Here is a 72,089-nt window from a genome sequence, read left to right as displayed (position 1 = left end):
GAGTTGGTTTCGGCACTGAAATTGATAGAGCAGTAAATGAGGGTTCCAAAAGAACTGTGATTGTTCTATATATATATATATATATATATATATATATTTCTCTATAATTCTTCCGGAGCTAATTCGAAAAATGCTAATACAAACGTTTATTTTACACTTTCGCTTGTTTAGTGCTTCGTGGCAGTGTTCTTCCGGCGCTTCCATCTTGCGCGAGTCCATTTGATGAGATTCCGTGTTTGCCAAGTAAAGGAGCGGTGTATCTCACAGGCGTACCTGTGAGGTACACCTTATTTCAGTTCTATTTATCAGGTTTACGCGTCCTTATGGCGACTGGTGGACATTATTCACATTTGTACCGGTAAAGGTAGCTCTCCCCTCTTTTGCATTGAAATGTTACCATAAGTTGCAGCCACCCCCCCCCCCCCCCCTCGAAAAAAATCCTGGGTACGTGCGTGATTCCAGCACAACCCATCTCACTATGAGTGTCAACGTTAATGCAATTAGCATTGGAGCAGTGCAGCAACACGCCTTATTGCCACAGCTGAACCACCTCATGTATGAGACGTGTATACAGCCTGGCTCCTATCTTGTGCTTCACACGTTGCAGTGCCATGAAGTCAGCGCATGGTGCTTGTGTGAATTCAGACAAAATTGTCGGATATATTTGACTCGCGTTTGATTCTGCCCAACAACAGAAACGTTTTAAGTACGTTTTGTCTTCTGAGAAAGGCACATACCCAGTGACTGAAATTGTTGTCAAAGAGGTTCATCAACGTTTAGCACATACCCAATAACCCTAGCTGGTGTAAAAGAGGTTATTAAAGAGGAGCACCTAAACAGTGTCACATAAAGTGACCTAAGTTTGTCTGATGACTGGTCTCAAAGCCCGTTTCCTCAGCAAATAAGCCCAATGCGCCAATCATATGGCAATAAACTAGACAGCGGCCCATGTTGGCAAGAAATCACACTAAAATCATGAGCCATTCGACTCTGTGAAGGTGGATGACCAGCGAAGCTATGCAGCACATAACAAAGAGGTTACACAGAATTTCGAACAAAGGTACGAACACATTAATTGTCTAGATCGGTGGCCATCGTGGCGAGAAGTATGCACACACGTTTATTTTTATACATCTGCATTCAAGCTGAGAACGACAGAAAGCTGAGCTAGTCGGTAAGGATTCATTGTGCAAAAAAGAGGTGAGGCGTGCAGACAGGACACAAGAGTAGAGAGGTGGACAACGCGAACGCCGACTTTCAACTGAAGGGAGCACTGAGCGGAAAAAAAGAAAGAAGACACAAAACTCATCTGCGCAATTTCCTGTGCTTGCGCAGATGAGTTTTGTGTCTTCTTTCTTTTTTTTTCGCGTCAGTGCTCCCTTTTCTTGATAGTCGGCGTTCGTGTTGTCCACCTCTCTACTCTTGTGTCCTGTCTGCAGGCCTCACCTCTTTTTTGCATAATGATCCACATTCACGTGTGTTATACATTCCTGATATACATTTGTGTTTTCATTTTGTGATATATTGAGGCAAATAATTTGGGACCGAAATCACCGCACTGACTACCAGTGGGCCAGTGCCGCCAGTGCCTTCGCAAAGAGAAGGACAGCATGGGAACGCTAGCATGATGAGCGGCATCGGAGCCAGCTGTGGGAAACAACGAACGCGCGAGCAGTGGCACAAACGCTTGAGCAGTGGCCCAAATGCGCGAGCAGTGGCACGAACGCGCAAGCAGTGGCACGAGCTATTGGTGTTTCTGCTTGCGCAGATTTGTTGACAGACATGAGAAATGCACGGAACCCTAACCATAAACAGCTTCGCTGTTATACCTTAAATAGGCAGCAACAGTTTTCCTCAAGTGAAGGTTGAGCAAAGAGTAAGTCTGTCGTAGGTCGCAAGTATCAAGCCCTTCTGCGTCAGTGGTAGTTCTCTTAGCACCCCATGGTATTCCATGATAAAACCACCTTAGCCTGTGTGCACATGGCTAAATTAAGGTCGGTTCGATTCACCTGCACCACAGAAGCAGTTGACGAGGTGCTACACCATGTGCTACACCAGCCCGGCGACCGTGTTTGGGTTTGGACCCCGATACGCCGACGAGGACTCAGTGAGAAACTACTGCGACGCTATTTCTGACGCTGCAACGTCTTCCGACGTATTGACACACTGGACTACGAGGTTGTGCCAGACGACATTTCGCATTCACAGCGGCGCCGCGCATGATCTGAAGTGGTCCACGTGGAGCGCCTTAAACCCTTTTACGGATGCTGACGAACTTCCTTATTTTGTTGTTTTCTTTGCCACGAGTGCTTTTCTTTATTACTTTCGTTTGCTTTCAGCATCGGGTCGATGCTTTTTAAGAGGGGGGTAATGACACGTGTGTTCATCTTTATCGGGCGACCACGTTTCGCCACCTAACAAATGTTGTCGCATAGCGCGGGACGCGCTGCATGTCTCCGAAGTTTCTGGAAAGTTATCGATGCTTCCATTCCGTCTGAAACGTATCTTCCCAGATAAGCATCAGGACGACACGTGCAAATTGTGCCAGGAAGGACCAGCAACACTCAAACACATGCTGTGGGAGTGGAATGTAGTTATAGGAGGGATGGCCGTTACTCCGGAGACCCTGTCGTCGAGGTGGGCCGCCGCTCTGCGCAGCTCAGACCTTGGAATCGAGACGTGGGCAGTCCAGCAAGCCCGTGAGGCGGCGTTGACGCAGGGCCTTGACGCAGGGCCCGTGGCCCGGGCTCAGGTCTCCCCCGTGGGAGACCTTAGCCCGGGTCGCGTTAAACCTTGCCGGACGTACAAAAAAGTTGTATCCATCCATCCATCTATTCGCTGTCTGTTGTCACCGAACCTTATGTTATCTCATTTCATCACCTGACGCGAATGGTGTAGAACTTTGTGGAATGCCCGCGGGTCCCAACGACTAGACTGGAACATTCGACGATTGCTGTTTAAAAGTCGACGCGCTTGACCCGCTGATGAGATTTTCGACGATCGCCGACCGTGTTCGCCGCTATTGTTGTGCTATAAGTGTAGCCTGTCTTGTGGGCACAGGTTCACCTAATAAAAGTTAGTTTTTTCGTTCACAGTATTGCTACTGTGTTCTTCAATGTCACCAGCACGTGACAATATGTTTGAAGGAGCATTGCCATTTGTAATACAGCATGTGCTAAAAGGGTTGTTTGATGAGCATGTTTTGACCTCAGCAGACCTTGAAAAAGTGAGCAAGTTCCAGTGGAGTCGAAATGGTGTGACAAACAAAATGCTGCCGCCAAATAAAGCCTTTGAACATGGCAAAAGGCCCTCAATTGCACTAGATCAGAAAACGGTGCCTTTTCCGACTTTTGCCCAAAATATTTCGGTCCACTGTTCCATAGGGAAATAGGAACTGGGAAGTGTACCTCCTTCTAAGAGAAATTTTAGACATGTTTCCATCAGACAGCCTTCCATGCAGTCAATTTCATACCTCGATATTTAAGTTCTAGAGTTCCTTCGTTTCTTCTTCAGTCGCTACCCATCTGTCCGTCTCATTCCAAAGAAGCACTATCCCATACATTACCCCCGCATGATATCTCTTTTTGCACCCTTGAAGCAGCTGTGAGGCATGAGGTTCGAGGCGAAGCAGCAATATTTTAAGAGCCTTGCAACGCGTGCCCAAAATTTCAGCAATATCTGCAAGACCCTTGCAGAGAGGCACCAAGTGCTCCAAAGCTTTGAGTTCAGTGAATTAGCTTTAGACGATGTGCTGTCTACGAACAGTGCAACATCTGTGGAGAGGGCTGAGCTTCACCGATGCATTCAAGAGGCGCTGCTAGTTGGCGTCATCTGTCAGGCAAAGTCAGTGACACTACGGCAGGTAACCTACAAAGTAGAATATGTGGTTGTGATGCACAGAGGGGCGACCCAGAGTTTTGTCAGATTATTCGCATCTTTATTGTGAGCAATGACGTTGCTGTTTTAGTCTAAAGGCTTGAATTACTAGAATTCAGAAGACAACGATATTCCTATCGGGTCGCAAGGTGTTGTACAATGTATGCTGCGAAACCTGGAGATGAAGCACTTCTAGAGTGCCTTGACCTCTATTTTGGAGGAGAACTTGTAACAAGATGTGAAATTGGTTTGTTTTATTAATGTTGCTGTTGACACTGTTACTCAGTTGTTCCTGTTGTTATACCTTTTGTTATGTATGTAGTAATTCATATTTTCATTATCTTGTCTACAAAAATGTTGTTCAGTTAAGTTTAAAAGTACATGCACGTGCATTCGATTTGCATTAGCTCTATTTCTATTACATAAATAACTAATCCAAACATTTATCGCTTTAAGGTAAGCAAGTAAATGTGCCATTAACAAACCTTTATTTCTGCCATGCACTTACCTGGATAAAATGAAAATGCTCTAGTGTTTGTATGGATATGCAAACACCGAATTCACATTCTATACATGATGTGCTTATAAATGATATCAGGGGCACACAATGGTTCAATATAGGACGCTTCTAGCATAAAATTACTTTCTTTATGTAAATTTATGGTTCTTCAGTTATTTGTAACATGCCACATTTGAACAGTTTATTGTCATTTGTGCCATGCTGCCCTTCAATTCACTATCGAGAATAATTTTTAAGTGTTATTATATAACGATTATCTCATATTGGTTCAATAATAAAACGTAAAACGTGTCTAGAACTGTATGGTAATTGTATTATGATAATTTTAATAATGGTTAAATTAATATCTTGTATTTGAAAACATGTTTACACACAAATTCCGAAAAATTTGGAAAAACGATTATCGAGCTTTTCGTTCGACTTTCCCACTGCTGCTGCTGCTGCTGTTTGGCACACCATGTCGGTGCGTGGCTCAGAGCATGTGTATACATGACAGGAGCGCGGCAGAGACGAAAGGCAGCGCGAGAAACTCGTTTGACGTTTGCACCGCATCAAATGTGCACAATGTCCTCAAGGGCTCCTTGGGCGTCGCCACATTAGCCCTTTCACAGCTATTTTATCAGTGACCCCCCTCAAAAGCATTCGAGAAATTGCAGAGCTTACCTTTCTACTTACGTGCAAGTCCAGAGGGATGCTAAATATAAAGGGGGTGATGACGCGAGAAGGCAAGGAAACGCTACTGCTTTATACACGACAGCAGTTACGGATGAACGGGATAAATTTAAGTTCAAGGAACGGTACCTTATGTTTCTACTATTCTGAAAAGAAAGCGCTGCAAATTTGTCAAGGGGAAACTTACGCATGGCGTGCAGAAGGAGAGCCGCATTAAAGCACACCGTAGGTTCTAATTGACACTACGGAACCGGTCACACGTCTAATCAACCCTTCTGTGGCCGCCGCGGTAGCTTTGCGGCTATGAGATTGCTCGAAGTCGCGGACTTGATCCCGCGTTTCCACGGGGGCGAAATGAAGAACGCTAGTGCACTTGAATTTATGGACACATTAAAACACCTCGGTGTCAAAATTAATTCGCAGTCCACCACTGCGGCGTACCTCATAATCAGATTGTGGTTTGGCAAGTACACAGGGGGAGAAAACTTTACTAAGTGTCCTTGCTGGCGACAAGGGGAGGGGGGTGCCGGGGGACTAGCCCCACCGGAGCTCCCTTTTCTCAGGTGGCGGCCAGACCTTGCGTCTTGGCGGTGTCGTCGGCCAGCCGGACTGCCCATAGTTGGTTCTCTGGGCATGCGCGCATACAGCCCCAAAGTTCACTTAAAGTTTAATACTTCTGGCACAATGCGATGTGTCGTGTGAGGCAAGGAATATGCTCTGCCCAAGGTAATGAAGTATGGCGCACAAGAACGCCGCAAGCAAACACCTCCCCCTGTGTGCTAAGTGTACTACGCAGACAAACATCAGTGGTGCACGCAAGGTAACGTTCGAAGGGCCCCTCACAAGGTCACATAGGAAATTCTGGATAGACTCTGAAAGTTGCTTCATGCTCTCTGAGGAGCCTTCTGCCACAATAAATTTTTAAATTGGTGCATTATTAGCTGAGATATACATATTTCAGTGCCGCGAACCCAAGATTTCAGCAGCCGAGCGTCACAGCCAATACATACACCCTCTCCAATTGCCCCCGTCTAGCCTCAGCAAGCGAAATTCCTTCCCTGCGTTCTCCCATACCGGAGCAGGAGCATCGCGTGACGGAGACTTCACGGGCGTCGCCTTCGTTGTTTTCGTTCGCTTTAATAATTCATTTGTTTATTGCGCACCACGTTTACGCTGACGGTCTCGTGCGCGAGTCGTTGCGTTCGTCTCGTTTCGTGGAGCGTACGATTTTGCGCGCTGTGCAGAAGAACACATGACTAGCGTCATCAGTGTTACAAGAGCACTGAGGCAGACACAAGCGGTTCACAGAGCATCATTGCACACACGGTAGAAAATACCATAGTTTGGCTTTCCGCGCGCGCCACTGCACGACATGGGAACAAGCAGACAAACCAAGTACATATCTCTAGCTACAGTACGAAGTAAAAAAAAAAAAAAAAAGGGACGCAGACGTTTGGTTTATAGTTTATACCATTTCTGTGCACCTTTTTTGGTCTATTGAAGCAACGTATCAAACAAATACCTGTTGTTGTCTTGAATACTTCTCAGTCACGTGCCACTATGAGCGACGTCACAGCACTGCTATGTACGTACGCGCACTTGTGCGATATACGTTGACTCTCCGGCTAGGAGCGCGGCGCCCGCTAGGAGAAGGACAAACGGCGTTTGATTTGGAATTTAAGCGCTGTTCGCGGCGTGCAGGGAAGTAATACATAGCAGATACGATCGCTAGCGCAGCACTGCGCTTGTTAGTTCAATATGGCCAGACCTGGTGAGGGACCTTTTAACGGCAACTCACCCCTCTCGTGTTGAACTCAACGTTGAAGAAATTAATGATTCGCCGTCAACATCCCCGCTAATCGTCAATCAAAGCCAACAACACAGAAAGCTTGGTTTGCATGGTTTCCCACAGGGCATGACATCAGCATATTTATTTATTTATTTATTGGTGCACGCTGCAGCCTTATAGAACGGCTATTCGAATAGCGAATTAGTAGAGTACTGAAATGATATTAAATCGAATATAGCCAATAATACTTTTAATATTAGCAACTTTGAAACATTAAGACAGCACTTAAAAACAAGAAATATGCATCATCAATACCAACACCAACGAAACAATGAAGTCGTGCATTATTCATAGAATGAAACCGGGAAATTGCACTAACCAGATTCCGACTGGTTTTCAAAAAGAGCGCACTGAAACTCGTTCATAGGGAGAGAACGAATGCAGCCAAACATATAATTGTACAGTTTGATAGTGCGGCGAATGAAACTGTATTTTCAAGGTACGTGTGCGGGCACAAAAACGAATGACGTTAAGGTCACAGAAGTTACAGATGGCAAATGGCTTGACGAAAGGTAAGCAGGATGTGTTAAAAAAGCGAAAAAAGATTTATTATGCTGTGCGAAACTTTGGAGGTATCTAAATGGCTACCTACGGAAAGCGATGCTAAATACTGTCAGGGAGCCGGGACGAGGACTATAAATAAAGGTCGCATCGACGAAATAAATAACAGATCGTTTCTTCTGGACCTTCTTTTTCAGTTTGACAATGTAAAGTGTGATACTGCGGCGAACCACTCGCGAACCGACTAGTGGTGCTAGCCGGTTTGCAAACTGTTATAAATTCCTGATTCTCCGAATAGGAACTGAGGCGGTATGAAATCGGAGTGCGTTGAACCCGTACCCGAGTCGATATGGTATTTTTCGGTGCGACATCCTAGTTTTAATATTCTCTAGAAATGGCTGCTGCCAAGAAATGCCTATAATTATCGTTGGGGCCTAGTCAAACTGCAGTTGTAGCGTTTAGCCCACATAACCCTCCAGTCTATATCTGGTTAATAAAATCATACATACATAAAGGACCCCTCTTCTTTCGACGCGGCATGCGCCCATCTAGTAATGCTAGATGATGCTCGAACATGGAAGGACATCTTTAATATACTGTGCAAAAACGACGTACAAGAATTCTCAAATACGAGCTTTCGCTTGATAACCTTTATTTTGTCACAATTGCTGAGAATAGTATTCTATAATGAAGCGAAGAAAATACCGCAGAATGACTGCGACCCCGTGAGAGGCTGCATGCTTGATCAACTCTCATATAACGAGTCTAGGAGCGGTAGATCCGTCCGTGGGTCGGAAAAGCGCAGGGCGGAGTTTATCGCATACGTCCGAGCCCCAGGCAGCAACGGGGCGGAAGGCACCTGAGGTTACCACTACTTTCACCTCCGCGCCTTTCCGGAACTTGGGCCAAGCCTTCAACTTGTATACTGGTTGCAGCTCCCTGTCAGGGAGAAAGCAAGAGAGAGAGAGAGGAACTTCAATAAATTATGACTTGGACATTTTCACTAGGCAGCATAACTTCTGCTCAATCATTTTCCTTGATTCATTCTGAACACCTCAGTTGTACGCATGCTACATGTCAATTTGCTTTTTTCTAAACGTTAGCCTAAGCAATTTATTCGGCCCCTCCGACTAAGTTTCCTACCCGCCGTGGTTGCTCAGTGGCTATGGTGTTGGGCTGCTGAGCACGAGGCCGCGGGACCGAATCCCGGCCACGGCGGCCGCATTTCGATGGGGGCGAAATGCGAAAACACCCGTGTGCTTAGATTTAGGTGCGCGTTAAAGAACCCCAGGTGGTCAAAATTTCCGGAGTCCTCCACTATGGCGTGCCTCATAATCAGAAAGTGGTTTTGGCACGTAAAACCCTATAATTTAATTTTTTAAGTTTCCATCCTTTAAAACAATGTCTGGTACGTGCTTTGATATTCTTTAGGAAACAACCCTCTACGCGCATATCTTGGCGTCCAGTCTGTTTTTTTTATCACTGTCATAGTCATGGTTCACCATACAAGTGAATGAAGTTTCTCTTTTACAGCCTCATTAGTGTTCTCAAGAACTACATTGCATGCAGTAGCGCTACATTACAAAGATGCTCTATATTCCTGCAAATCTCTATATAAGTCACGCCAATATTCCGAATCTTGGCTTTTTTTTACAATAGAGCATCCAGGAAAACGTTGTATTTCACTCCTTAAAAATACACTATCCCATATTGCCGCACATGTATAGCGTTTGGCCTTGTCGCACTCAGCTTGTATACATTTCTTTTTCGATCGGGCTACCCGCTAGAGCGGCAGCCTCTGCAGCGACGCTGCAATCCGCCAACACCGAGACAGGAACGCTCCGCGCGTACACGTATGCACAAGAGGAAAACACGCTTGCATGCCAGGTTTCAACGATCGTGGCGGTCAGTAGTTCTGGTAGGGAGGGGCGCAGGCTAATCAAGAGGGGCTGTAGCATATTATTGAGTGGCCGTGTCATTGGCAATCTGGGTCGGCCAATCCGCAGTGCTTGTTGAGGATTGCAGAATGTTGCTAGGCCCGCGGCGGCAGCGCAATGATGACACACTTGTATGGGTCAGAACCTTCGGTGCTCCACGATTTAGGCAGGTATGTGCGACTCGATTGCATAGCCGACAGGTGGGTCATGTTCATTATAGCTAGGTGTTGGTCACACTCGAGATACGTCTGCACTGTAGACATATATGCGCAGGTCTGTTGCGCAGGGCTCGTTTGCTGCGTGAAAATCTCGTTGTCGTGAGCTAGAAGGCGGTGCGTAGGAATCTCATGCAAGTACGCACCAGGAGTGTCGCGTGTGCGACATGAGGTCCATTAGGACCAGCTAGCCACAAATAATATACGGCCAACCGTTATGACGTCAGCGAAGCGACAAAATTGCGGCGTTGTCCGTCGCAATTTTAGCGTCTCGATGGTTCTGCAGTGACTGAATCGGAGATGCAATACCGGCGTTGAGGAAACCATACAGGAAACTGATGAGGAAACTATACAGTGAGCTACTATTTTCAGCAAATGTCGCAGTTTACCTTCTCAGAATCGAGAGTTTACTAGCTTGCAAATAGTTTAATGATTTGCGATGTTGCGCTGGTTGGTGCTCAATGTCTGTGATGTGTAAGTGGTCAGCGGAGGAAACGCCGTTCTCAAGCCTTCACTTTTTCTCCATTTCTACTTTACTCTGTTAACCCTTTACCCACCTTGCACAGCTTCAGCACTTTCTGAATTTATATAGTACGGGTCTAGCCTGCATGGTGGAACCGTTTCAATATCTTCTGCACGGCACATCGCTTTGTCGTACTTGCTCTATTAAAGCGTATTTCGCTCACTTCAACAAAAATATTGCACGAAGTGATTGTGTTCTCCGACGAGACGATTGCTATATCGCTAGGAAAAAAGAAACACGATATTACACGGCTTGGCTGTGGGAGCCCAGCCGTTAAACCGGCCCACCTGTTGGTAGCTAGTGAGTCACTCGCCGATATCGTTTTCGGCTTTTTGCCCCGGAAGTGCATGATTCCCTGGAGCAATTGCAATAATCCCAAGGCGCAGGGCTCGGAGTGGTGTCGGCGTCTTCAGGCATGTCAGATGACTATGGATGGAAAGCGCGGCATGTCGGCGGCCTTTCGCAAACTTACAGCAACCAAGGCTCCGTTGTCAAACCGGCACAGCGCCACAAGGAACGGAAGAAACAGCCGAACCGGCCAAAATGAAATGAAAAAAATTGAGAATGAAATACCAACTCACCCAGTCCTCAACACAATGCTCCTGCATTACCAAGTGCAACACACATCCAGCAACAACACTCGATGCGAAAGATGCTTATTCAAGCCCTGCAGGCGAGCGTGAAGAACAAATGCGAGTAGAGGTATGGCAAGGTGCGTAAAAGGCTGTGTGTAAAAGTCGTGACATCAGAAGCGAGGCGAAGTACGGCAACTACGCAGCGGTCAGTTTTTCATCCAGCTCGCCATCAGGGCCTGAATAAATACTTACCGTGGTCGTGTACGGCTTTTATACCTATCGCTTCACTGTATTATATATGGATTCTAGGTATTGTTTTGTTTGTGTGAAAAAGGTGTTTTATGCTTTTCTAAAGAACAGAACCTGTCTGGACAATACGTTCACCAGAGGAAAGGAAGGAGCAGTGTAGCATCCGCGTTGGACATCTACATGGTAGGAATTACGCTTCACTGGTGCTATCTTGAGGATGATGCAAATCCTCTTCGCTCGAAATCAGAAAAAGACGCCCGCACGGGAATCAGGATACTCAATAAAACTTAGGAGGGGTGGCCATCCACCATAGGATTTAATGCGATTATCAATATCCGGGTACTCCATGCATTTTCCAGGGGCTGTCCGTATGTCTGCCTGCCTGTCTACTGATATCTCAAGCCGTTTTCCCGCAAACTTGGGTCACTGGGTCACATGATCTTGTGGCTATAGTATCACGCTGTTGTCACGAGAGAACCGGGTTCCAAACCAGTCGACGTACGAAACTTGTACTACGGCTATGTGACAATGCATATGTGCCGCTCATCAGTTGGACTCGTCAGTGTTAGCCATTACTTATGTGGCGTGTTTAAATAAGCCTCGTTCATCACAACTGGGATCACTGGATATGTGAAAGCATGTATATACCACAATTCAATTAACATATTTGATGTAAATTTGGGTCACTGGGTATGTGGCAGTCTTCAATGAACCTCTTTACCCCATTCTTGGGCCCTTGGATATGTGGCACTGGGAATGTGCCGCTCCTAAATGAACCCGTCCCACTTCAATTTTGGAAACTGTTTATGTGTCCCGTTTATGTGTCACTGGCTATGTGCCGTTCTTCAATGAACTTCTGTTACGCCGACTTGTGTCAGTAGCTGTCTATGGATTAGTGCCGCACTTCAATGAATCTCTTTGACGCCAATTTGGGTCACTGAGAATGTGCCACTGCGTCTGTGCCACTCTTCAATAACAAAAAATTTAAGTTTCTCCAGTGGGAGACGAAGTCTAACCCACGTCATATATAATTAAACATGCTTGTCTGCGCCGCACGGGGACTTGCCTCTGGACACGTGTCAAAAGGGAAGAGACCATCCCCTATGCGTAACTCCTTATACATGGTTTGTTTGGGCGGTTGTACTACCTTGTGTCAATACATTGCACCCATGCTAGTCGCAGTAACGTCAACACACCTCGCAACATTGCTTCTGCCAGATTTTTAGTGGAACCAGCACGTTTGGTGTGGATGTTCAGGATCTTGTTTAGTGCAATTAGCATTCACAAAAAATAAAATAAAAGAATATGCCTGCCAAGGGGATCAAGCTTTTATTGCTTTAAAATACTGTCAATCCCTCACTGGCAGTATTATCAGGGTGGGACTGAATTGCGTAGACAGTATGGACAGTAAAATGATGCTTGCCACAGAATATAAGCGAAATAAAAAGAAAATGATCTATGCAAAACAAGTAGAAACATTTTTAGCCGGACTATTATTTCGGACAAGTAGACTACAAAAATAACGAGCGAGAAAAAGACAGTCAACAACACGATATATGGCTGTGGCAAACGGCTTCTTCCACGAGTTCAGTAAACAATTCTAGTGTGGGCTGGAGAACAATAAGTTCATCCAAGCAATTCCTGTCTCCAACTGCTTTTGGGAAAAAGAAGAAGCCAAATACGTTATTATTACAGTAACATTCCTCTAATGCGAATTTGTGTTTATAGCGCGTTTGTATGGAAGAGCTGTATCGAACGAATGGCCTGGGATTTAGCTTGAAAGTATTTTGTAACAATAAATACAAGAATTTTAGCCTGTGCACTTTGGCTCGGCTAGACAAAGTTGCGAGGCCAGCGAGTTGCAGCAGTTCGGTTGGCTAATCTGTACGCCTGTAACGATTGCCAATAAACCGCACACCTTTCCTATGTAGTGTTTCCAGTGTAAGAATATTGTTTTTAGTGTACAGAAACCACGCAGCAGTAGCATATTCCAGTATTGGTCGGAAGAGACTGGTGTAAGCGAGAAGTCGTGGTTCATACATAGAACCGGTAAGCGAACGTTTAAGAAAAAAATCATTTATTCAATGCCTTTTGGGGTATTTGCTGTACATGCGTGTTCCAGCTGAGGTCGCAGCTTATCAAGACGCGTAGGAATTTATACTGTAAACATTTCGTATTATGACACTAATGCTGTAAGGAAAGAAGAGGGTTGATTTCTTGTTTGTTATCTTCGTATTAACTGTATTCGCCGCGTTTAATACCACTTGCCAATCTGTACACCACTAATCTATTACGTTTAGATAATTATTCAGTTTTTTAGGTCATCATGGGCTTTCATTGCGCGGTACAGTGCACAGTGATCTGCAAATAGCGAAATGTCTAATTCAATGTCATTACTTATATAATTGATTCATAACAAGAGCAATGGGGCCTGAACAGAACACTCTGTTACGCCGGATAAAACTGGAACGGTGTGAGATATATAGTCATTATACTATATATACTGGTAAAAGTGTAAGATATAATCTTCAATCCCACGTCGGGAGTGGACCTGGAGGGAGTGGACTTGGAGTACTAGGCATTAAATTTACAGATAAGTTTAAGGTGGGAAACTCGCTCGAAAGTCTCGAAAAAATCCATAAAAATTACATCAATTTGTAGTTGGTTCTTAATGTCTTTGGCAAGGTGGCGTATACTCCTTTCATACATCAGGTGCAAAGCTGTGGACGTTAGGCATACTTGTTTCAGTGGCTGCCTTCGCACATGTAAATAGTTCGATGTTTTCTGACCCCAATTGTGCGATGTTCTTCTTTACATTGGCTTAGTATTGAACGAAAAAAGACTTAATCCATAGAAACAAAACAACTGTCGTATACAGCTGCAAATCCGTTGTTTTAGAATAATTTCCATTTCGTAGTTTTTTCTCTTCGGGTTTTATTGTTTGGAGCCCTACGCGGCAGCCTCACGTATGTGCTCGCGCGAGGAAACGCCGTTGGTGCATAGCCAACCACTGACAGAACGCGCGGAGTCATACATTTTCGTAGCTGAACTACTTGCATAGCTTCCGCAGCGTTGACCTGATGTCTGAAACAGAGTATACTGTTTCTACAAATTGGGCAACAGCCTACCGGCCACTGCGAAAACCATGCGGATTTGAGTGTAGTATGCTGTTAGATTAGACATACTGTGTCACATATTTTAGGATATGTTCAAGTACTTTACGAGAGATGCACGTAAGTGAGATGTGCCTGCTGTTAGCAGGGGAAGAAGTGTCACGTGACTTGTGCACAGGAATGACTTGCGCAATTTTTCATTCAGGTGGAAGGCGACCTGCGATAAGTGATTTTAAATGTATCAGCTGAAGGAACCTACTTACGGGTTCAGCTTGTCACCTTCGAAAGGTGTTTGGAATAACACCTCGACTAGTGTTTTTCTTTTCAACAACCTTCAGTAAAAGTGATAACACTCCCGCCTGTGACATGAAGGGGGGGGGGGGGGGATTGTACGGATTGATAAGCATGGGTAGCGTTCGAAAAGCTCATTATCAGCAGTGAAAGTACACTGAAAGTAGCTCTAAAAAGACTGGCTCTCTGTTTTCCGCCTGAGGTAGGCGTACGTGCTTGGTTATTATGCTTACACTTATGTACCGCCGGAAATGATCAGGAGCCGATTTAATAAAGCTGTGCAGAGCGTGAGTGAGGCAGTGTTTTTTCGCCACACTTTACTTTTCCCGGACCTGGACAGCACTGATATTTGCGACCCAACACTGCTGCACGTTCCAGCCTTCCCAGCACTTGTGAGTCGCTTAATTTTGCGCTTGATGTGGACTATTTCACGCGTGATCCACGGATATTGCATTATCACAGATTTTAAGGTTTTGGAAGAAAGGTGTCTATGCAGTGCCTGAAAATATTTCTAAATGTTGTCCATACGATATCTACCGACGAGTGTTCGCCTGAGGAGAAGTCTCAGAAGTTGGGAAATTCATGAGCAAGATATGTCATTATGGCAGCGTCGTCCGCCCTCTTAAATGCAAGTACCCATTTCGTTGTGCCATCTGTATGAGCTGGACTTGGATATTCCAAGGAACACGTAACAATCTTTTGGTCAGAGAAGCCTTCCAATTTTTCTACATTAAAGAGATGTTTTGAACAGTGATCACTGATAAAAACTGCATCTAGAATTGAAATCGAGGAGCCTTGGTAACGCGTTGGAACTGTAACCAATTGAGCAATATTAATTTGAACATGATGTCGGTAATCACATTGCCAGTCACCGCCGCTGGATTTAGCGAGTCCCAGTTTAACCTAGGAAACGTGAAGTCGCCTGCTATATTATAATTTTTTTTTTGCCGCGGAGTATGTGTTGTGTGCGTGCTTGCAGTCACAAAGTGCTTCTAAAAATGATATTTCAGCGTCAGCTGGTCTGTAGACAGCACTAACATAGGTGCTTTCATTCTTCACGTAGAATTTACACCGTGCTGCTTCAATATATCAGGAGCTATTGGCATAACTGCATAGGGTATTCCATGCCTAATTAGTAGAGTTACCCCTCGACCTCTTGATTTCATGTCCTTGCGCACATTCGCATACTCTGGCGGTACAACCTCGTAGTCTAATACACCGGACTGCAGCCACATTTCAGTGAGTGCAACAATGTCTGCCTGATAGGCAAGATCAGATTCGAGTTCTGTCGCTTTATTCATAGTACTGCGGCAATTCATATTCACAGTTGTCAGCGTTAACGATTTCGACTAGAGCGCGTTCTTATCCTCTCTTGTTCGTTTTTTTTTCAGCCTCAACTCTCACTTCGTTCAGTCTCCCAGATCAAATGAGGGCCAGTTAGGCGAACTTTATCGTATGTTAGTGTAACGTGCTTTTGTCGGTCACGGTTTTCTTTTGTTTTTGAATGCGAAGCACTTCTTGGAGAATATTTCTCACATTTACAGTATCTGTCTGTCTGTCTGTCTGTCTGTCTGTCTGTCTGTCTGTCTGTCTGTCTGTCTGTCTGTCTGTCTGTCTGTCTGTCTGTCTGTCTGTCTGTCTGTCTGCGTGTTGGTGCTCTCATGGTCGTCTCGTTAACTTGGTATGTACCACAATTGGCATACTATGACAATAGTGTATGGCGAACATAAAATGAACGGTCATGACATGAATGTGAGGATATGCCGGTCATGTAGGTCATGAACCAGCCGCCTACGTCTTGGTGCCCTCATGGTTGTTTCGCTAACTTGGTATGTACCAAAATTGACAAAGTATGATAAGAGTGTATGATGAACATGAATGATTGGTCACGACATGAATATCATGGCATGTATGTCATGCAGGTCATTAAACAGTTGCCTACGTCTTGGCGCTCTCATGGTCGTTTCGTTAACTTGGTAGGTACTAGAACTAGTACAGTATAATAAGAGTGTGTGACGATCATAACTGATACATCCTGACACGAATGTGTGGACAGCAAACACGTGCTGCCACGCATCGCTTCCGCGCTATAGACAAGTGAAGTGTGGGCTCTGTTTACTGCGAGGAAGGCTGCGAACGCCTGCGTCCATGCATACGTTCATATGCCCCCTGCTGCACGTCAACTTGCACACAATACGTTTGGTTACCCAAGGTATCCGGCTCGCGCCCCTCATATAGTGGCATACCCGCTGCGGGCGAAAGAGCTCCAGTAGTTCATTACCACCTCGCTCAGCTTCACTTCGGGACCAGACCGGGCGTCTTCGAACGGCACACCGAACAGCAGGTCGATGTCGTCTCCGCGGGTGGTCACCTGCGCGAAGAAGTGAATTCTGGGGTTTTACGTGCCGAAACCACGAAATTAATAGACAGTTATAGCTCAGCTGGTCAGCGTAGATGTCAGTGCGCATGTGCGGCACGCTGGGGTGACCAGCGTTTTTAGGGAGCGCGTCGCTCGCTCGCTGATATCCTCTATTATGAGGCACGCCGTAGTGGGGGAGTCCCGAATAGTGTGGACCACTTGGGGTTCCTTAACATGCACCGAATGCATGGGACACGAGCGTTTTTACATCTCGCCCCCCTCTCCAGCCGCCGTGGCTGGGATTTGATCCCGCGACCTCGTGCTTAGTAGCCCAACGCCAAAGCCACTACGTAACCACGAGGGGTCCCCGGCGCGAAGAGCGAAACGTAGTTCCTTTTTTAAAGTAATGACAATTGTTCAGGCTTGTTTTCCTTAATTCATAGTGCTGCATTATGACGGCTACTTGCAGAGAAAGTAATATGAACGCTCATAGCCCATTCTTGAATATACATGAAGATTGTAAAAGGTCGTTGTCATCATTAAATATGGTTACAGCACTAAAGATAGTTATGTGGGGTTTTATGGCGCGAAAGCAACTCAGGCTATGATGCTTACCATAAGTGTTTAAAGTTGGAACCATATCAAGCGACAAAACTCAATATTTCAGAGTTTATTAAAAAAACTGGCCTCTAAGAGTTACCAACATATTCAAGAGATACAAACGCTTTCTTTTACAAGATCAAAACCGAGGAATTGGCATTAGCGTTTTCTAAACTTTACGAACATATTGCAGTTACTTCTTCGCGAACGCTGGACGCGGTATTAAAATGTTGTTCGCAGCATGCTCTGAAATTTGCACCCTTTGGAGCTTATTTTGTGCCCACACACCAATCGCCCTCTGTAATACGTGCCGTTATTTAACGCTGCACGCCCGGTGCTCCCAGCATGTAATCAGAGTGAAACAGCATTTTTGACAGAAAAGTAGATAGCGCAGAGAAAAACAAGAAAAACGCAAGCAAGAAAGGTGCTTACTGTTTCTAGACGAAATGCCGCCGAATGGCATTAACTTCTTTTAGAGTGCAAGAGGTTCCAGGCACCAATTACACGCCTGACTTTCATGGCAAATAAAAAGTTGCGTCCGGTGCATGTTTCCTCTGAAAACGCCTATACAATAACTTCCAGAAAGCGTTCCTGGCGTTGAGAGGTATTCAATCCTATCAGTAGTCTGTCGATTTCAAGTTTGTAACATTCCTTTATCAAGAAAGGGGCAGACAGATGGAGTAGAACACTGTAGTATAAAGGTTATAAACAGGGATAAGGTGGCTCTCTGAGGCAGCCTTCGCGCATACGCGACACGACGCACGGGCGGCGCATGGCCGCGCGTTGTCTGCTGCAAAAACTTTAGGAAAAAAAGGCGTTTCCTCCTCAAAGGCGGATATACACAAGCATCCACCAATGGGCGCGCACTCTAGCCTGACGTCATGAGCCGCACGGCCGGTGACCGCGCCGACGGAGAATATGGCCACCCGCGCTTCGAACTGGGCCAAGTCGCGTCAGCTCTGTGCGTCAGCCCCTCGTCAGAGTGAATTCCCAAACTCTTTGTGATAGTCTATCATGCCGAAAATATTACTACGAGCTTAGGATGCACCATTTGTGCCCCGTGCATTTTTTTATGGGGTTTTACGTGCCAAAGCCACTTTCTGATTATGAGGCACGCCTCCGGAAATTTCGACCACCTGGGGTTCTTTAACGTGCACCTAAATCTAAGTACACGGGTGGTTTCGCATTTCGCACCCATCGAAATGACGCGAAATGTATGCGGGCGCCGTGGCCTGCCACGTGCATTTATTCTGAGCCGTGATCCGGCGATGAAATATTGCAGCGAGAATCGCTAACGCTGCGTTACGCTTTTACTGAAAACAGGGTCCCGCGGCGACAGACTGCTACAAAGAAACATCCTGCATGTTTGTTCAATGTTGTTTTCTTTGGCTCCAGAGTGAAGTTACGTCGAGGAAAGGTCGATAAAGGAGCGATTCCGACGGAAGGAGAGAGCGATTACATCGCGAATGTAGAAGCAAGCACTCTCCCGGAAGGACGTTCCTTGCGGAGAAAAGACTGGGTTTATGCAGCCCCGGAAGGTTTAACACGAGGCGCTGAAAAACTGCCTCGTACCTCCGCACTTAAGCCGACTTTCCGTAATCGGCAAAACGAGAGCAGAATGCCAGGGTGGTCCAGCAGGCCGGCAACCCGACGTACGGAACTCCAGAGGCGCATTAGGCGACTACCTGACGTGGCGAAAATTGGATAGAAAGCGCAAAATAAAGCAAGCCCAAATTCGGCTCAGTGCAGAATAGAGTATATCAGCACACCACAACCCGTAAGACAAGGGAACCGGCCATCACGCAGAACTTCAAACGGCTCATTCTAGCAGGTGAGAAAACAAAGGCGCCACCTAACAACAAACCAGAGAGTGTCTTTGCGAGTTTAGGGTGCGGCTGAAACGTTACACCGGGCAGAGATACGGATGTAAAAACAGGACCAGTCAGACTGTCACTGTAATACAATGCATGGCGAGAGTGCGGGAAAAAAGGAGGCTGGCAATTCCTCCCGCGTTTACGGCCTCCATTTCAGGGACGGAAGAGCAAGCCGCGGGCACACAAAGTGGTAGACGACGACAAAGGGCAGCATATTCCGAGCGCCCTTTGTGGTCTTTGGCGAGACCTGAAGGCCTTCAGAAGGCAATCCAATCGAGTGCGCATTAAGATGTAGTAATTGTCGTATTAGGCGTATCTATAAGTTAGTTTGTTGAAAAGGGGCGGCGTTTCGTTCCTTGCTTTTGTTCAAAGGAGTTCTCTTTGTCCGTTTTTAATTTATGATTACCGCCTATTATTGCTGGCTTTAAATAAGTTCTCAGTCTCACGACAACCGTGGCGGCAAAAGGAAACACAAAAACGCCAAGCATTAGGCTGGCTGAAATACACACGCCGAAGTCTCTCGCTCGTTACCTTTCAGGAATCTCGAACGAGGGCTACACATACGATTCTGTCAGAGTTTTATGTGAAGGACCAGCAAACGTGGCAGTTCTCGTGGTTTGTTGGGTGCTTTCTGTTTGTTGAGCTTTAGACTTGGCGTGGTTTACTTCGAGAAGGAGTCACCAGCCAGGCCTTCGAACGATCGGCAAAACGAAGCAGAGGCATGAGGTCTACCGGTCTCTTCGAGGTGCTGGGATACTGCAATCCCTTTAAGATCTCCTGTGGCGGCAGACGGGGTGTTGCGATCGATCTGTCAAGAGTGAGAGACATTCAGGCATACGTTTTAATGATACGATTATTTGCCTCGTCCCAGGAAAGGCTGTTACGGTAAGCCCGTACCTCGACGTATCAAGTGTGAGAGGCGTTCAAGCGGGCGTCCCCAAGTCACCATAATTACCCTCTTCTCAGAAACGGCGTCACCCTTTATTCCCGGGGCTGACACAAGGGGATGGATGAACAGACGACAAACCGAAGGGCGGGAGGCCGTCAACGACAGAGCCTGGCGAATTCACTAATGGTTCCACAGGCTCCCCGGGTAGACTTCGGCAAGCACAAGACCGCAAGGGGCAATTAGGACTGTCTTGGCCCCCGTACGACTGACCTGTAAAGTGTGAGAAGCGCTCAAGCGGGCGTTCCGATGTCGACATAATCACCCTCTTCTCCACCATGGCGTCAACCCTTTTCCCCGAGCTGACAGAAAAGGATGGACGAAGCAAAGACAAACCCAAGGTTAGGAGCTCAATGATAGAAGCTGACGAACGCACTAATACTTCCACAGGCTCCCGAAGAAGATGTCAACGACCACAAAACTGCCAGGGGTTATTTTAGGCAGTCCTGCCCCCCTTGTTAATCAGAACTGCTAGAGAGTCGGATGAGAGTCACAACCATGTAACAATGAAGTGAATGCATCCCTTTCTACTTTTTTTCATCATTGCGATCGCCGAAACCGGGCATCGATGCCCGGTTTCATCGTTGCTCTCTGATTCTTGCGGTAAAGACCCACCTCACTCGCTTGAGATCGTATCAGCAGTGAAATAACCGAGCATATAGCGGCGATGTTCGAGCGTTGTGTAGCACCATCGATTGATTGCTGTCCGCCCGTGCTCTCTGGACTCGCAAGCTGTAGAATGCCTGCTGTGACGCAAACACGCATAAGGTCTGCTGCCAGCGCACGATATGCGTTCCCACCACACAGCTCCGCAATGCTTTTCGATTCTCTAGATATGTTGCTATTAAAAATTCCTAAGACAGTGTTAAGAGAACGGTTAAAGAAAATGAAAAAATAAAAGACATATGAATCTCAAAGGTAGGCACAGCAGCTTGTGAACGCGCTCCGAATACCTCCACTCGCGTCTGTTTGTAAATGTGTGTCTGTTTTTTTTTGCGTTTGTCGATTCTTTATTTTTCCACTTTCTTTATATTTGAGATTTTCTTAGTTTTCTCGTCTGTGTGTCAATGTGTGCCTGCTCTCGTGCGTGTGCGCACATACCTTTAATTCTGTCTCTTTATTTCATATAAGTATTTGTTCTTGCAAGTTTTCTATCAGCAAAGACTTTTTACACATTTTCATTAGCCCATCTCATTCAAAGCACAAACTCCTGTAAACAGCAGGGCTGGCCTCATCCATCAAATTAAAGTTTTTCACACTGGCCTTACTCATCTTCTCAATCTTCCTACTCACTTTGTTATTTTGTCCTTCTTCTTGTGTTATTGCCGCAATGTGATTAACCAACTTGCAATAAACAAATTTCCATCTGCTATGAGAACAGAAAGGTTTACAGAGACATTTTGTTAAAAATGTCACGTGGGTTTCAGAGTGACCTTGCCTTTTACCCCTGTTCATGTTTACGCATCCGTGCGTGTGGCAGCTCGCCAGAAGTGCACATGAAAGGGTGGCATATTGTGAAACAGCACCTTGCTATGTTGTTGCATTTTTCCCGCTTCCAGTCTTAGTAAACAGACGGTATTTCTGCACATCACACATGCTGGTACAAATTTTCAACACGAATATCATTGTGCGGTGGGCTGTCATTTACTGTATGACGCTTTCATCATTACAAATACATTTTTCTGTAAATCAAGCCCAGCAAAGCAGTGCACTGAGAGCTTTTTTTGCAACTTTAATTGATGTCATCGTCGGAATGTGGCCGTCGCTATGCCGACGGCTTGCGAAAGAAAAAATATCCTCAATAAAACACATTCAACTTTACTAAGGATGTTTTAGTACAAACAATGCTCGCAGAGCTATTCAGGGTGAATAATTGTGCTTGCTTTCGGATTACATGCCCAGTCAGATAAAAAAAATAAACATCAGCTAGAGCATGACTGCGATTTGAAGTGGAATATGGGCACGGCGCTTTCATTTGTGCCCCTGACTACTGCTATTTAAGCAAGGGCCCCATCAAGCTCTACGGTGGCTGCCCAAATGACTTTTCTGTGCCTCAGTAAGTTATTGATGTTTGATAATTGTTCGCTTATTCGCATTACTTGCGTGAGCCAGATAACCAAGATAAAGAATGTGACCACAGAAATGCGCTTTTGCATGCAAGCTGCTAACAGGGGCGGTCAATTTCGCGTTGACTACTGCTGTTTCACCTACAATGGCTACGACATGACTGCGCTTTGAAATGCAGACTGGCAAAGGTGCCTTTCAAGCGTGTACCCCGAGCACTGCTATTTCACCAAAGGGCCAATTAAGTTGGACAATGGCAGTCCAAATGACTTTTCTCGGCTTCACTAAGGTCAGTGATGTTTGATAATTGTTGTCTTATTGGCATTACTTGCCTGAGCCAGATAACCGCGATAAAGAATGCGACAACATGAATGTGCTTGGGCATCATCATCATTATTATCATCATCAGCCTGGTTAAGCCCACTGCAGGGCAAAGGCCTCTCCCATACGTCTCCAACAACCCCGGTCATGTACTAATTGTGGCCATGTCGTCCCTGCAAACCTCTAAATCTCATCCGCCCACCTAACTTTCTGCCGCCCCCTGCTACGCTTCCCTTCCGTTGGAATCCAGTCCGAAACCCTTAATGACCATCGGTTATCTTCCCTCCTCATTACATGTCCTGCCCATGCCCATTTCTTTTTCTTGATTTCAGCTAAGATGTCAGTAACTCGCGTTTGTCTCCTCACCCAATCTGCTCTTTTCTTATCCCTTAACGTTACACCCATCATTCTTCTTTCCATAGCTCGTTGCGTCGTCCTCAATTTAAGTAGAATCCTTTTCGTAAGCCTCCAGGTTTCTGGCCCGTAGGTGAGTACTGGTAAGACACAGCTATTATACACATTTCTCTTGAGGGATAATGGCAACCTGCTGTTCATGATCTGAGAATGCCTGCCAAACGCACCCCAGCCTATTCTTATTCTTTTGATTATTTCAGTCTCATGATCCGGATCCGCGGTCGCTACATGCCCTAAGCAGATGTTTTCCCTTACCACTTCCAGTGCACAGGTACCCATCCTAAACTGCTGTTCTCTTCCGAGACTGTTAAACATTACGTTAGTTTTCTGAAGATTATTTTTAGACCCACCCTTTTCCTTTGCCTCTCCAGGTCAGTGAGCATGCATTGCAATTGGTCCCCTGAGTTACTAAGCAAGGTAATATCATCAGCGAATCGCAAGTTACTAAGGTATGCTCCGTGACCTCTTCTCCCCAATTCTTCCCAATCCAGGTCTCTGAATACCTCGTGTAAACACGCAGTGAATAGCATTGGAGAGATCGCCTCTCTCTGCTTGACGCCTTTCTTTATTGGGATTTCGTTGCTTTCTTTATGGAGGACTATGGTGGCTGTGGAGCCGCTATAGAAATGTTTCAGTATTTGTAGATACTGCTCGTCTACACCCTGATTCCGTAATGCCTCCATGACTGCTGAGGTTTCGACTGAATCAAACGCGTTCTCGTAATCAATGGAAGTGATATGTAAGGGTTGGTTATGTTCCGCACAATTCTCTATCACCTAATTGATAGTGTCAATATAGTCTATTGTTGAGTAGCCTTTATGGAATTCTGCCTGGTCCTTTGGTTGACTGAAGTCTAAGGTGTTCCTGATTCTATCTGCGATTACCTTAGTAAATACTTTGTAGGCAACAGACAGTAAGCTGATCGGGCCATATTTTTTCAAGTTTTTGGCGTCCCCTTTCTTATGGATTAGCATTGTGTTAGCGTTCTTCCAAGATTCCGGTACGCTCGAAGTCATGAGGCATGGCGTTACAGGGTGGCCCATTTTCTAGGATAATCTGCCCACCGTCCTTCAACAAATCGGCTGTTACCTGATATCTCGCCAGCTACCTCCCCCCTTTTTATAGCTCCCAAGGCTTTCTGTACTTCTTCCGGCGTTACTTTTGGGATTTCAAATTCCTCTAGACTATTCTCTCTTCCACTGCCATCGTGGCTGCCCCTGGTACTGTATAAATCTCTACAAAACTCCTCAGCCACTTGAACTATCACATCCCTATTAGTAATGATATTGCCGGCTTTGTCTCTTAACGTTCACATCTGATTCTTGCCTATTCCTAGTTTCTTCTTCACTTCCTTACGCCTTGCTCCGTTCTTGAGAGCATGGTCAATTCTATCCATATTATACTTCCTTATGTCAGCTGTCTTACGCTTGTTGATTAACTTGGGGAGTTCTGCCAGTTCTATTCCAGCTGTAGGGTTAGAGGCTTTCATACATTGACGTTTCTTGATCAGATCTTTCGAGTCGTGCGATACCTTACTGGCATCCTGTCTAACGGAGTTACTACCGACTTTTATTGCACACTCCTTAATGATGCCCATAAGATTGTCGTTCATATCTTCCACACTCTTCCGGAATTAAAGGCGAATACCTGTTCTGTCCTCTATTCCCTCTATTCCCTCTATTCCTCTATTTTCTCTATTCCTCTATTTTTCCTCTTACCGCTAACTCATTGATCGGCTTCTTATGTGCCCGTTTCTTCCGTTCCGTCCTCAAGTCAGGGCTAATTCGAGTTCTTACCATCCTATGGTCACTGCAGCGCACCTTGCCGAGCACGACCACATCTTGTATGATGCCAGGGTTAGCGCAGAGTATAAAGTCTTCATTTCTAGTCTCGCCATTCGGGCTCCTCCACATCCACTTTCGGCTATCCCGCTTGCGGAAGAAGGTATTCATTATCCGCACATTATTCCGCCCTACATACTCTACTAATGACTCTCTCCTACTATTTTTAGAACCTATGCCATATTCCCCCACTACCTTAGCTCCAGCCTGCGTCTTGCCTAGCCAGGCATTAAAGTCGCTCATCAGTATAGCGTATTTTGATTCACTTTACCCGTCGCCGATTCCACGTCTTCATAGAAGCTTTCGATTTCAGGTCATCGTGACTGAATGTAGCGGCGCACACCTTTACCTTTTATAAAGTTTCACAACAAGACCTGCCACCCTCTTGTCAATGCTATAGAATTCCCGTATGTTACCGGCTATAGCCCTATTAATCAGGAATCCGACTCCTAGTTCTCGTCTCTCCGCTAAGCCCCGGTAGCACAGGACGCGCCCACTTTTTAGCACTGTATATGCTTCTTTCGTCCTCCTAACTTCACTGAGCCCTATTATATCCCATTTACTGCCCTCTGATTCATCCAATAGCACGGCTCTACTCGCCTTGCTAGATAACGTTCTAGCGTTAAACGGTGCCAGGTTCAGATTCCAATGAAGGCCTGTCCGGAACCGTAGGATTCTTAGCACCCTCTGCTGCGTCGAAGGTCTGACCACCGCCGGGGTCAGTTGCTTCGCAGCTGCTGGGGACTGAGGGCCAGGGTTTGATTGTTGTATTCATATGGGAGGTTGTGGCCAAATACTGCACCATGGTGGCCAATCCTGCTCTGGTGAGGGAGTGCGTTACCGGTTCTGGTCACCAGAATCAGGCCGCACTCCTGGCCTATTTGTGGAATTTTAACAACACGCGGATTTTTTAAATGAAAATTGCGCGGAACCGGGATTCAAAGCACGGCTCTACCTCACGCCGCCGCTGCACCATTGGCGTTTAGGGGCATGTAAAGCTTGACGATGGCTCCAACATGACTGCTTTTGTTTTCCCTTTCGACAGGGAGGCTGCCAACATTGGTGGTCAATTTCGCTCTCACTGTTGCAACATAGCTATTACACACAGTGCGCACTAAGAAACTCAGACGAAGAGTAGACAAACACGAGCGCCGACTCACGACTCATAGTTTTTTAGTGCGCGTTGTGTGTAATATTTATCAGGATGTACCGACTCGCCCATCTAGCTACCGTTCTCCAATTCACCATAGGGGACGTCAGCACGAGTATGGCTGCCTTAGTGAGCATTCTAGGCCTAACTAAGCTAATGCTGTTTTATATTTGTTGTAGTATTCGCATTACTTTCCACATGCAGATAACCAAAATAAGCAATGCGACCACATGAATGTGCTTTGGCGTGCAGGCTGCTAAGAGTAGCTGTGAATTTCACGTTGACTACTGCTTTTTCGTGTCGATGTGGACAGTGCCTGCCCGAATGAGCATTTCAGGCCAGCATAGTGTTTCAGGGTTAGTAATTGTATTCGCATGTATATTTTACCGCATTTAAGCGTGTTTCCATGCCAGTGCTTAAATTGAGCTCGATCGGTGTAGAATGTTGCCCCCTGCAGGGGCGTCTGCGTCAGCAGGCGTTTGGTGCGTTGCGACACCACGTACCCGAGCACACCAGGCTTGGACCCTCCCGCGTGTAGCCGTGCGCGGCTTAGCCGTGTCCGGGGAAAGGGGGATCATTGGGGTTGAGCTGATGCCGGATGTTCGGACCGTTAAGGCCCCCCGGCGTAGGCAACACACCTCTTTGGCCTCTTCTTCACGTAGACGGCACCCCCGGACTGACCCACCCGGGGGAAATCGGTAGTTGCCTTTTCATGTCTTTCTCTTTCTTAAACCTTCGTCAATCTCTCGCACTTTCCACCTGTCCTGTCTTCTTCTCACTTCACTTACTTCCAATTCTCCAGGCAGCAAGGGTTAACCTGGTGTAGTTCATCCAACCTTGGATGTATTACATTAGGTTATAGTAGCTATGTACAGCTGCCGTCTGCGTTTCTTTCCGATCGCGCAGCGTCCCCTTGTTGGGCTCAGTGGTGGGTGGCTGGCATAGCTGCCGAAATATACAAAGTTATCGACGGCTTTAAGCACCTTTTCCCGGCGTCCTGATTGCCCTCTTTCGAAAAGAGGGCGCACCAAAGAAGAAACGTTTCAATGTTTTGCCCAACACAAGGAATCCTTCCCGCGCTACCACAGCATACATAGTCAGTGCCCCGATAAGACAGTAAGAACCCTTTCCCCATTCACCGTTGCGAAAGTTCTCATCGACGTTCTAGGTCCTGGATACAAAATCACTAAAATGGCTAGCGACGACCTACTGCTTGAGGTACGTGAGCAGCTCCAACATGAAAAGATTTCAAATATTCTGGCTTTTGGTGATGTTGAAATCACAGTGACGCCACATCGCTCTATGAACGCATCTAGAGGTGTGGTATCAGATGCTGATCTTTTGAATCTGAGTGAAGAAGAACTACTCGAAGGATGGAAGGAGCAGGATGTTGTGAAAGTACTACGAATAAGAATCAAGTGCGACAGCAAAGAAATTCCTACGAAACATGTCATTCTCACCTTTGCTACAATTGTACTGCCAGAATCTCTCGATACAGGATACACAAAAACACGAGTAAGACCATACATTTCAAATCCACGTAGATGTTTCAAATGTCAAAGATTTGGCCTTGGCTCACAAAGCTGCCGAGGCCGTCTCACTTGCGCAAATGTGGTCAGGAGCACACTTCCGACAACTGCACTGGCGTACTCCTATGTGTGAACTGCGACGGTGATCTCGCCACATATTCCCGATCATGTCCGACGTGGAAAAAGAAAAGGATATTATCACACTTAAAGTTAAAGAGAATATATCATTTCAAGAAGCGCGGAAACGTGTTTTATTCATTCATACAGCAGGCTATGTTGGTGCGACGCGTAAGAGGGGGGGGCAACGCCATAGCAGACTCCGGCATCTTCCGGGCCCACAAAGGGTGTGGCCGTGGTTGTGCCACCAGCCTCCTCGGCGACAGCAGCCAGCACTGCCTCGACGTCATAGAAAGAGAGCCCATCGACCTCAGGGTTGGTAGGCACGAAGGTCTCATCGGTTCAAGTGAAGCCTTCACGGCAAATGCGCCGCTCACAAGAGCGGACGTGCAGTGCCTCGCAAGAGGCAATGGACACTACTTCAAGCCAAACGGCGCAGCACGCGCCGAAGGACTGCCGCCAGTCTCGGGACTGTGGTAAGAAAGACAAACTCCGCATTACGGGGCCCGGAAAGGCCGTGTAATCTAAATCAACTTTGCTCTCTGAACACACAGCATACACACACTCTTAATTATGGAGACACAAATATTACAATGGAACGTCAGGGGACTCCTACAAAACTTCGATGATGTCAAGGAACTCCTGCGCAAATATAATCCAAAGGTGCTGTGTATCCAAGAGACCCATTTAAAACTTACATAGACAGGCTTTCTACCACAATTTAACATTTTCCGCAAGGACCGGGACGATGCTTTCGCTTCGTCCGGTGGTGTCGCGATTATAGTTCATAAGCGTGTAGCATGTGAGGCCTTGGAACTCCGAACGCCTCTTGAGGCAGTTGCGGTCTGAGCCTTACTGTTAGGAAAACTCGTTACAATCTCTTCTGTGTACATACCACCCCCCTATCGACTCCAAAGAACAGAATTTGTCAGTCTAATCGATTAACTGCCTGAGCCCTACGTACTCGTTGGGGATTTCAACGCGCACCATCCTCTCTGGGGAGATTCCTATAAGCAAAACGAAAAGTCTGGAATAGGCTAAGGAAATTAATTAGTCGACGAACCTACAACATGTCTTTGGTTGATGATCAAGGCTAAAGCCTTCAAGACCAGGCGAACACTCTGGGACAACAATTCGAGCGAGTTTGTAGCTCTGAAAACTACTCACAGTCATTCCAAAAACATAAACAGATAGCTGAAAGTGAGGCACCGAACCGTAAAGGTAGCGGAACTGAACTATACAACCATCCTTTTAGCATTGCCGAGTTCAGATCTTCCTTGAACGGCTGCACAAAATTGGCACCAGGAGCCCACAGAGTCCTGCACATAATGATTAAACATCTTCACCCTGACACGCAGATGGTCCTGTTGTCTATTTTCAACATTACCTGGGAAACAGGAGACATTCCATTGACATGGAAAGAGGCGATTGTAGTCCCTGACTTGAAACGAGGTAAAGATCCGTCCTCTGTGGGAAGCTACCGGCCCACAACGTTCACAAGTTGTCTATGTAAGCTCTTTGAGAAAATGATAAATCGCAGGCTCTTGCACTTCCTTGAATCAAACAAGCTCCTTGACCCATATCAGTGTGGTTTTAGGGAAGGCCAATCGACGACAGACCACCTCGTTCGCATTGAAGCACATATTCGCGACGATTTCATACATAAACAGTTCTTTCTTTCTGTATTCTTAGACATGAAAAAGGCTTACGATACCACGTGGTGGTACGGAATTCTACGTGACACATCGGAAATGGGCATCCGCAGAAAAATCCTTAATATAATACAAAGCTATTTATCAAATCGCACATTCCGTGTTAGAATTGGTAATATCCTCTCGAGGCCATTTCTGCAGGAAACTGGGGTACCGCAGGGTGGCGTGCTTAGCTGTCCACTTTTTATCTTAAAAATGAATTCCTTGCGCTTATCAATACCGCGTAGTATATTTTTTTCAGTACATGTTCATGACGTTCAGATTGGATTTAAGCCATGTAATCTCGCTATCTATGATAGACAAGTACAGCTTTGTCTAAAGAAGGTGTCTAAGTGGGCCCATGAAAATGGCTTTACGCTCAATGTCAGCAAGAGTACCTGTCTTCTTTTACACAAAAAAGCGGTCTTATAGCAAGTCCTGAAGTTGAACTTCAGGGGCAGCACGTACCTGTGAGCACAGAACACAAAATTTTAGGCGTCATTTTAGACACGAAATTAACCTTTATTTCACACATGAAGTACCTCAGAAACAAATGGCTAAAAACCATGAACATTCTTAAAGTTTTGTCACACACAACGTGGGGTGGTGATAGGAGATGCATAATGAACCTTTACAAGAACCTCATTCGGACCTCGAATGATTTCCATTGATCAAGCCACAATCAGGGAATTTGCCACCGATAACAAAAATACGCCGAATCCAGGTCATCTTCTGCCGCCTTAGGATAGGTCATACGCATGGCACGCACTCTTATCTCTTGACCGGTAGTAAACCTCCCATATGCTGTAGATGTGGCCAGATACTAGCTGTCCTCCATGTCTTGCTGGAGTGTAGAGAATGGGAAACTGAAAGGAAAAAACACTTCCCTCTAGCCTACCGACAGAATATTTATTTTCATCCGGCAATGTTTCTTAGTGCTGACCCATTTTTTTAACGGAAAATCAGTTTTTACCTTTCTGCAACGTATTAATTTATTGCAAGTTATAGGCCGAAGAGATTCGTAGCACAGCATCTTACCAGACGCTGCTGCTGCGATAGTAGCATTTTGTAGAGCACGTACCTACAGGCCCTTGCATTTAAGGGCCTCATTGAGGCAATATTGCTACTGGCATTTATATATTTCTTTCCCTAATTCCATCAGAGCATATGTTTTAAATTCATAGCACCTCCCAGCGTCATTGCAACAATTTTATTAGATACGTATTTATTTTACCACTGTTTTTTAGGCTCCTATACAGCCAGGTGGCATTGTTATAGCCAACCACGAAACCATTCGTCATTATTTGCATCACTGATTGCATTAAAACATTGCTTGGCGCTCTTTGGCCATGACTGGCTCTTGCGCCATAAAACACCACATATCATCATCATCATCATCATCAAAATGTTGCTTTTTCAGATTTGAGATTTTATTGAAATGAAATACAACGAAATGAACTGCTTACTTGTTTGAGAGGTCACAGGAGGATTAGTGTCTGCTGCGAACCCACCGGCAATATTTTGCTAGCCGTAATGAGGCCTGCTCTTTCGCTAATAAGCAGCTGTTATGCTTCGTCAAGTGGCTCGGTGTCAGACCGCTCGCCGTCGGAGTCGCTTTCTTGAGTGTCAACTTCACCCATTTGGATTATGATGGGTTGGATGTGGTCACTCCCAGGTGTCTCAAGCATGAACTTTGCCTCCATGTCTACAACGTGGTGAATGTTCGTCCTCCTGTCTTTCGCCGTTACGTGCTTGATTTTTTTCCTCAAGGGGTCTTTGACGGTGGAAATCTTGAAGTCTGTATTGTCTGCAGCGATGTCATTTTTCACCTTTGTCCGCACGGCCTCGATAACACTAAATTCGCACTGGTACGATTGGAGCCTGAGAACAATGCCACCGGCCCTTTCTGTTGCATTGTCTATGATGTACCTCAGTAAGCGTGGCTTTACAGAGGCTATCAAATCTAGCAGCTAAGTTTTCACCATCCTTTCACTGTAGGCGATGTTTTTGCTTTTGAGCCACTCCTGGATATTTTCTTCCTTCCAAACAGCCATGGACCAAGCCTACCGCGCTGCCGATGTGCGCCACATTCAGGCGCTGGCCTTTTCCAGAAGGTTGTTTCAGACCAGTAGACTGGCCATTTACTCGAGCGTACAGGCGTCCGCACTTCTGCACCTTGGTGACTGTCCAGACGATCGATCGAGTGTGTCCCGCCGTCACCCATGTCTCGTCCAGGAAAATCTTTCGGCCTTCCGCCCGGTAGGGCTCCACGTCACGAAGTTAGCGATTCCGCCATTCAGCGATATCATCCCGGTCGATACGCAGCAAATTGCGGCTCCTCTTCTCGGGCTTGAATCCAATCTCGTGAAGCAGGCGACGCACAGTACACCGCTTCAATGAGGGGAGATCTATACTCTTCGAGAACTCGTTAGTTATCTTCTTGGCCGGCGGTATCTCGTTGCGGCGAATGAAATCGAGCACACATGAGCTCAGCGCGTACAACTTCAAGCTGTCGTACTTCTTGCTGCGTCTTCTTTTCTCCGCATTTCGTGGGCGCTTTCACGAGGGCGTCGACAGTTTGCCCCCCGAAATATGCGACGCTTTGACCTCCCTCAACTTGAACGCTTTGCTTTCACTGACACCGAGCATCTCGTCGACAAACTTGGTCGTGTCCTCCACGCTGCGTTCAGGCTCGCTGTTATGCCGATACGTGTAGCAGGGCGGGATCATGTTGCGTGAATCGCTAATCAGGATGCGGTCACTTTTGTTCTTCTTATAGAGGATCCTTGGTGGTGTGGACATCTAGAAGACAGAAGACTCGTTCGCAACAGATGTTCCAATTCTGATGTCACCTCTCTGGGCTTCATGGCGGAAAACTCGTACGGAATGCCTTGCGCGAACTGGTGTGATTGTAAGCTTGCAAGAAAACGTGAAAAGAAAAAACAAAGCCTATGACATTCTTCAAAATACGTCTGTGAACACACACAAAAATATATAAATTGAATGCTATCTAAAATCAAGATTATTTATTTAAAACGATGAATGAAGCGTTTTTGTACTTTTCCTTCCTCGACCGTCGCCTCGCCCCAGGTTTATAATGGTTGCCATAAATGCATTGTTTTTTTAAGTACTTGTTCCATAGTAACGATTTATTTTAAGCTCTGAAAACGAGTAGTAAATGTGCTGTGTACATGTAAACCAGTGCAAAAACCTTTCAGAGCTGTCCTTTCTGCTTTCGTCTCATGCAATTAAGCTAAAAAGAAAGCGACGGGCAGCGTTGTGGACGGCACGGGGTTATTTTTCTCTCGCGATCCGGAATGTGCTGTAGCATTCTAAATCACCAGAGCTCGACCAAACCACTCATCAAAACACAAAACACCTTGTTTATACCGAGAATTATGCGGTTTAGAAGCACAATTTTTAGCCGCACTATTTTAGTCGCGGAGGCAATCGGCTGTCGCGCTTCGGTCGTCTGAGTGGGGCCTCCCCTTTTTTCTAAATGTGTACGCGACTATAGAGCCCAATATCACGTCGTATTGTACAATGCACAATACGCATATTCAGTTAAAGGAAACGACCATGGTGGCCTTTTCACCAGCCTGCCCACGCAGAGCAGGTGGGAGCCTCCGCAGCTGGCTGCACCGATCATTCGCTCCCGCGTGCACAGCCGCACCCACGGACTAGCCGCGCACGCGGCTCTGCTTCTGCGCCCACGAAAGGCGCATTTTCAAAGGTGCTGGTTCCTACTACAGCGGCATCATGACCACGAGCGCATACCTAGCGTACCAACCTAGTAGACGATTTAGGTCACAGAAACGGCGTAAGGGGCTTGATTGACAGATAGGCTCACAGTGCCTATAGAAGGCAAATACTGATTAAAAACATACACACATAATGAAATGCTGTCGTTGTGTATTGAACTCTGACCAGACTATGGTAACGCAATATATTGAAAAACAAAGGTCCAATACAATAAGAGTGATCCTGCTTGGGCGATTCGGATAATTATACTTTGCTCCGGTGTGCATGGAAGGCAAGGAGAAGTGAAGCAGACAAAGACACATTTGGAATCGCTATGGAAGTGGGGCTTTTATAAAATTGCTCGCGTTCATATATATATACGCATCATGGTACAATCACGAGACGCGCCCTGTCTATCTTACTACGGAGTTTAAGAACCGATTATTTTTTTTTTCTAACAACAAACTCGCGATGTCCTGACACACTTGGAACCTTCAAAGATTATGGATTTATTATTTCTGTAATTTCCCATGTACACCCGTGAGTATACATACCACGGGAGCACGTGCAAAACCTATCGAAACGTTGGCCATCCTTTCTGAGGCACTTTATCCCTGTTTATAACTTCTTAAAAATTATTAATTAAAGTGTAGAATTTTACGTGCCAAATTGTGATTTGATTATTATCATTATCATCTGAGTGTGAAGCACGCCGTAATGGGACAGTCCGGAAATTTGGACCACCAGGTGTTCTGTAACGTGCACCCAAATCTAAGTACGCGGAGATTTTCGCCCCCATCGTAATGCGGCTGCCGTGGCCGGGATTCGATCCCACAACGTCGTGCTTAGCGGGCCAACACCGTCGCCACCAAAAAAAAAAAAAAAAAAACACGGCTGGTTTATAACCTGAATACCACGCTTCCTGCGCTTCGTCCCATCTGCACCGGTGTCCTATTGAGTGATTGCGGCAGAGCTCGCTCATGCGTCCTTCGTGTATTGTATTTGTTCATTTATTGCGCGGCCTGCCGACTTCTCTCACGTCTCTTGATGAGCTCCGTTGGAGTGTTTGCTTACTCCGGCGACGTTGTGTTATCGAAAGCGTTTCCATTACTTACTGCCAACATGCTGCTGCCACTTTCATAGACTGTCGACACACAGTCGCAATCCTTTTTCGCGACAAATGACACCAATCGGAAGACTGTTCTTGAATAAGCGCCGGCAAATATTGGAATCGTTTCTGATAAAATAAGGTAGAAGTAAGAAGCAAGGCATTCTCTGCGAGTGAACAGGCTCGAGAGAAGGCGGAAGTAATATACGAAGAAATCCATGTGCAATGGACCTCCCATCCTACCTTAGTCGCCCAGTGAAATGTCGGAACAGACGTCTGCCAGTTTAAAGTTTAGTGCACCAACAGGGTAGCGCGTTAAGAAAAGCACGCCGGCAGGTATGATGGGGTGTGCACCGCCGCTCGAGAGCTAGTCAAGACAACAGCCAGCTCGCCGGAAGATGGCGCACTCATGCAGTTTGGGCAGGGGCGGCGCCAGGGGGGGGGCGCGGTCCCCCCTCCAAAAAAAATTGCCCCCTGCCCCCACTTTGCCCCCCCGGCGCGAAAGCTGGCCCAAGGTAGGCGGTATAAACAGAATGTCAATTTTGATCTCTTATAATTTGGAGGCAGATGTATGAGAGCAGCGCCACTTATAAGGAAGGCCTTGTTTAAGTATAACGATTTATTATAGAAATATTCTGACCACAAGGAATTACCCTCGCGCTCGTGATAGAATAGGCGCTTGAAAAGCCGCGGCGAACTGCCGCAATAAAATAAATATGGTTCCAACGGTTCTAAATAGCTTTTAAAATGGGTACACATCTTCGTTGTTCGGTCTGTTTGCGTTAACCGGCAAAATCTTTCCACGAACGTAATAGCTTCGGCCACAAAATTGCAAGTGGAGTCAAATGATTTCACAGGCCATGACCCGTTCTAAGCCGCAGCTTTTATCACAGAAAACCATCGCGACAACGCTGCCGACTCTCAAAAGGACCCGGTAAGCCACCCGCCCTTGCAGGACCCCACCCCTTACAGTCAGCCATCCGCTGCGCGATCCAAATTGCTTGTCGGTAAAAACGGCCGCCGAATGCAGACGCACTCGTGAGTGCTGCGGCTCGAAGAAGAGATGGGGCTAGGAATCTACCAAGCTCATCGACGAGTACGTCCGGTAGAAGGAATGAAGGAAACATTAAGCAGATCCCAGGCAATGTGGGAATCGATGTAAGCGAAGCTTTCTGCGCTGTTTGTTTTGGTTGACGATCATTTCCGGCGATGTTGACTTCGAATGTTTCATTCCTTCAACGTTCAGTCCAACGCGAGAGTGCTCAGTTGACGCTAAACATTACCTTGTGTGCACCCCTACTGTTTGCGTAGTACACAGAACACACAAGGAGAGGTGTTTGCTTTAGGCATAGTAGTTCATATATTTTAACCTCTGAGAGGGCTGAGTATTGTCATTGCCTCACATGGCACATCGCATCGTGGCAAAAGTATTAAGTTGATTTATGTGGGTGTACCTGCCAAAACCACAATCGGATTATGAGGCACGCTATAGTAGCGGACTCCGTATTAATTTTGACATCATGGTATCCTTTAATGTGTCCCTAAATCTAAGTGCATGAGCGTTCTTTATTCGGCCCCGTCGAAATACGGCAGCCGCGGTCGGGGTCAAATCCGCGACCTCGAGCAGTGACATACCCGCGAAGCTACCGCGGCGGACGCAGAAGAGTTAATTTGACGTGACGCGTTTCCGTGGTGCCGTCTTGACCCTGCGTTGTGCTTTAATTACTGCGGCTCTTTTACTGCACGTCCTGCGTAAGTTATCCGCTTGACATATTTTCATGGTGTTTATTTTTCAGAAATAGTAGAAACGTAGCGCAGCGTACCTTGAACTTAAATTTATCCTGTTGTCCCGCAACCGCTGTCGTGTCTATAGTAGTGGCGTTTAGTTGTCGTTTCACGTCACCTTTTCCCTATCCCCCCTCCCTTTCCGTTGAATGAGAACTGCGAGAGAAGAGGGGCAAGAGAAGCGGCAATTCACTCGTTTAGGGCCGATTTACGCTCGAGCCGCCCATGGCCGCACGCCGCACCGCAAGCGAGCGGTCCGCCAGTAATGGCCGACGTGACTTCTCGAGAGGTGGTCGTGAACTTTTGCCTCCATGCGGCGACCGCACAAACATGGCGCTGGTTCGTAGCGAAGCGGAGCGCGAGACCTAGGCCCCTAGGCTGCAGCGCCAGTTTGTTTTTTTGTGTGGTTTATTGTGATCATTGCAAGAGCTATTCAGCAGCAGCAAAGCTATTTGTGGAACGCAGCAAGCCGCTGTACTCTTCCTGACCTCTTCAAAACGTTCGATCGCCAAAGGAAACAGACGGACGTGTGTTGTGTTTACGCGAGGGTCAGAAGGAATGAAGCCGCCGATTTCATGTGTTTTAGGCCGTCTTTTGCAAGTGCATTACAAACGCGAAGGCCATCGCATACACCTGCATTCTAAGCATGACACTAGTTCGGTACGCGCCAAAATGAAAAGATTGCGATCGCCCACCTCAGCATATGGTGTTCGTAGGTGCTGTGTGTGCGCGCTTCATCGATACGAAGATTGAAGTTGGTGCAGTGTTCAGAAGTGATGGCACGATCTGTAGCAATGAGCTTCATTGTCGTGTCATCGCAGTCATTCGTAATGTGCTGCTTGTGTCTTACTTCGTGTGAGCTGTTTTGCGGGCTGCGATGCGCATTGGTGACCGCGAACATGTACAGAACGTTCGAGCGCTAGCGTTTTTACTACAGTAAACTCTCAGTTGTACGAACGTCGGTTTATCGAATATTTCAGAATAACGAACTTTTTAAAAACCCCAGGCAGTTTTCTTATAGATTCTAAGCAAAAATGTTTCACTTGAACGAATTCCGGAAGTCAATATTTCAGTTTAACGAACTCGCTCAGTGGACCAAAGCTTATTTTTACGATCAGTTTCTTACTCAGTTATCTGATCGTAACTTATCAGTTACGATCAGATGCTTCGTTTGAAGACTATGCACAGTTTGACAGTACACTGATTACCTGTGCTGGACAGACGGATCTGGAGATTGTTTCCAGTGTTCGTCCTGAAGAAGAAGGAGAGTGCGACGAAGAAGAGGCAACTGCCGAGCCAGTTTCAAGCCCTATAACTCTAGCTGAGGTTGTAGGGTACATTGGAAAGTTGAAATACTTTGTGTCTCAACAGCAAGCTGTGCCAGAAGAAGTGTACAAGAACATTGACTCTTTGGACAGTTTACTTCCTGTGCTTTAAAGTACAAGTGCAGAAGATTACAGATTTTTTTTCTGAGTGAGAAAGGCAGCATTAAAACTGTTATGAACCTTGTACTTGTTGATATGCACAAATTCCATTTCACACATTTCTAACACTATGGATGCCATTTCTTTTGCTCCATGAATTTCACTTCAAACTTTTGACTCTGTATGCCATGCCTTAGGTTGGTGTAGTGAATATTCAGTTTAGTGAACTTTCAGTTAAGTAAACTATTTCCTTCGGTCCCTTGAAGTTCACTCAAGTGAGAGTTCACTGTATTACGAAGCGTAAGTGTACTGTGATGTGTATGTGCAATGTGTCACAGTGGTGCTAGGCGTATAAGTGTTCGTTTTATGCAATATGCGTATGTTCTGAAGTGAACCATGCATATGCGTTGCGGGCGAGTTTTGGTTCCGGCCCTTTCTGCCTAGTTCACGTATCTTATGTGTTTTTCAGAAGTTATTTCTGGGCTATGATGGTGTTTATAATCGATGAGGGCAATATAAGGAACAGCTTCAAAGTTACATGAGTACATGCGCGCTGTCGTGAAATGTGGACGCGCTTATGCACCGTTCTTATGAACGCAAATTTCGGGCACTCTTCATTTTTGTCATGTGGGCATTGGTGTGAACAGCAGAAATCCTCAGGTGTATTTCTAGGTTAAGCAAAGTATACATACTTATACTGAGGGATGTGAGCGGCTTGCATGTGCAAGAAATTCCGCTGCTTGTTGTTAGTGTCCGAGTAAACACTGTTTGTGCTAACACCAGTGGCACGGGATGATGAGCATATAATGTATGAAAACTGGATAATTCATTCTGATTCTTGACAAATCTGCATTTTTTTTGATAAAAGGCCATATGCACGTAACGAAATATGAGGATGACAAAACAACCATTATGGTCAATATATTATTTGAGGATTGTAGCAGCAGAACTTAAGGAACATGGACACAGAATGGACGACTAGACGAGGACGTAGCTGCATTATCAACTGATTGCTTAATTCAAATTCCCACTCTTACTTATTTCATTGCCATATCTCTTCTCTTATCTCTCTGAGGCTGTTTTAAAAAGGTCAATTCCTTTCTTGTCAAGGCGACTAACGGTGTGCTTACACATTGCGCTTCTGTTTTACTTACCTCAAATGCCTTAAGAATCTCCCGAGTTAACTTATCGGTGTTCCTTTTCAGGAGTTGTACTTCATGAAGTTTGGGGGTGCACGTGCTTACTTGGCTATCTTGTCCCTTCTTGTTCATTTCGCAATGTTTGCAATGCAAGGCCAGATTGCTGCCAGGGGTCCCTGAAAGTGATGATGCGTTCTCTCTTGATCGATCATTAAGGCATCTTCCTGTTTGCCCTATGCATTGTTTTCCACAAGGCCGGAGGATGGTGTACACTACTCCTTTGACGGAATCGCTGCATCTGCTCTGGTGCATTATCTGATATTGTCGTTCCTTTTTTTTCCTGGTTCACTCATGCGCACATACTTTTTCCCTTGTTTGGTCCTGAGCACACTACTCGGACGCCGTGTCTTTTACCAATCTTGATGAGATTGTGGGTCAGTCCACGCACATATCGAATTTTTTTAGAATTATTTTTGGCATCCGCAATTTCAGGTCAGCTTTTGCTTTCTTGTTTCCTTTTAATCTTCTCTACGAGGCCTTCAGCTTTGCTGCATAGCATTGACACGGGGTACCCTGCATTTTTCAGCCTACTTAACTGCCGCTGAAAACTCTCTTCAGTTTGATGCTGGCATGATTTCTTTAGTGCGGAACTAAACGCAGGACTCACTATTGCCCTTTTTACAGTCTTGGAATGGCTTGACATGAAGAGAACAAATTGTTTCTGTGCTCTGGGCTTCTACCCCCCGCGTAGATGTTCTGGTTGGAATTCTAGTAAAATGTCGAGGAACTGCAGGGAACAGTGGTTCGGATGCTCATTAGTGAAGTTCCGCTCAGGGCACGTTGATCGAAAGGACTCTAGTATGGTGTCCTTAAGTTGTTGGTAATCGGCTGCAATCTATGTTTGGCACAGTATCAAGAAGTCATCCACATATCGATAGATCCGTGTGACGTGCCTTTCCTTGGTGGATCCTTGAATTTTCTTGTCCCATGCTGCCAAGTACAAGTCGCTCAGGATTGGTGCTATTTTTGATCCAATGCAGACCCCTCTTTTTAGGACAAACAAGGTACCACCATGTACAGCGATTGTGGCAGCGAGATAGGCGCTCTACAGCTCCAACAAGGTTTCCACAGACATTCCTACCGAGTTTTGAAATGGAATGACTCCTTGCTCTTCGATGGTCTCTCTCGGTACATTCATCAAATCCGCGTGCGGTATTTAATAATACATGTCTTCTATGTCAATCGAGAACCCGTACCAATCATTCATTTCGTACATTCTTATCTCGGAGGTTAGTTCTTAAGAGTTCGTAATAATGAACGGATCTTCTGCCCTAACTTAGGAAAGTTGCCTGAAAAGGTGTGCCGAAAGCAGCGATTGCCACGTGTCTGCTTCCGATAAAATGGCGTGGAAGGGGGTACCAATTTTATGGCTTTTTCCACTGAAAAACACCGACAGCTTGGTGGTTTTTGCTGCTTTAACCTTGTTGCACAGCGAGCTACCATTACTTGTTTCTCCTAGAAGCATATTGACCTGTCTTTTTGCTTCCTTTAGGTCTTTATTTTCTACCTTGTGGAAATTCTTGTTGATGTCTTCAAATGCTGTTGTATTGTAGCTGCTGGCATCGAATACTACAAATCCCCCTCCTTAGTCTGAAACGCACAATATGAAGTTTTTTTTTTCAATTCCTTCACAGCTTTAACGAAAGTGCGCACATGGCGGTTGCTTTCTTTTGAACGAGCCAGTGTATCTACTCTTCAGCCACAACTCTGCTAGCGTCCGCTACATTCGCTCTTGCTGCGACTTGTCTGATAATGGCAAGCTTCCCTGCTGTGTCTAGTCTCGGGGGTAGCGCAAATTGTGGATCGAGTTCCAATACTTCCTTAGAAGGTTGTGAGAGCTGCACCTATCCTACTGTGACCACTGGGTTCTTGCTTATCTTCTCGTACGCTTCTTGACCTTGTATTACTGGCTTCAAAATTGGCAGGAACCACTTATTCCACATGTGTTCACTGCTAAAACTGTCACTGGCCAAGTGAAGACGATACGATTTTTTACCAGATGATCTCACCTTGAGGAAGTCGGTGAGTAGGCGAATCTGTTTCCACATTTCAGCTCACAGTATCTTCATAATCCTTCTTGCATGTCATTGGGAAAGCGACAACATCCCGAGTAGCAACCTAACATCTTCCACCAAAACATTCTCCTTGATGTAACATGAGAGTAAGCGTGCCCGGCAAGTGAAGAAGGCAATGTGAAGACATATATGAGTCAAGCAGATGCAGGAAACAAGTACAAACGCTCAGAGCACTGAAAATGAATGTCAAAGGGGTATTTAACTGGGCTAGGTGTTTCATTCTTCGATGATTGTAAGCAGAACTTAAGGAACACGAACACAAAAGGAATGACTACACGAGTCATCTCTTCTCTTATATATCTCTTCTCTTATCTCTTCTCTTATATATCTGAGGCTGTCTCAAAATGGAGACTTCCTTACTTGTCAAGGCCACTGACGGTGTGTTTACACATTACGCTCCTGTTTTGTTTATTTCAAATGCCTCAAGAATCTCTCGAGTTAGCCTATCGTCGTTCCTTTTCAGAACTTGCATTTCATGAAATTGGGGGTGCACAAGCTTACTTGGCTATCTTGTCCCTTCTTGTTCATTTCGATTTCACTGTGATTGCATCGAAGGAATAGGGTACACCATCCCCCTGTCCTGTGGAAAACAATACGTAGGGCAAACAGGAAGATGCCTTAATGATCAAACAAGAGAGCATGCATCATCAATTTCAGGGACTCCTGGCAGCAATCTGGCCTTGCACTGCAAACGTTGCGAAATGAAAAAGAAGGGACAAGAAAGCTAAGTAAGCAAGTGCACCCCCAAATTTCATGAAGTGCAAGTCCTGAAAAGAAACAACAATAGGCTAACTCGGGAGATTCTTGAGGCATTTGAGGTAAGTAAAAGAGCAGTGCAATGTGTATGAGCACCGTCAGTCGCTTTGACAAGAAAGGAAGTCACCTTTTTGTGACAGCCTCAGATAGATAAGAGAAAAGATATGGCGACGAAATAAATAAGAGTAGGAATTTCAATAAAGAAATCAGTTGACAGTGCAGCAGCGTCCTCGCCTAGTCGTTCCTTCTGTGTCCGTGTTCCTTAAGTTCTGCTGCTACAATCCTCGAAGAATGAACCAACTAGCCCAGTTAAACACCCTTTTGTCAATATATGACGTTCTGTTGGTTGCTGGCACATGTAGTGCGTATTTAAGCGTCGAAACCATTATTTGAAGCTGTTGATATTGTATAGGGATGTGCGAATATTTGCAACTTTGTATTTATACATCAAATACTGCCCTATTCGATTGGGTAGTCGCTTTTTGTAACTGTGAATATGTCTTTTATACCTTTCGGGTATTTCAACATGCCAGCCGCACCCAGATAACCATTAAATTGCAGAAACGTACGGTAAATTTTCACCACGACAGGCATACTATAGCCATAAAACATGAGAACTTGCTTAGGGGAGCAGGCTAGGCCACTCAGGCAGCCACACTTTACAGGCTCTACAGTGATCATTTGCATGCTCTGAAGAGCGCTGTGCATGCGAATAAAGTACTTGTTTGCTCGTAATGCTCAGTTCTATGGAACGAGCTATGGAAAGAAGAATGATGGGTGTAACGTTAAGGGATAAGAAAAGAGCAGATTGGGTGAGGAAACAAACGCGCGTTAATGACATCTTAGTTGAAATCAAGAAAAAGAAATGGGCATGGGCAGGACATGTAATGAGGAGGGAAGATAACCGATGGTCATTAAGGGTTACGGACTGGATTCCGAGGGAAGGGAAGCGTAGCAGGGGGCGACAGAAAGTTAGGTGGGCAGATGAGATTAGGAAGTTTGGAGGGTCAACATGGCCACAATTAGTACATGACCGGGGTAGTTGGAGAAGTATGGGAGAGGCCTTTGCCCTGCAGTGGGCGTAATCAGGCTGATGATGATGATGATGATGAATGCTCAGTTCGTTTTTCAAATAGAATACCTAATAAGGTACTATATGATGGCAGAAACTTGCTAACTTGAAAAATATTGGGATGTAAACATTATAATAACTATGATAACGGCTATTCTTCTTTGACCCGCCGTGGTTCCTTAGTGGCTATGGTGTTGGGTTGCTAAGCACGAGGTCGCGGGATCGAATCTCGGCCACGGCGGCCGCATTTCGATGGGGGCGAAATGCGAAAACACCTGTGTACTTAGATTTAGGAGCACGTTAAAGAACCCCAGGTGGTCAAAATTTCCGGAGTCCCCCACTACGGCGTGCCTCATAATCAGAAAGTGGTTTTGGCACGTAAAACCCCATAATTTAATTCTTTTATTCATTTTTAGAAAATTATCAGATTCAATTTGCTTCTGGCCCTATTCTATTCGGTCCCAAAAATCCCTATTTGCTCTCCTCTAATATTGCATCTTTCTGGTGCTGTCTTTCACATGTGCATTGCAAACAAGACTCACATAAACATGCACTGAAAGCATATTGCATATAATTAAAGAAAATTTCCCAGTGGGCTAGTTGGTTCGACATAACACTGTTGCGCAAAGTGACGAAGGGACAGGACTTAAGAAAGAAAAACAATGCGCAAAACCTGAGTGCCAATAAACAACTGTTTTATTTTTCGGAAAATGAGATCTTCATATAGCCTACTCGCATGTGCAGGGATGCTCATCCCTGTCTACCCACGCCATCAATTGTCAGGCATTAAGCTAATCTCTTTGCTTAGGATATAGATGGCACATTAGGTCATCTTGATGTAGGCCTCCACGACTTCTCTTTTTCTTTAGTTACTACATTTCTCCAAGATCACCATCCTGTGGAAGATGCGCTTGCACTTGCATGAAGCGCCGTGTATGGCAAGGTCTCCCGGTGCTTGTATCAGACTGCAGTTGTATCGATGTTCGCACAGTCAATCATTTACGCACCTGCCTGTTTGGCCCACGTAATCAGCACCACGTGTTAAAGGTATCTTGTAGACCACGTCTATTGTGCATTCAATCAATCCTTTAACGTGGTTAATAGTGCATGCATTCAGGGTAATCCTTTCGCTGGTCATTCCGTTTACTTTTGAGCACATTCCTTTTAGCTTTTGTCGTGCTGTGAGGACCACACGTTCGCTCAGTTTAACCGAGCGAACGAGTTCAGCAAAAGATAGAAGTGAACACAGCATGCAGTGGGAGATGAAAAAAGTGGCGAGTGAGAAGAGACATGAGCAGGAAAGCTGAGAGGAAGGTTCTGCAGAGCCACGCGGCAGAAAGCAGAAGAGTGTATGGCTAAAGTGTGAGAATAAAAGCGAAGTGCGGTGACGGTAGCTACGAAATTGTGCCAGAGTAGCACGCAACGTCTTGGAGGTTTATTGGCGGTGGCTTCTGTGAATCACGCCCACGCGTCACCCATGCGCTGGCTCACGCGATCTCCAGAATAGCAAGGCAGTGGCGCCACATTTCGCTCTCTGCCAAGCGAGACCGATTGTCCACGCCAGCGAAATGACAACACGTGTAGAGCTGCACTCAAATTTTGTATTAGGGAGTGTCGTAATCGTCTATGATTTTTTTCTGTCAATGGCATGTGCTCTGAAGTAATAAACACCGAAGAAACATCGCTGGTCGCTTATGTTCTTATGCATCTCAATACAGGTATTGTATCAAAGCAGATTTCTTGCTTTGTACATGTTTGTTTCCAGAGCTGTCTCTGCACATTTTACACTTTATGAAGAGGGGAGACCAGAGATCGTCTGCAATGCAGACATTCTGTGCTTTCATTAGAGGTAAGTGCAAGTTGCACTGACACAACGAACATGCATTCACTGCCTACAAGCTACTGCATGTTGGAACAGCAGGCATGGCAAATGTTCTCCGCTACTTGTGCCCTTGCACCATATGAGCTAGCATTTCATTTCATTTTCGTGTACCTGTTTAAGCTGTTACTGATTCAGAAAGGCAAATATGAAACGACTTATTACGTCAACTATTCCGCATGCAAGATCACTGCACTCATTGCAAAGATTATTAGAGAGTTTTAGATCAGGGGGATGCAATCGTTGACGCTCCAAGTACTAGAGGGCCTCAACGCTTGCGTCCCCTTAATCTAGATCTCTATAGTCGCTTGATAATCTTGGTTTGCTATGAGATGAAGTACAGGCTCTGTGCACCTGTTTCTTAGCCTATGTCCTTCTATTTCTTTTTAAGGTGGCTGTGCATTAGCTAGCTAGGCTGTCACTACATGAATGACATTTGGGCCATGCCCAACGCAATCAAATAACATTACTTTGCTATAGCTCACTGACTGTGGAAGCTTCTTTTTATCTAGGGAAAACCCGCCGTGGTTGCTCAGTGGCTATGGTGTTAGGCTGCTGAGCACGAGGTCGCGGGATCGAATCCCGGCCTCGGCGGCCGCATTTCGATGGGGGCGCAATGCGAAAACACCCGTGTACTTAGATTTAGGTGCACGTTAAAGAACCCCAGGTGGTCGAAATTTCCGGAGTCCTCCACTACGGCGTGCCTCATAATGAGAAAGTGGTTTTGGCACGTAAAAACCCCATAATTTAATTTTTTATCTAGGGAAAAGAATGAAAAGAGAACGCATGCATAAATGATGTTGAGAGCAGCAAACGGTCTCAAGGCAATCATCCTTGGTGGTCGCCATTGCTGAGAGAGGGAGCATGCCTGTATTCACTTTGACCACAGGCTGTACATTGTTTAAATGCTGATAGAGGTATGGATAAATAGTAAAGGGGCAGCAGATTGGCCACACAGGCCATCATGCATGGGCATTGCTGCCTTGTGTGCTCCGTAAACCAATGTCATCTCTTAAGGCATGAATGACATAACACTACTTATGCAAGCATATACAGTATGCAAGCCTAAAGCTACTTTCTTGGTATTAGCAGTATACAGACCACCTAATTCTGATCTGAAAGTATTTTTATATGAATTGTCTACATTCCTCAGTAAACATGCTCGCCTTAACATAATTATAGCGGGAGATATAAACATTGATAGCACCAAACCAAGAAAACAGGGAGTCGCTGACTATGTAGATCTGCTTTCAGCCCATGGTTTGGTACATATTATACACGATTTCGTACGGGAAGAACTTGTAGCTTCTCGCCTCACGAGATCCTGCATTGATCATATAGCGTCGAGATGCCCACACTTTGAAACCGAGGTGGTAGTTATACATAAAAAAGTGGCAGATCATTATTTCACGGCCTTGCGTGTTACAGATACTATCGCCCCTGAAGATGGCGTAAATCACGTGGGGTACATTATAGACGAAAGAAAGGTAGATTAGCTAGTCAGAAACTTTGACTGGACGACGTTAGACACATTCAACCATGTGACAACGTATAATCAATAGGCAAATCAGTTTAGTACGTTCTTTTTACTGGCCACGAAAAAAGTGAAATTGAAACGCAGAAATCCGAGGAAAAAATGTATAACGGCATCCATTGTAGAACTATCTTACCAAAAAGTTAGATTATGGAGGCTTTGCAAAAGTTACCGGGCAAATCTCGATCTGCAAAAAGAATATCGAACCGCACGTAACAAGCTTACTGCTCAGTTACGAATAAGTAAACGGGAATACTACGCTGAAAAATTCTCACAGTGTCGTAGTAATGTAAGAAAGACATGGGGCTTGCTGCATGACTTGGCGGGAAAACATGAACGGAAAAGTCTAGATGATGGCTTGCTGAAAATATTTCCACCTGCAGTCATTGGACAATGCGAACTCCTTTATAGATGCCTTTGAACTATCACTAACAAATCTAAAACTGCCGTCTTCTAGAACTCCGAGTTTAAATTACCTAGGTCAGATGATTCCAAACTCTGCTATTCTACCATCCATTAATGTAAGTGACCTGTGGAACTTGATTAACGCAATTCCACTCAACAAACCGGCAGGGTATGACCGAATAAGAGTGTGAGATATAAAGTGCAATTTCTTTCATCTGCAAAACGTACTCCTCTTTACCTTAAACGGATGTTTCGAAAGAGCTATAATCCCGCAGCGTTTAAAGACCTCAGTAATTAGACCAATTTATAAGAAAGGTAGTAAATCAGATAAAAATAACTATAGACCAATTGCAATAATGAACGTGTTAGCGCATGTAATGGAGAAATTCATTTACACTTACATTGTTTCCTTTTGCGATAAATTTGATATTATAAGTCCCTCACAATACGGTTCTAGACGTAGGTTAAGTACAGTCGATCTGCTTGAAGAATGTAACGATTATATATGTAAAAATATGGATCAAAATGATATTGTGCTTGGCCTTTTCTTAGATCTGACAAGAGCTTTTGAAACCATAGAACACAACATCATGATGTACAAACTAGAAAGTATTGGTTTCCGAGGTCCTTATTCGAAATTCTTTTCCAATTATTTTTCAAACCGTATGCATGTAGTTTCTATGAAAAATACATATAGTGATTTTACATCAGTTAGATATGGTATATCTCAAGGATCGGTCCTGGGACCTGTTTTATTTAACATTTACGTAAATGACATTGCCAACATACAACTGAATGCTGCAATATTTCAATACGCTGACGACACTGCACTACTTATATCACACGAATCATATTCTGAAGCCGTAAAACTACTTCAAGAAGACGCAACACGTGTGATTGATTGGTTCAATGCTAAATAAATATATTTAAACAAGGACAGAACCACCATGATATGTTTCATAAATCCTCATAAGACTGTTAGCCTAGACCTGTCCATTCAATTACATGGTTCTCAGTGTTTAAAATACTCTTGCCTGTCTCTACCGCTATCCTCTTCTGTTAAGTACCTTGGTCTTCGTTTTGACGACCGTATGTTGTGGGATGTCCACATTGACTACATAATGAAGAATTTACGAACGGTAGCAGCTCAGTTATACACGCTTAAATTTAACATGCCTGTTAAGTTGCGAAGGTTAGTTTTTAAGGCTATAGGCCAGTCTGGTGCTCAGATATGGTATTTCAGTTTTTGGTTCCTGCTCACAAACGAAAGTAGATTGAGTGGATAAGCTATTGCATAGGATAGCTGCGAGCATACTGTATGGTACCGCTTATGATTGTTCAGACAATGACGTAAGAAGTAATATCGCAGGTGTTGAGTCCTTTTCGGATCTGTTTGTACAAGTGATACTTATTCGTAATATTTTCTCGAATCGCCACAATGTAATACAGAGTAAACCTAAAACGCTAAGAAAAACATGCCTTTATCAGTGCCCGCGTATTTATACGAACTATGGTAAAAAGTGTCGAGCATGTTACGTTTCCTTTTTATTTTAACCAGGTGCCAAAAGAAATAATTCAACAGCATTCCCAAAAAGAAGCCAAACAACAAATTAAAGCATGGTTGCTTCATCCTCAAAATACTTGACAGGTATTGTGTGCTTATGTTCTTCTAAAAAGTTCCTATCCTTATTTTCACTATTCTCTTGTAAACAAAAAGAGTGTGATGTTTTTTTATATATGTATTTCTTTACCTTTTCCCAAAGAAATAGAGGGAAATTTTGTTTTTCAAATTAGTTTTTTTCTCACGCTACTAACACAGTAAAATATTCCTGTTCAGTGTTCTCTACAAGCTGTTGCGATATGTAACATATATGTGCTAATTCTTTTGCTAGCAGCGAGCTAGCACCTCATGTCTGCCGTGACCCGCCCACAAGCGACTTGCGCTTATGCGGGCACGATATGTGTAATAAGTTGCGAGCTGCTGAAATAAAGATGTATGTATGTATGTATGTATGTATGCATGTATGTATGTATGTATGTATGTATGTATGTATGTATGTGTGTATGTATGTATGCATGTATGTATGTATGTATGTATGTATCTATGTATGTATCTATGTATGTATGTATGTATGTATGTATCTATGTATGTATGTACTTCTATTTGCAGGGACATTTTTAGCACCAACAAGAAATGGGAACATTACGTGAATTCACGCCTATGTGGGGTGTCTTTTCAGCAATATGAATTAATATTTGTTTTCGTGCAAACATTCTTCTCTTGAAAACATATCTGACAAGCATCTCTGCCTCAAGAAGTAACTGTGATATGTACATATCATTTTTATGTCTGTCATAATTGTAATCAATGGCTCAAGACGTACTGATGGCTAGTTGGTTAGTCATTACTTAACATGGCAGTGCACTTTGAAATAATGACGTAACATGCAATGAACAAATACTAGCTCTGTGCGCTGCTGTACATTCATTCGGTGTTACAACATTGTTCAGAATTGCGATGCCATATTACATCATGTAATCAATTGTAGGCTCACTATTAACATGACAGCTACTAAAGAGACCTCAGCAGCAAAGTGCCACTAAGTGAACAAGTCACAAGTCACTGTTGATGATTCACACGCGTGCTCGGTTATGAAGTGACTTGTTAATCAACACAGCTGTATTCCGTGATAATAGAACCATCTGTATATGAGTACGTTAATAGATAATGCTGCGGCGCTTCAGCGTGCTACGCTGTTGCTGCGAAAGATCCCTTGCTCATTGGCTTTGATACACCTGTGTGTTCGTGTATGTGCAGTCTTGCAAGCTGTTACGTACAGGGTCTGGCCCCATCCGTGAAAGCAATGGGCATTGGCTGGTGGCAGAAAACAGACGGAGTTTATGAGAGCTGCGTGTGTTCGAGGACGCAAATTCCCGGTCCCTGTCTAGTGTCCCGCTGGCGGTGATGGAGAATTCTTGGAACTCGACTCGGGGTGGGGTCACTTCTTGTTTCGTCTGCACTGGTGCTTTGTCCAGCCGAGGAGTGGTGGTGCATCGCTTGGACACAACACTTTCCTCCCTTCTCAGATGGAGTCGCCGTAGTGATCCGGAGGGCGTCGTTGCCGCTGCGGGCATGAATGTGCAGTTGTGGTTGGCACGGTCTCAGGGGCAGTGCCAATCTCTCGTTCGGTTACCGATGACTGCGAAGGCTCCAGCATTCCAGAGAGTTGCCTCTGACGACGTGGAGTTATCTGCTTCTTTCCCAAGCATAAATGGGAGCGGGACTGTGCTCGCGGTTAGCGTGCAGCCCTTGTCCTGTGCCGCCGAATCTTCTGTGGCGTGTCTCAAAACACCGGGCTTGATGTGGTCGCATTGTCATCGCACTAACCTGTTAGGGCCTTTAACAAGCCATGACCTGTGGCCTAGCTTTTCCAAAACTATTCCCTCCGACCAGATCAGATTCCCTCCGAAGTTTCGAAAGAAAACTGCTTGTCCGACAGCGAGTACTGTGGACTTTGTGTCCCTGTTGCAGTTGGTATGGATTTTGTTCGCTTTTGCTGGGGCTGAATGCACGTGAGAGCTGTATCCAGCTCACGCCCGAACACAAGTGCAGCTGGCATTTTGCCCGTTGACGTACAGATGGTTGTGTGTTGCTTTAGCAAGAACTGGGCCAGCCTACACGCGAATGTACCGTTCTTGTTTTCGGCTAATGCTCGTTATGTTTCAAAAGCCATCTTTTCTGCTTGGCCATTTGTTGTAGGATGATACGGTGGGCTTGTCACATGGGTCCCCCCATTCTTCTTTAGGAAGCTCTCAACTTCAACTGAAACGAAGGATGGTCCGTACTCAGTCACAAACTTTTTCGGGAGCCCAAAAGCTGCGAAAAGGTTCCGGAGTTCCTCAATTAATGTAGCAGACTGTGTATTATGCATGGAACGCACTTTGAACCACTTGCTGTATGTGTCCACAACAATTAGCCAGCATTCTGCCTTCTACGGGACCAACGAAGTCTGCGTGGCCTGTGTCCCAAGGCGTTCTTGTGTGTTCCCATTTGGGCGCTGGTGCCCTGGCTGGTGCCCTTTGGTGTTGACAACAATTAACTTGCACAGTTTCTAGCAAGGCGTTCGATATCTGCGTCAATGCCTCGCCAACAAAAGTGCATTCGTGCACATGCCTTCATGGCCACAATTATGTGGTTGTTTGAATGTGCGAGTTTAAGAAGGTAATTCACGCCTTTGTTGGAGTTACCATCCGGGAGCCCTAACAAGGCACCCTTCCTACGCTGAAAGCTCAGTCTCCAGTTTCCGGCACAATGAAAACTGTTCTTTTGGCAGTTTATGAACTTCACCGTTTGAAACAGCCTCCAGAACTTGGGACAGAAGTGAGTCCTCTCGAGTCATTCGTGCTAGTTCACGCGGTGAAAGCCCGAAGCTGGGCATGGTAGCCAACCTGAGCACGTCTCTTGGGGGATAAGGTTCATCAACTTGTGCCGGTAATGGAAGTCAGCTTAGAGTGTTCGCATTTTTGGTGCAGTAGGCCAGGCCTGTACAGCAACTTGTATTCGTACGTTGCTAGTTTAAGGCACCATCGCGTCATCCTTGATGAAAAGACCCGGAGTACTTGCTTTGTTTCAATGACGATACCAATCAATGCCTGGCGATCCCGTTATGGTCACATGCCGGCCAGCTATGTACTTATGAAAATGACTGATGCCGTAGATTACTGCTGCACTTCTTTTGTTGAGCTGGCAGTAGTTCTTTTCGGCACTTCCCAGTGTTTATGAACCGAATGCAATGGGCGCCTCTCGGCAAATAGCACCTTCCCGAGCTAGGACGCCATCAACGCCCTACGGCGATGCGTGCCCGGACAAAAAGAGGGGGTTCGTCTCGTCGTAGTTTGCACGGTAGCAATATCGATGTATGGACCATCTCCTTGCGCGCCTCGAAAGTGGCTTTATGCTTGCTCTTCCACTTCCAGGGGGTGTTTTTCTCGAGGAGCCTATACAATTCCACCACGACCATCGCTCTGTTCTCCGAAACGCAGTCGTCAAATGAAATAAGGCCCAGAAAAGCCCTTAGGGATGTCTTGTCAGATGGATTGGGTGCATGAAGCATAGCCTCAACCTTTTTCTCGGTGTCGCAAACACCACTGCCATCCATTCGATGTCCCAGAAACTCAACTGACATAATTCCGAACCTGCACTTTTCTTTCTTGAGGCGTAAGACTTTCTCAGTTAGCCTCGACAGAACCTGATTCAGACGCTGGGCGTGCTCATTTGCACTATTCCCGTTGACCATGATGTCATCAAGGCGAACACTCACGCCTGGAATTCCAGGTATCTTTGTCGCCCTCATGCACTGGAAGATAGCTGGTGCAGCGGAAATTCAGAACGGGAGGCATTTCACCCTGAATAGTCGTTTTGTGGTGTTCACTGTGAGCAGTGCTGCTGTTTCTTCATCAACTTTCAGTTGTTGATAGGCTTAATAAATATCCAACATAGAGAAGAGGGTTCCACCATGCAGGTTTGCGAACACTTCATCTGTAGTTGGTAGCGCGTATAATGCCTTCTTCGCTGCTGCATTGACGTGCATTGACGTGCTGCATTGACGTGCGTCAAGCGGTTGGGAATATAGCAAAGGACGCTGCATTGCTACGCTCCCGACTGGATGATGCGGAAGACCGCTCTCGTAGGAATAATCAACTTTCTTACGGTTTAACGACATCCCCACTGATTCCGCTGATACTGGACATTCTAACTAACACTCTAAGTCTCATAATAACTAGTGACAGCATATCGCGCGCACATCGTATTGGCAGATTCAGTCCAGGGAAGTCACGTCCATTGATAGTAAATTTTGCTGCCAATAAAACGAAGGAAGAAATATTATCGAACCGCCCCATGCTAAAAAGAAATGAGTATCTCTGTAAGTGAAGATTTCAGTCCCGCTACATGTCACGCCAGAAAAACTCTTATCGAATACGGAAAAAGTCAGAATGTACCATTTAAATTAAGATATAACAAGCTACTAATTGGTAGAAAATTCTATGTATACGACGCCACTGAACAAAGGGTCTGTGAATTGAAGCCATTAAGTAGCACCTCAGATGATGCCGCGGCGTCTGTTCTATCCTTAAGATCAGGCCGCAATGTTCTAACATCGCGCCCATAGGATACCGCGAGGGGTAGGGACCTCGATCCTATAATATCAAGACTACCGGTTCTTTATACTAATATTCGTAGCTTCTTACCTAAAAAAGATGATCTCTGTAGCCTAATAAATGATTGTGATGCAGACATAATTGCATTAGCCGAAACGTGGCTGACAAATAAAGTAACAAACTCTGAGTTATTCTACTGTAATAAATAGTATAATATTTACCGTACTGATCGCGCTAACACACTAGGCGGTGGTGTTTTAATTGCTGTTAATGAATGCTTTGACTGTTTCCCTGTAGCCATATCATGTAACATTGAATGTGTATGGTGTTGCATTTCCGTAAATTTCAAAAAGGTTGTGATTGTTGTTTGTTACCGACCACCATCATGAGCCCCGACTTTTTGCGATAGCACGTACGATTGCTTGTGCCAGATAAGTGTTCGGTTCCCCGAAGCGCCAATATTACTTAAGGGCGATTTTAACTTCCCGAACATTTCCTGGTCAGGCGCGTGTCCTTTATTAAATGCAGCTTCCGCAGAATCGAAGCATTTTGCAGATATGTGTGCTGATTTCAACTAGGTTCAGGTTGTTACTGCCCCTACACGTGTAACGAATACAACATCATCTCTTTTAGATCTTGTGTTAACATCATCAACAGATATCATATTGTCACGTGGTAGTGACATTAAAGAACACAGTAGCAATGCTGTGAAAGACAAAACTAGCTTTTATTGGGCGAACATGTGCCCACAAAGACAGGCTACACTTAAAGCAGAACGATAGCGGCGAACACAGTCGGCGATCGTCAAAAATCTGATGAGCGGGTCAAGCGCGTCGGCTTTTATAGTTCGGTCGTCGAATGTTCCAGAGTAACCGCTGGGACCCGCGTGTCTTCCACGAAGTTCTACACTATTCGCGTCGCGCATACATGCAATAAGATTACACACGTTACGGGGAAAGACAGCGGATGGAACCATCGATAACACTCCAGAAACTTCTGTTACATGCAGGCGCGTCCTACGCTTTGCGATAACATTTGTTAGATGGTGAGAAGTGGTCGCCCGATAAAGTAAAGAAGTACATGTGTCATTTAACGTCACTACCCCGCACCTTCATCAGATGTCACGTGGTAGTGACGTTAAAGAACACAGTAGCAATAATATGAAAGACAAAACTAGCTTTTATTGGGCGAACCTGTGCCCACAAAGACAGGCTACACTTAAAGCACAGCGATAGCGGCGAACACAGTCGGCGATCGTCGAAAATCTGATGAGCGGGTCAAGCGCGTCGACTTTTATAGATCGGTCGTTGAATGTTCCAGAGTAACCGCTGGGACCCGCGTGTCTTCCACAAAGTTCTACACTATTAGCGTCGCGCATACATGCCATCAGATTACACAAGCTGAAGGGAAAGACAGCGGATGGAACCATCGATAACATTCCAGAAACTTCTTTTAGATGCAGTCGCGTCCTACACTGTGCAATACCATTTGTTAGGTGGTGAGAAGTCGTCGCCCGATAAAGGTAAAGAAGTACACGTGTCAATATCTAAGGTTACACACTCACCCGGCTTGAGCGATCACGTCGACCTGTATTTTTTCAATAGCCTGGCAATTCTGCCGTCCCAAAATAGTATTAAAACCATTCGTGATTATAAAAACGGCAATTTCACCGCTATTAAATATGAACTTGCTCTTTTCCTTAATAATTCCCTGCCTAAAGTTGCTGAGCGCTCACTGGAAACTAACTGGAATATATTCAAAGAAAAAATTCACGATCTTGTTAACAAGTTTATTCCGAAGAGGCGCGTTTTCTTTAATAACAATGCTTCGTGGTATACTAAATCTTTGAAATGCCCATCTAAGAGACAAAAACGTCGTTTTCGCACAGCTGAGCGCATGGTAAGCCAGGCTAAATGGTCTGCTTACAAAGAAGCTGCCTCGGCCTACTCATCTGCGATAAAGAATACCAAATTTTCTTTTCTCAATAATACCCTTCCGAACATGCTCATAAATAATCCAAGAAGCTTCTGGAATGTAGTAAGGCCTAGTGCATCGAAAATCATATCACTTAGCACGTCTTCCGGTGAGCCTCTACGTCGGCAGCACTGCGCTACGATTTTAAATAATGTATTTATAAAAGCTTTCGCTCCTTCAGCACATGATAACGACCTTCCAAGGCTACCGTGCTGCAAATTTTTTCCTATAGATTCCGTAATTTTTAACTCTACTCGCATAAAAACAATAATAGACACTCTTGAACTTACGTCTTCTCGTGGAATAGGCGAAATCACGGCGAAATTTCTAAAACATACTAGTGAGTATTCCTCTATCATCTTAGAGAGCATTTTTTCACAATCGTACCTGTCTTCATTCTTGCCTCATGACTGGAAAACAACAAAGATTATTTCTATCTACAAATCTGGCGAAACTCAAGATCCTTTTAACTACAGGCCCATATTGATTACCTCAGTACCGTGCAAAATTATGGAGCACATCATATTTTTTAACCTTGTCAACTTTCTTGAAGAAAATAATTTTTTCCCTAACAGTCAACACGGCTTTCGAAAATTTTTTTTCTTGTGAGACTCAGCTGGTAACTTCCACTAATGACTTACATATATATCTTGATAGCGGGTTTTTGACTGATCGCATATTTTTGGATTTTTCTAAAGCTTTTGACAAGGTGAAACATGGACTGCTACTACACAAACTAAGCGCACTCAACGTTGACCCGGGAGTACTGAGCTGGATCCAATCGTTCCTTTCGTCTCGTTCCCAATTTGTTGTAACTAATGACTCCACATCTCACGCGGCTCCAGTTGAATCCGGTATTCCAGAAGGGTCTGTTCTTGGTCCTCTTTCATTTTAAATATATATTATCGATTTACCTAATCACATTTCCTCACAAATTTGTTTATTCGCTGACGACTTTGTTACATGTCGAAAAGTAACTAATGCATCTTATATAGCTACCCCTCAAACCGATTTAAATACCATATCTAATTGGCGCCTCACTTGGTGCATGGAACTCAACATTAATAAATGCAAATCTATGCGGATTTCTCGTTCTAACACAACTTGCCCTACCTACGCCCTTAATGACTGCCCCCTTCAATCCGTTACATGCTACCGTTATCTTGGCAGTCGTATAACTAGCGATCTTTCTTGGAAGCAGCATGTACAGTATGTAATATCTAAAGCTAACCGCTCCTTAGGATATTTTAAGAGAAATGTTTCGCTTGCGCAAGTTTTATTAAAACGGCTATTGTACACGACATACGTCCGCCCCCAATTAGAATATGCCTCATCCGTTTGGGATCCTCATCAGATCACATTAATTAACGAAATTGAATCAGTGCAAAATTGCTCTGTTCGATTCATCTTAGCTAACTACCATCGCACTGCTTGTGTTACATTAATGAAGAGTACCCTTCAAATTCCATTATTATTTCTTCGCAGAAAAGAATCACACATTTCCCTTTTTCATAAAATCTACTACCACAACGCATCTCTTCGCCCTCTTTGGATCAGACCTGCGCGTTATTATTCAGCTCGTCGTGACCACTTACATAAAGTTAACGTACCCCGTCATAATACCGTCGCGTGCTCACAATCATTCCTTCCTAGGACTTCAGTCGAATGGAATAATCTACCTACATCATTACTAAGCGTCTGTGACCGCACTCGTTTTAAGAATGCACTAATCAACATAAAATAATGTATGGTGGCAAATGGCATAATTATGTAGTTATTCGTGAACATTGTCTGCTTGCTAAAGTGTATTCTTCTGTATTTTCATGTTAAGTCTCTGTTACTTGTTATGAATACATTACTACTTTTTTCATATTGCTTTTGTTCCTTGGAAATTCCTTGAACTAATCCTGTATTTTTTACTCTTGGAATGTATTCTCGCCCCTCCCCTCTGCAATGTACAATTATGTAGCTTGAGGTAGTCACAAATTAAAAAAAAAAAAACAGTACTGCTGTAGGCACCACAGACACTGAGCGTACTGAGTGTCTTCCGAACAAGTACCAATGGGGTTGCACATTTGGCGTGCTGCGTTGGTTTTAGGATGCCTTGGCGCTGTAGACGATAAAGCTTATGTTCCATAAGTGCCTGCAGCACCGCTGAAATCGGACGAGCCTTGCAAAACTTTGCTGTCACACCGTCTTCGAGTTCCAGGTGAACTAAAGGACCTGTATAGCTTCCAATGCCTTCCTTGAAGACATCTGGGTGTCATCCCAGGAGCTCTGTAATTTCTAGTGCTGGCTCTCCAACGTAGTTGATTCCCTTTACCTGAATGTAAAGTGCCAAAAACCAATCTGTTCCTAGGAGTGTACTTCGCTAGAATAGCAGCTTGGGCTTGTTGGTTTTCCATCCTGCTAGTAACAGCGCAAAATGTAGACAAGGGACGAGACAAGAAGACACCACAAGCGCTGACTTTCAACAACGTTTATTCCGAAAGAAACACGGCTTCTTATAAACATTGCCCTCACGTGTCGCAGTCACGTGATCGCACATCATGTGAAACAAGCACTTTTTTTCCTTTTATACACTCAAGATAGCGGTTGCGCATGCAAAAGACCGTGGCCCTGCCATACGTGCACAACTTATCTCACCGCCTGAAAAAGATTGGGCGCAAAGCTGGTGTTAATGTAGTGCTTACTGCCCCGAAAAAACTAAAAAGCCTCTGCCGACGCGTCAATGCTGAAGAGCCGACAAACCAGGAAGGGTGCACGACTAATCACCAGAATCGTTTTGTGGAGTGCACGGAAGCCGTTGTGTATTCAATACCTCTGAAATGTGGAAAAAGGTATGTAGGGCAAACTTCTAGATGCACAAATGAGAGACTGAAGGAACACAAACTTAGCGTCGAGCAGGCTAACAGGAATCTAGGCATACATATCAGGGATTGCCCCTCAAAAGATTGCGCCGCAGAATTTAGACGCTGTAAAGTGCTGAAAAAACACAATGACCAGCTGGTCCGGGAGATAATTGAGGCGGCCGAGATTACCAGACTTCGTGACCAATGCGTTAGCACGCCGTCCTTGTTACTGACAAAAAAAGAACTTGAGCTTTTGCACGTGCAACCGCTATCTTGAGTGTATAAAAGGAAAAGAAGTGCTTGTTTCACATGATGTGCGATGACGTGACTGCGACACGTGAGGGCAATGTTTATAAGAAGCCGTGTTTCTTTCGGAATAAACGTTGTTGAAAGTCGGCGCTTGTGGTGTCTTCTTGTCTCGTCCCTTGTCTACATTTTGCGCTGTTACTAGCAGGATGTTCCTAGGAGGTTGCCCCCGTGCCCTTCATAACCAACAATGGCAGCAGATGGTCCTTTGATCTCTGCCTGACATGAACTTGTGCGGAGCGCAGGACGTGTAATTCTTTACTTGACCATGGGCCCAATGACGTCAAACTATTCCAATATGTTTTTATTCCAATCTCCTGAGGTCTAATTTGCGTAACCGCCGACGCAAACATCAGGCGGTCACCCACAGGGGTGACCAACAGACCTATCAAACGCTCTCCTCGTTCATAGGAGGTCACATTTCTTTACTTGAAAAACGAATAACATTGACTACACTGAGCTGCTTGTCTTATCTAATTGGCTCACCAGAGGCGATGAGCACGCTAAAGTGGACAGGGATTCCATGGGGCCGAGCCACTACACTGAAAATCGATAACCGGATGAATAGGGTGGTGCCGGCATTTGCGATTCGTCCGCTTTCCCCTACTTAGCTTACGGTAGCTCGTTGACAGTCGCGGCGGCATGCAATGGAAGCATAAAAATGACACTAAAACGGATGCTCAGCAAAGAAGAGTTGGCAGAACGAGGTCGTAAACGTGCCGAACGTGTTCGAAAACGTTACACGGCCACGCAAAAGCTTTTATTACGTGCAAATAAACCCATGCTCTCCAGCAGGTGCGAGTAGCTAGTGCCTAAGCGATCGGCGGCAGCCATCTTTTATTCCTTTCGGAACGGGGAGCCTGCGGCTATTCAGAACAAAATTCAGTTTTGTTCGGCATATTATGCATCTTTAACGCGTACATGTCACTTTGCCGCGGTGAGTTATTGTGGTTTTGTGACGCCACGTCACAGGCAAGTGAAGTAGGTGCAGCGCGAAAATTTTTCACAAATAGCCGAGGGCTAATGGCGAAAAGGCAGTCAAATCAGAAATAACTATTTTTCTTTTGTTCAGTCAAATCATGCATAATCAGTGTGTACACGTCATATCAGATGGGGAGCTACCGAGGTTTTCGTGACGTCGCGTGACAGACAGGTGAAGTGGGGGTGGTCCAAAATGTTTTTCACCAATGTCGGAGGGCTGATTGAAAAATTAGAATAGAAAAGTTTGGAATAGTTTTACGTTATAGTGCCCCGTGTGCGCAGATTGAGCGGCTCGCATGAAAGCCACGAAGTGTTTTTTTCCCATATTCTGTAGTCCGTGTCCTCGCTTATCAGGAAGCATGTCGTACCTGTGTCCACCTCAAACTGGACTGGCTTTCCCTACACTCTCAAGAACAAGAGGAACTTGGGGCAGTGTGTACGTACACTCACTGTGTGCAGCTTCCAGCAGGATTTGCTGACAGGTGGTGGGATTGTGTGTCCGTAGCTACTAGTTCTCAAAGCCTGGTTGCGCGTATTTTTTTCTTTTTTTTTTGCTTCGAGATGCAGGCAGGCTCGACTGTGACCTTCCTTGGAGCAGAAACGGCACTCGGTTGTCTTGAATTTGTATGTTTCAGGGTCCTGCAAGCCGTCGCATCGATACCAATGTCGTGCTGACGTATGCTTGCCTCCTGGCTTGATTTGCGACGTCCTGTTAATTTCCCCCGATCTTGCCACTCCCTTGATATCTCGCTGATGCCTTGCTACACTTTCCGCTGACAGGGCTACGTCCAATGCGCGTTGAAATGTCAGGCTTTCTCTGTGAACAGTCTCTGCGGAAGATGTTCGTCCCATACGCCGCGGACGAACCTGTCACGGGGCATCACATCTTGGGGCGGCACACTTGGGTCCGCTGATGAAGCGGTCGTTTGGGTGTCAGGTGACGTCCTCGATATTGTGACACGCTGAAGATGTTTTAATCATCGTTGGTAGAAGACGATGTTCTGGGCTTCGCGCGCTGGCTACCATCTTGTCAGCTGATGTAATTATTGTAAATATTCTGTAAATACACATCTGACTGTTTTTAACCCCGTAACATTTTTGGTGGAGGTTGCGGGATCATTATCAAGACAGATTTACGCAGCGAGTACGCCTTGGCTGCATCTACAATGCCAGCTGAAGGCGAGGATGGTTCGGGCCCGTCGGCGCCCACGCCCACCGTCATTCTAGCACAAGCCCGCGACCCAGGAACCTTTTCTAGCACCGACGACACTGATGTTGAAGACTGGCTTCAACTATATGAGCGGGTGAGCTCCAGCAACCACTGGGACCAGACCATCATGCTCGCGAATCTGGTATTTTACTTCGTGGGCACGGCACGCGTCTGGTTTCAGACCCACGAGGAGGAACTTACCAGCTGGGGCATTTGTAAACAGAAACTCAAAGATTTATTTGGCAAGCCAGTTGAACGTCAGCGCGCCGCCCGAAAAGACCTCGCTTCGCGTGCCCAGACGTGCACAGAATCCTATCTCACTTACATCCAGAACGTGCTCGCTCTGTGCCGCAAAGTGGATCCGAAGATGTCCGAAACAGATAAGGTTGCACATGTCATTAAGGGCATAGCAGATGATGCCATCCATCTCCTTGTCTTCAAGAATTCTTCCACTGTGCAAGCCATCATTACCGAATGCCGGCGGTTTGAAGAAGCCAAGAGTCGCCGCATTGTCCAGCCATTTCCCCGCCTTCCCAACACGGCTGCTACATTAACCTGCGAAGACCTCCGCATTCCGCCCACACCCAATCGCTCTGATGACATCCTCCATGTCATACGACGTGAAATAGAAGCCGCATCTCCTGTCACGACCCCAACCCATGGCCCCGACATTTGCCAGGCGACCGTCTGATTGATACAGTCCGTCGTGCGCCAAGAATTGGCCAACGTTGGCTTGACCAACGTCTGCTTAGTTAATCGGCCTGAATAACTCCGTCCAGCACTGCCATACGCACCCGCAGCCTGAATGCCCCAACGCGGTATCGCTACCCGGCCGAATGGCGTACTCCAGACGACAGGCCTATATGCTTCACTTGTGGCCGTATCGGCCATATTTTACGTCACTGCCGGCCATATTTCACGTCACTGTCCTTCCGGCGCACCCTTCCGCAAAACTAACGGGTGCAGCAACTGGAGGTGATGCTGCCAAACCGACCCGACGCAAAAATCCTCTTTTGACCTTGCCCACACATCGGAACCTCATTAACGTGAACGTGGATGGTGTACCTGTTGCGGCTCTGATTGACACTGGCGCGCACGTATCTCTGATGAATTCTCAGCTTCCGAATCGTCTCAAGAAAGTCCTGACTGCTGCCCCTTCGCCTGTGGTCCAAATCGTCGACGGTGGAACACCAGCCGTTATTGGCATGTGTCCGGCTCGCGTGATAGTCGCCGGACATCATACTTCTGTTTTATTTTATGTACTAGAGCACTGCCCTCACGGCCTCATCCTGGGCCTTGACTTTCTGTCTACACATTCCGCTTTCATAGACTGTTCTGCTGGTGCTGCGCAACTCGCTCTACCTGCTGCTATTGATCCTCCCGATAGTGCTCCGATACGGCTATGTTCCACAGAGCATATTCTCCGCCCTCATCGTGCCGTTACCGACATAGGTGTCTCCCCCGTTCCACCTGTACCAGACGGTGACTACATCGTATCTCCTAATCCGAATGCCCTGCTCTCGCATAACGTCGCTTTCCCTTACACCGTCGTTACCATTTCGGACAACGCGTCTTGCCTTCCACTTGTGAACTTTGGACTCTGTACAAAAGTACTCCCGCGCGGAATATCCCTGGCGCAAATAACGCCTGCCAGAGACTACTACATCTCTGCTTTAACTTGTGACAGCTACTCGTGTTCAACTTTTGCTTCACCCCCTGTCCCTTCAGACTTGAATGCCCTAACAAAAATTATTACTCCCGACCTTCCTCCTCATCGTGCTCAAAAACTACGTTGCCTCCTTGCCTCATACTGGGACATATTCGACCTTGGAGAACGCCCGCTAGAACAAACATCTGTCGTAAAACATCGAATAAACACCGGTGATGCAAACCCGATCTATCGGCGACCCTAACGCGTCTCGCCTACTGAGCGACATATCATCCAACACGAAGTTGACAAGATGCTTTCACGAGACATCATCGAACCTTCTTGCAGCCCATGGTCATCCCCTGTTGTACTAGTTAAACAGAAGGACACCAGTTGGTGATTTTGATATCAACACCTCAACAAGCTAACAAAGAAAGACGTCTATCCGCTATCACGCATTCACGATGCCCTGGATTGCCTGCATACAACACAATAATTTTCGTCCATCCACCTTTGCTCCGGCTACTGGAAAATTGCCGTCGATGGCATGGACCACGAAAAGACAGCTTTTATTACTCCCGATGGTATGTATCAGTTCAAAGTGATGCCTTTCGGTTTATGTAATGCCCCGGCCACATTTGAACGAATGATGGACGCCCTCCTACACGGTTTGAAGTGGTCCATCTCCCTTTGTTACCTGGACGACGTGATCGTTTTTTTTTCCAGCTTTTGCGACAGACCTCGAGCGCCTGTCGACGATCCTATCTGTTTTCCGTCAGGCGGAGCTACAACTAAATTCGTCCAAGTGCCACTTCGGTCGTCGTGAAATTTCTGTGCTTGGGCATGTCGCTGATTCTTCTGGTCTACGCCCTGATCACGATAAAATACGGGAAGTCAAAGAGTTTCCCATGCCAACATGTGCCAAGGATGTTCGCAGCTTCTTGGGCCTTTGTTCCTACTTCCGTCGGTTTGTCCGAAATTTTGCGAACGCTGTGCGCCCTCTCAATCAGCTCCTCAAGAAAGACGCTGCATTCATTTGGGGCCCTGAGCTAGCTGGTACTTTCACCTTGCTGATTGGGCTGCTTACGTGGCGAGCGACGTCACGATAATGTATTCTCGCTCACTTTAACGCGTCAGCTCTAACAGAAGTCCGTACTGATGCCAGTGGCCACGGTATTGGAGCTATCTTGGCGCAGAAACAACAAGGGCGAGAACGTGTTATTGTCTACGCCAGCTGCCTTCTTTCCTCTGCGGAGAGCAATTATTCTGTCACCGAACGCAAGTGTCTGGCTCTCGTTTGGGCAGTAGGTAAATTCCGCCCCTATTTGTACGGCCGCGAATTCACAGTCATCACTGATCACCACGCTCTGTCTTGGCTTTCGTCCCTCAAAGATCCTTCAGGGCGCCTTGGCCGCTGGGCTCTGCGCCTCCAAGAATACAAATATTCCGTAGTATTCAAGACCAGCCGGTTACATCAAGACGCGGGCTGCTTGTCGTATCATTCTGTGGATCCTCCTGACGTTTCTGCGGCCGGCATACCTGTCACCGTTCTCTCTCTGGCTTTTCGCGACATTGGAGCCGAACAACGTCGGGACCCCTCCTTGCAACAGCTTATTCAACGGCTCACTTCAACGACGCCCGATCATTCCCTTCGCATGTTTGAACTTCAAGATGGTATATTGTACAGCTCTAACATGCGCCCGGACGGCACTGCCCGACTCTTCGTTGTGCCTGAGCATCTACGTCAGACTGTTCTCGCCCAGCTTCATGATGTGCCGACTGCAGGTCACCTTGGCGTTTCACGGACTTATGACCGCGTTCGTCAAAGCTTCTTTTGGCCTGGTCTATACCGTGACGTCTGCCGTTATGTCACTGCGTGTGATTTCTGTCAACGGCGCAAAAGGCCGACCACACTCCCTCCTGATCGCCTTCAACCACTTGACGTACCATCAGAACCATTCTTCCGTGTAGGTGTTGATCTTTTAGGCCCTTTCCCTGCGTCTGCTTCTGGAAACAAGTGGATTGCTGTAGCAACAGACTACGCCACCCGATATGCAATCACACGGGCTCTTCCGACATGCTGTGCAACCGATGTCGTCGACTTCCTCCTAGAAAACGTCATCCTTCACCACGGCGCCCATCGACAGCTCCTCACCGACCGAGGCCACTACTTTCTTTCTAAAGTTGTCAATGACATTTTACACTCGTGCGTGACTAAACACGAACTTGCTACTGCTTACCACCCACAAATGAACGGTCTAACCGAGTGCCTTAACCGCAACCTTACTTACATGCTGTCCATGTATGTCTCCGATGACCATCGCGACTGGGACGTTGCGCTGCCGTTCGTTACTTTCGCCTATAATTCGTCTCGCCATGATACCGCAGGCTTCTCTCCATTCTTCCCCTTGTTTGGCCGTGACCCTACGTTACCTTTCGACACCGTTCTGCCTGCTAGTCTGAATTCCACATCCGAGTACGCCCGTGAAGCCATCCTCAAAGCACAAGAAGCACGCCATATTGCTCGACGTCGACTTGTGGAGTCACAGGACAATAAGCGGCGCTTATATGGCGCCCGCTATCGTGACGTCCATTACACACCGGGCGCCCTGGATCTCCTTTGGCCGCCGTCGCGACGCGCTGGCCTCTCGGAGAAGTTACTTTCACGCTACTCCGGTCCTTACCGTGTGTTGCGTCAAGTAACTAACGTCACATACGAAATCGCCCCTCTTGAGCGAACCGTGGCTAAGCATCGCTCCGACGTGGTTCACATCGCGCGTCTTCAGTTGTATCGCTCGCCCGCCTCTTAACCAGCACCAAGCCGGTGCTTCAGCCGCCGGGATCAAGTGACACGCTGACGAAGAAGATGTTTTAATCATCGTCGGAAGAAGACGATGTTCTGGGCTTCGCGCGCTGACTACGATCTTGTCAGCTGATATAATTATTGTAAATATTCTGTAAATACACGTCTGGCTGTTTTTAACCCCGTAACATTTTGTAATATTGTAGCCGAAGGCAGCGCTCCGAAGTTGCAGTCGACTCTAAAGGTGCCGAGGGCCGAAGCGTAGCTGCTGATCGACTCGTCTGGCCGTTGGTCCGGTCTTTGAAACACGTACCGGCTGGAAAGCTCGGATGTCCTGGTGTCGAAGTGCCGCCTGAGAAGTGCCACTAAAGCACTGGAGTTGACTTCTCCCGGGATCTCCGGTGCTATCAGCGCGTACACAGTGTTCGAAAGTGTCGGCTCGCGTGAGCAGAATATTGCCCGCTTCTTGTCTTCGTCGTGGCGTCGCTCGCCACGAAGTAAAAGTCGAGGCGCCGGATCCACGATTCCCATGATTTGCCCGAGAAAGGCTCGACAGCGCCGTGCATTCGTCCTGTAGCCATGGCCTTAACTTCGAAAACTTATTCACTTCGCAGCTCCTGCCTCATCGCCAGTGTTACGTATGGGGTCTGGCCCCATCCGTGAAAGGAGTGCGCATCCGTTGGCGGCAGAAAACAGAGTGCGTTTATTTTCTACAAAAGACGCAGGTGAGAGCTGCATATGTGTTCGAGGGAGTAAACTCTCGGTCGCTGTCCGGTAGCCGAGACGCTCAGGCCGACAGAGAATTCTCAGAACTCGACTCGGGATGGGGCCGCTTCTCGTTTCTTCCGCGCTGGTGCTTTCTCCAGCCGAGGAGCGGTGGTGCGTCGCTTGTCCGCAACACAAGCTTTCGCTAGCACAGCTACAAAAAGTGCGCCATCGCGCCGTACACAACCGAGCACATAGTGACGTATGTTGTCGCAAACTTATGAGGTAGCAATAAACAAATAAAAAAAGCGGCAGAGGTACGACGAATGCACAGTGCTCCAAAGGTGGGTCACCACGTCAACGCCACACATGCAGCACAGAATGTGACAGTGCAAGGGTCGCGTTTTCACCATGACGCGGAAGCTTCAACCTACATCGAGAAAAATATGCCAGTGTCGTCTGCAGTTGGCGATAGTTGCCGACTTCAAACAGTGTTGCTCTGCGCACTGCCGAATGTTTGCCACCTTTCAACCGACGTCGCGTCCCCAAACCGAAGTGCGGATGCTGGCGCATGCGAACCGCTCGAGCTAACCAATAAAAAAATAAGCAATGAGACAGCAAATGTAATAACAAAATCCTGGCATGGCGCGAAATATTGCTGGTTGCCAGCACAGGAGGCTGCCAACTCGCTGATGCATGTTGCCAGTTCATGTTTACCTATTTGGACAACCAGAGGGCGCATGCGAACCGCATCGCATCGTGCGGTTTCAGCATAAATGCAATTTTGTGACTGATCGCGACGACCGCCCGCTTTTCACGAACCGCCTGCGTGCGGTGCGGCGTGCGGTACGGCGTGCGGCGATGGGCGTCTCGAGCGTAAATCGGCCCTTAGGGCCCAAACATGGTCAATCCGCCCGTCCGTTCCGCCATCCTCCGCCCGCGTGCGGATGCCCAAAAGGCGGATGGTGTCACAAAATTCAGTGCACGCTCAATCCGCCCGAGCGGATGGCACGCGCACTCCTATTCGGCGGCGCGGCCTGCTGACAGCTGGCAACCGTTCGGCGGAGCAAAGGTGTTCAAGGTTGGCAACTACCTTAGACTGCAGACATCGCCTCCTTTACGCAGAGGAGGCACTGCAGCAGACGACACTGACAGATATTTTGAGATGTGATCTCAAGTTTCCGCGTCACTGTGAAAATGCGACTCTAGGCTGCAACATCCAGTTCTGAAGCCGCATGTGTTGCATTGGCACCATCATCCTTCTTCGAAACACTGCACAATCATCTTATCTGCGCCGCCTTTTACAGATGTAATGCGATCGCATCATGTCGCAACATGCGACGTATTACCGGACAATTACTTTCTATTTATTTATTTATTTATTTCACATACCGTCAAGCGCCAAGGCATTATAGAGGGTAGTGGGGTACATGTAAAAAACAGTAACCACAATTACTACGCGTTTATATAATGCAAGTTACATTTGCAGTGGACGTAATCATTAAGAAATCATATAACAAGGATACTGTGACATTCAAATTATATAAACCTAGCGACATCTGAACTGGACAAAAAAAAAATATGGCGCGACAGCGTTTGCGCAAATTTACAGCGCATGTGGCCACGAGCATAGTGACGGTTGAAAAAAAGCAAACAAGGTTCGGCGGAGAAGTGCGCTCTCTTCGATTGACACGATATCATCAGGAAGGTGGTTCCAGTCGTTCGTTGTATGTGGAATAAATGAATATGAAAACCTGTTTCAGTGACAAAAAGTGCTGCTTACTTTATGACAGTGATCAACTCGAGATGACAGATAAGTAGGTGTTAGAATAAGCTCACTGCTAAGGATATGGTGATGAAATACTTTATGAAACAGGCATAAGAGAAAAGCCTTTCTGCGCAGTAATAAAAATGGTAGACACAAGTAGCTTTTCATAAAAATTATGCTAGAATTACGATCGTAGTTTGAGTGAATGAAACGAGTGGAATTATTCTGAACCATTTCAAGCGAATGAAGAAGAGTAGCATTGTCCGAAATGGCAGCAGCGTATTCCAACTTACATTAACCTAGTGTTTTATACAATGCTAGTTTCATTGGTGAAGGGGATTTGCTAAAGTTTTGCCGCAAGTAGCCTAACATACGATTTACATTATTGATTATGGAATCGATCTGACATTTCCAGGATAAGTCAGGTGATATAGTTACACCTAACTAACGGTAGGATGAAACTTGTTTTAGCAGGACGTGGTAAAGCAAATATGCAGGCTTACACACATAGCGGCTTGTAACCATCATCAGCTTGCATTTCTTGAGGTCTAGTTCCATGAGCCACTTTTTACATCATGAGGGGACGTTATTTAGATCAAGCTGTCGAATTTCCTAGTCCTCACCATCACAAATCTCACGATACAGCGCACAGTTATCGGCGTATAGGTGAACTAAAGATAACACACAATCAGGCAAGTTTATAATGTATATTAAAAAAAGTAATGGATCTAAAACGGAGCCCTGCAGAGGTGAATCATGACCATTCACAGAAACATATTGTGGGCGATTTATTAGGAAGTATTCAAGCCAGGTAAGTACATAATGCTGAAGGTTTAAAGAGAAAAGTTTCTGCATAAGTAGCACAGGAGTAACCTTATCAAAAGCCTTTAAAAAGTCTAGAAAGGCGCAATCGATTCTTGAATTTTCGTCAAGCATAGAGTGCAAGCGGTGAGTGAAAAGAAGTTATTGAGTTTCACAAGAAAACGAACGCATGAAGCCGTGCTGTGATGACGTAAAGAAAGGATTTGATTCCAAATGTTAAAAATATGACTGCAGAATACGTGCTCCATCACTTTGCAAGGGGTACTTGTTAGCGAAATGGGTCGGTAATTTAATGGAGAATGTTTGTTGCATGATTTATGAACAGCAACTACCTTCCGAATCTTCCTATCAAAAGGAAGGATACAATGATCAAGCGACTGCTGGAAGGGTTTGGCCAAAAACAAATATGAGTACAATGTTTATTCTGTCTTAGAAATTTAGAGTTGATACTGTAAGTTCCACAGGACGAAGAAAGCTTTAGCGAGTCGATTAAGTGTAATATTCCAGAGTGCTCGAACATGATAGGGGACATCGAAGGGTAATCATGATGTCACATACATTTAACAACACAATCAACTCGACATGGAGAAAAGTTGTCCGAAAAGCACTGTTAAACACTCAGGCGCATTGTTTAGGTGTTATAGGTTCATTTTCAGAATTATTAATAGAAATAACACTGGTTTCCGTTGCATTTACGCTTCTCCAAAATGCTTTAGAATCGCCTAATAAGAGGGCTGAGAGAGTATTGGTAGAGTAATTATCTTAGGCGTGACAGAATGCTGCGCGGTACTCGGCTTCAACGTTGTGATATGCTTCCCAGTGATTTCCTGTTCTTTGTAACTTTGCTGAATGAAACAAACACTTTTCTTTATTGGAAAGACGCTTTAGCTCGTTGTTAAACCAAGGGGACGCTTTCTCGTACTGAATGCGTCTCAGTGGAACGTATGTAGGGATAAGCTGCGCGACTTTATTCCGAAATAGAACCGTTTTCTTCGACATTCCGTTTATCAAAATCAATAGCCTATGCATCAAAATATGTGCACAGTTCATGATTAATAACATCAAAAGTTCCATTTTTGTAGTCAAGGATAAATTTATATTGTTTCGTGAGTCGGGAGAAAGAAATGTTAATGTCGAAATGAAGCAGCAAATTGTCGCGACAACCAGGCAATTACGTGAGCGTTGAGATTATATGTGGATGTGTAGACAAAATAAGGTCAAATGTACTAGATTTTCCTGCGGCAATTCTGGTAGGCTTCGTTACCATCTGCGTGACATTAAAGCATGCGCACATATGTAAGAAATATTGACAGTGTGATGAGAATGGGTTAAGTAGTGGAAGTCCATTCGACCACTTAATGTTCGGATAAATAAAGTCCCCTAGCCTAATGATTCGTGAGGAAGGATACGGGCTTACAATAATATTTACGACATCATGTAAATCATGAACGAAACTTGGCGCCGCATTGGGGGAGGGGGGGGGGGGGGCGATAGCAGGCTCCTAATACGATTCGAGTATTTTTTTTGTGTAAGACACGCCCAGACTATTTTTAGATTTCATTCAGTGTCCACACGAAACGCTGGGATGCCTTGCGCTACTGCTATCAAAACACCGCCGCCCTGCCGATCTTCCCTGTCAAAGCGATATACATTATATGCCTTGTTCCACTGAAAAAGTTCCGTACTTCGCATTCGCGGATTAACCATGTTCCCGTTAGCACGATTAAATCAGCATCACACGAGGCTATAGTAATGTCAAGTTCACCACGGTGTTTCATGATGCTCCTAGCATTAGTAAATAAAACCGGAACCGATAAACATAAACAGGACAAGTCACCACTTCCGCTCGTCAATAGTTATTTCGGTGCACGTTTGGGAAGCTGTTATTGTGAATTGCCATGGTGCGACCGAGCGCTTGTGTTAGAGGCAAACCCACTGGGATCACTATTGGCATTATCACAGCTGTCATCAAAAGCAAGATTGCGAATTCGTTTCCGCACGCTACTGCTACTGCGATCATACGTATAGCACTTGTCATTGACAAACCGTTTATTATATCGAAGATGGTAAGGAGGCGACTCGGGTAACGCTTTTACAAAATTAATCAAACATTTGCGAGCGGGACAAGTGGCAACGAGAAATATTCGGTTACAGATAGGTTATACGATCTGAGTTTCGAGCGCTGATAGAGGATGTTCTGTCGAGTTTTAAAGTAGTAAAACGTGACAATTAGCGGTCTGCACTTATTTGCCTGGTAGGGTCAACGTGTTCGTTCAATTGAGTCTGAGGTTAAATTGCTATCAATGTGTTGTGTTAGAAGGCCGATAATCTTTTCTTCACGTTTGCTGCATGATTCATTATTATCAGTTACGCTAAAGAAAACAAGGTTGTTGCAGCGAGACCTGTACTCAAGCTCATTTAGGCGAAAGTTGATGTCGTTCTTCTGTGGCGTTATATCCAAAATAAACAGCATTTTAAATACAGTCAATGGTACCAGTTCTGGCCTCGACCTTTAGTAACCTTACGCCCATTAAGCCAACTTATCCTGACCGGCCTTCAGTGCGCGGTGCCTTGGCTGGTTGAGCAAGGCATCTCGAATTATGCAACGAGCTGCGTTCTACGTCACGCGAAAGTGATAGTGTCGCCGGAAGCGATTCGTCCGAAACCCCCGTGTTCGGCAGGGTGGCGCAGTTTCTGTAGTGCTAGTGACAACTTGCAAGAATACTGAACACAAGCACATCTGTCGCGGAATACAGCTGCGTAGGTTGCCAAGGCACACCTCTTTACCACTGAACACGCGTGTGAGGCCCCGAGTACAGCTTGCTGATATTCTTGCATTTGCTTACCTTTATGTTTTTCTTCCCCTGTGCCAACTTTAAGAGAGTGCTTAAAGCACTTTGATGCATGTAATGCCTTTTCCTTTTTTTACATATATAAAGCCACCAAAGATGAGGCATCATATACGCATATTAGAAATTTCATACTTGCTCATTGTAAACTTTTCAAAAAAAAAACTTTAAATGATGTGCTCAGGGATGAATGAAGGTCTCACTATGTGCAAAGGTTGTGCATAAGTGGTGAACTTCATGCAGCAAGGAAGTGAAGGTTAAGCAGTGAGTGTACAATTCATTATGACTAGCGCAAAAGCAATATGTATGCATAGCGGTGACCTTATGCAGATATAAACTCCTGAGATGTTTCCAAGGGGAGCATTTATTTGATACCAAATAACTTATATTGCTGATAAGAGAACTTATTTTGAGTGAAATCAAACAACTGCATTCTTTCTTGCCAGCCTGAGTGGCAAATCTGTTGCCACCTTAGTGACCTTACTACTGAGACATACCTAATTTAACATTTCCACAACGTACAAAACATTACCAAAGTGCACAAAATTAACCGGTACCATGACGGGCATGCTCCCTCTCTCACCCATGGCAGCAAACAAGGATGATCGACTTGAGACTGTTTGATACTGTCAGCATCCTACATGCGTGTTCTATTTTGATCGCTCTACATATAAAAAATAACCTCACAGAGGATGCACATAATGCATGAAGAATTGTAAGCTCTACTCAGGTTGGCTACTCATATGGTTGCATGTAGTTTATGTATTTATGCAGTTAAAACCTAGCTAGCTGATGCACAGCCATATTTTAGGAAAATGAAAAATGCATAGCATAACATAAACAGCTGGCCAGTACCTCTATGTTCTTTGAAATTAAACCGAGATTATCAATTGACTTAGCTTAGCAGTGAGTCCAGTGACCTCTCGTGGTGTGAAAAGAGTGATGTAGTTAGTGGTTTGGCTTTGTCTTTCTTAATTAGTAGCTGCTTCAACATGCATATGACAATGAAATGAAGGCCCACTTGGCGGAAGACAGGGCCGCACAAAAACTGAGGAAACGTTCATTGCAGTTTTTTTATTTGAATAACAAACCACCGAAGTTCCTTAGGATCAGTTTTGTGAATAATGCACAAGGAGTTCTGGGTAAAACTAACAGGCAAAACTAACTAACAGTGAGAGGCCACATAGAAGGACAGGAAGAATACAACACAAATGCTCTTGTTGTGACCTCGCAGTAAAAATTCAAGTAGTTTCCTGTGCTTTTAGGTATAAACATGTGAATCAATCCGACCACGGCGGCGGTCAGACTTGTGATGCAGCAGAGGATGCTAAAAATACCTGGGTCAAAACAGGCCGCCATTGGAATCTGAACCTGGCAACGTTTAACGCTAGAACGTTATCTAGTGAGGCGAGTCTAGCAGTGCTATTGGAGGAATCAGAGGGAAGTAAATGGGATATGATAGGGCTCAGTGAAGTTAGGAGGACGAAAGAGGCATATATACTGCGAAAGAACGGGCACGTCCTATGCTACCAGGACTTAGCGGAGAGACGAAAACTAGGACTCGGATTCCTGATTAATAAGGATATAGTTGGTAACATACAAGATTTCTAAAGCGTTATCGAGAGGGTTGCAGTGAAAAGTGAAAACAAAATACACTATACTGATGGGCGACTTCATTGCCTGGGTAGGCCAGAAGCAGGCTGGAGACAAGTTAGTGAGGGAATATGGCATAGGTTCAAGGAATAGAAGGGGAGAGTCATTAGTAGAGGTTGCAGAACGGAATAATATGCGGATAATGAATTCCTTC

This window comes from Dermacentor andersoni, chromosome 1 (assembly GCF_023375885.2).
Source record: "Dermacentor andersoni chromosome 1, qqDerAnde1_hic_scaffold, whole genome shotgun sequence".
NCBI classification, from domain to species: Eukaryota; Metazoa; Arthropoda; class Arachnida; order Ixodida; family Ixodidae; genus Dermacentor; species Dermacentor andersoni.
The sequence above is the reverse complement of the archived record's forward strand: the minus strand, read 5'-3'. Positions refer to the sequence as shown.